The sequence below is a fragment of the Medicago sativa genome, chromosome 1 (genome assembly GCF_051527215.1).
Source record: "Medicago sativa cultivar Bolivia chromosome 1, Bolivia_mono, whole genome shotgun sequence".
NCBI lineage: Eukaryota > Viridiplantae > Streptophyta > Magnoliopsida > Fabales > Fabaceae > Medicago > Medicago sativa.
In genome coordinates, this window is record NC_140749.1 from 65,446,012 (window position 1) to 65,518,100 (window position 72,089).

At 33.1% G+C, this 72,089-nt stretch overlaps 5 protein-coding genes and 1 pseudogene across 7 annotated transcripts; 2 read left to right on the forward strand and 4 right to left on the reverse strand.

The window, feature by feature from the left end:
* Positions 1-2,805: 2,805 nt before the first annotated feature.
* Positions 2,806-4,491, reverse strand: LOC146956467 (F-box/kelch-repeat protein At3g23880-like). Its single transcript, XM_085749369.1, has 2 exons — positions 3,091-4,491; positions 2,806-2,894 (listed from the first exon to the last, which is right to left on the reverse strand). Exons 1-2 carry the CDS (start codon positions 4,301-4,303, stop codon positions 2,806-2,808), a joined length of 1,302 nt encoding a protein of 433 aa, XP_085605495.1. The 5' UTR covers positions 4,304-4,491.
* Positions 4,492-10,309: 5,818 nt separating this feature from the next.
* Positions 10,310-12,494, reverse strand: LOC146956468 (F-box/kelch-repeat protein At3g23880-like). The gene is made up of 2 exons (XM_085729033.1): positions 11,160-12,494; positions 10,310-10,583 (listed from the first exon to the last, which is right to left on the reverse strand). Exon 1 carries the CDS (start codon positions 12,329-12,331, stop codon positions 11,162-11,164), a length of 1,170 nt encoding a protein of 389 aa, XP_085585159.1. The 5' UTR covers positions 12,332-12,494; the 3' UTR covers positions 10,310-10,583; positions 11,160-11,161.
* Positions 12,495-15,008: 2,514 nt separating this feature from the next.
* LOC146956469 (F-box/kelch-repeat protein At3g23880-like) lies at positions 15,009-16,963 on the reverse strand. Its single transcript, XM_085729038.1, has 2 exons — positions 15,672-16,963; positions 15,009-15,282 (listed from the first exon to the last, which is right to left on the reverse strand). Exon 1 carries the CDS (start codon positions 16,865-16,867, stop codon positions 15,674-15,676), a length of 1,194 nt encoding a protein of 397 aa, XP_085585164.1. The 5' UTR covers positions 16,868-16,963; the 3' UTR covers positions 15,009-15,282; positions 15,672-15,673.
* A 6,284-nt stretch (positions 16,964-23,247) lies between these two features.
* Positions 23,248-24,442, reverse strand: LOC146956470 (F-box/kelch-repeat protein At3g23880-like; annotated as a pseudogene).
* A 12,978-nt stretch (positions 24,443-37,420) lies between these two features.
* LOC146956471 (histone H2A variant 1) lies at positions 37,421-39,357 on the forward strand. 2 transcript variants are annotated; one of them, XM_085729046.1, is made up of 4 exons: positions 37,421-37,512; positions 37,547-37,567; positions 37,691-37,809; positions 38,807-39,357. In XM_085729046.1, the coding sequence occupies exons 3-4, from the start codon at positions 37,702-37,704 to the stop codon at positions 39,101-39,103; spliced, it is 405 nt and encodes a 134-aa protein (XP_085585172.1). In that variant the 5' UTR covers positions 37,421-37,512; positions 37,547-37,567; positions 37,691-37,701; the 3' UTR covers positions 39,104-39,357. The 2 variants fall into 2 exon arrangements, with proteins under 2 accessions (XP_085585172.1, XP_085585176.1); XM_085729050.1 differs by lacking the exon at positions 37,421-37,512 and having other exon boundaries at positions 37,550-37,567; positions 37,690-37,809.
* Positions 39,358-40,923: 1,566 nt separating this feature from the next.
* D27 (beta-carotene isomerase D27-like protein) lies at positions 40,924-59,159 on the forward strand. 2 transcript variants are annotated; one of them, XM_085729044.1, is made up of 8 exons: positions 40,930-41,282; positions 41,373-41,512; positions 42,139-42,231; positions 43,487-43,548; positions 44,127-44,233; positions 57,370-57,462; positions 58,304-58,356; positions 58,879-59,159. In XM_085729044.1, the coding sequence occupies exons 1-7, from the start codon at positions 41,060-41,062 to the stop codon at positions 58,342-58,344; spliced, it is 759 nt and encodes a 252-aa protein (XP_085585170.1). In that variant the 5' UTR covers positions 40,930-41,059; the 3' UTR covers positions 58,345-58,356; positions 58,879-59,159. The 2 variants fall into 2 exon arrangements, with proteins under 2 accessions (XP_085585169.1, XP_085585170.1); XM_085729043.1 differs by lacking the exon at positions 58,304-58,356 and having other exon boundaries at positions 40,924-41,282.
* The last annotated feature ends 12,930 nt before the right edge of the window (positions 59,160-72,089 follow it).

A 72,089-nucleotide genomic window follows, 5' to 3' on the forward strand; every position in this document is an offset into this window, starting at 1 on the left:
TTGCATGATAATGAAAAAAAAAAAATATATATATATATATATATATATCATTTTCGTAACTTTTGGAACTTTAATAATGGAAAAAATCATTTTTACTTTGTGGTTTGATTGCAAAGTGGTCAATAATATGGAAAGCAAGAAACTTAGGATTATGTCAAGAAATCTTTGAGCAGGTAAAACTTTTATCTTGGTATTGGCTTTGATTAAAATCAATTGGTTTCAACTATTCAATTAAATCCGTTACCGTGTTTGGGTATGGTAAGACATGAGAGATTATATTTGTACAACCATTTTGTGACAACTTTTTCTCTCATACTTACATTATATTTTTACTTTATCTCTATTGTTTTGGTTTTCGTCATTTCGTGTCAATACATACTTTTCTTTATAAAGCTATAGTTGTCTCATAAGTTGTCATAAAAATAGCTGTTCAAATAACATACCACGTAAGACATTTGTCCAATTAGTAGGCTAGTTTTTGAAGTATTGTTGTGTAGTCGGTGTCCGGTGGTTTGTTAGTTCCTATCAAGTTTTCTGTTCAAATCTCACAGCAGGTTTTGGTTGGGAGCAAATTGGTGGCACTCTAAATCAAGACTTGTTTCAGAATATGTTTGATGGTTGGAGGCTGCAGCAGGTTAATTAGGATTGGTGGATTCATGTAGCTTGGAGAAAAGATTTGAACCATTTTATGCTCATAATGTTTTAGTTTTAAGGCATGTAGCCAAGTTCTTAGGACTAGATTGCTCTACTCTGTACGGAATTAGTTTTTGGAATATCATGAAAAAGAAAATGCTTGTTGTTGCATCATAATTGTTTTCGGAGCTGTCATGGTGCTAAAGATTTCTCAGCAGAACTGCAGGTGCATTTGACCTTTGCAGGCAGTTAGGAGCTGTACAATGTTTGCTGCAATGGTGTGGCGTGTTGTGTTTTCGCGTTATGTTGTTAAGCGAGGGGCGATCTTGTTCTTTATCCACGTTTTGTAAAATTATACAACTTTAACTGTTTTTTATGCAGAATTTTTTGCAACAGTTCTAAAAATTAATGTTGACTAATTGTTTCGGGGAGTCTGGGTGGTCGTTGTTTCAAGGAGATATGGTGTTGCTATACTTTTTGAGTTTGACATGTGAGCTCTGAAACATATTTGAAGAATGCTGTATTCTGAATACACACCATAAATAATATTATGTAGGTTTCAAGTAGCTGCAACTTGGGTGGCTAATTCAAGTGGTAATTTGGAGTTGTTCATGGAAAGTAGTACTAAGGGATTTAAGATGGGTTTGGATTTTTCTAACCTTTAATTAGCTTAAAATCAGAAAATTACTGCCTACCCTAACAGTAAGAAGAAAAAAGCAAACTATGATGTTTAGGAAGGAAAATGATCCCTATAAGCATTGAAGCCAAGGTACAATGGTTAATCATCGTTGCTGCAATAATTTAATGCTTAAGTGATCGCAGAACAACTCTTAACCGCAAGTACAAACAACTGTCTAATTCTCCTGTCAAAGATGAGGCATAAAGCTATATACGTAACTGCAGGGTTAACTAACTTAGAGTAATATAGGTTTCTGCTTCAATGAATTCATGCAGAAAAGCAGCCAATTAAAAAATAGAACAAAAAAGAAGACAGTAGATAAGCTGAAATTTCTAGGCTCTAAGCATCTAACAACACTAAGGCTATATCAAAAGAATTTTCTTGTCAGCTGATTATGTCAAAAAAACTTTCTTGATAGCTGGTTACAACTTACAACAACAACAACAACCAAACCTTATCCCACTAAATGGGGTCAGCTACATGGATCAAATTACGCCATAGTGTTTTACCATAAACCATATTTGGATCCAACTCACATCAAGTGAATTTTCTTTGGACATGAAAAACTAAATCAACATAAAATTACAGTTATCAGATAATACCATAAAATTCAGTCAGCTAATTTTCTCATTAGAAGATCCAAACTAGTTGTTAAAAATGTGGGAAAGCTCAAAACTAGTTATCCAGAAACTCGTCATCAAGCTAAACTCAACTTTTTCATTAGAAGATATTGGCCAGCTTCAATTTTTTATTTTTGACAACTGATGTGCTTATAGATTCATAAACTCTCTAAGTATGTCTCCAACTACACTGCAAATCTTACTTTCTTTCAGTCCATAGTAGGAGTCTTACATTATGCTATTATAAAAAACTTGTCCATTCAAGCTATATATATAAGGATAATTATATACAACACCCTGTCTAAAAACCATCCACACACATGAGAAAACTTTTACCAACTAAGATTATTATTTTATAGTTACTTCAACATAATTCCAAGCTTTGTACAGTTTCTCACTTCATCAACAGTCAACGTTGTGAAACTTATTTAACTAGTATCACAAAGATAATAAGATTGAATGATCGTAATCCATTAGTCCAAAAAACAAAATTGATAGTACAGCAAGTTGTCCAAATCAATCATGGTTATATATTTTTAACTTATTATACAAAACATTTAGAACTGGTTTTTACAGGATAACCGGTTCAAGTCCTTATTCCCACATTAACGCATTCAACACACCAAATTAGTTCTCCACATCTATTTTAGCATCAATATCTACACAAGCTCTGGGACAGTCACAATTAAGATACATAGTAGAAATCAGCAATACTAACAAAATAGAAGTACATGTCTACTTGTCTATAGGCGAAAAACTACACAACTACAAACTTAAGTGAATATAGTATACATTGCAGAATGGTTACAAAAAGAATGGGGATCTAAATAGCAAGTAAACATACAAGAAACAAAAAAAAAAAAAAAAGAACAATTACAGATCTTTGTTTGTCACAATAATTTCATTTAGAAAGAGAAATGAATTCTTAGGAAAGATGAGGAATATAATTGTTAAGTGAAAACCTGAGACAAAGATAGCATGTTTCATTGCAAATATAAAATGAATATGAAAGCTTTTAAGTTTATAAAACACCATTAATAATCAATTTGAGATAAGATCTACTTGGTGATTGTCAGGATTAACTACTAAATACTAATATTATTTGAAGTTAAAATTAGTGGCAAAAGGTAACATTTAATTTAACCAGTGTTAACATACCACAATTTAAATAAAATAAAATAAAATAGATTGCAAGTGTTGCCAAAAGGTTTAGATGTAGTAGTGAACCATATATTACGGTTATAACATACAAAGCATTTTGTGCAACTACAGAAATATTGATATCATATGGTCGTGCAAAAAGTGTAAACTCACTCATAAAGAGTTGAAGATTTTCATTTGCCTTTACGCAAGCAGGAGTACAGAGTAATTGAGCCCACGACTTTTCATCTCCAAATTTTGTCATCTTCCATATAACAAAATCAGTTTCCTTGAAATCATGATATAAACAAAGTGAATCCATTAACACAGAAACACCTGGCCATGCACGTGAGACCTTCATTAAAAAATATGAGAACTCCAAAGAAATTGGAGGGGGCAGAAATTGCGTGTATGTCTCTGTACCTAGATCAAGCGAAATAATCACAAATTGAGGAGCAAGATTACCATCCTTAATCATCGCCAACCAATTAACAGTGCAATTAAAATGTACACTAGCATACACCGTGCTATTATGATTATTAAAGGACAACTGAAGAAGGCCCGCAGGCAAACTTTGAATATCTCTCCAAACGTTATTACCAAAACTAAGAACTCTCACCTCCGTTGTCATATTGCTACCCATACGAAACGCCACAACCTTGTAAGTGTCAGTTGAATTGTCGTAACCAAACACAAACTGCCCATATTTCACATCATCATCACGAAAATACCCAAATTTATCAGACATTGTCCTGGTGGCGGGGTTCCAAATACGGAGCCAAGTCTCTTTATACTCGTTCTCATCATTCTCCTCATTGTCTTCATCATAATACGGAGCCAATTCATCATAAAACTCGTTGAAAGAATAACCGAACAAGCAGACCAGTCCATTGCAGGAACCAACAACTCCATTACAGTCAAACAATCGATAGTAAGGATCGGTGGGAAGGGTGATTGAACGGTCATTCATCAAACCATTAACGGAGAAAGGTACGAAACTGTAATCACAGCGATGTTCGGATACAAAATAGGATTGTGAGTGTCGTGCAGATCGATTAAGATGCATTTTAACGAAATTAGAATCAGAGATAAAAGTGTTCCACGACTTACTCACACATTTCATCTTCATCAAAGATTTCACCGTAAGCCAGGAAAGGATTTCAGCAATGATATCGTCGGGAAATACTGGTGAAGACGACGGCGACGGCGACATTGGTGGTTGGGTATTCATGACAGCGGCGCTGGTACGAACGGAACCCTCACGTGGTGCCGTTGTTGGAGAAGAAAATTGAATGCTACGATTTCAGGTAGCTACGATCTTCGAAACAGATTGTGAATGCATCGTGTTCCGTCTAACGAAGAAGAAACTACTTCTCTAAAGTTATTTCTGGGTCTGTGTGTGGGGTTAAAGATGGGGGTTTTGGGTAGGGGTGGAAATAGGCTAGGCCGGACCGGGCTTTGTAAGGCTTAAGCCTGGCCAACTTCAAAAATTATAGGCCTGAGCCTGACTTATTACCCGTCATAGGCTCATTTTCGAGGCCTGATCTGGCCTATTTAAAGGCCTGATTTAAAGGCCTGATGAAGCCTGAAAGCCTATTTAAAAGCCTATTTTACACCAAAGTCTGGCAACACATGTAAGCCTACTACTAAATAGGCCAAAATTTACGAAGGCCTAAAGCACATGAATATATCTGCAACTAAATAATGAAATCTTATGAAGGTATAATCACAACAATATATGTGCTACTAAATAACTAATCTTATGAAGGCTTGAGTTTATGAGAAAAAAAACTTCAACGATATCAATAATGGAAGATATATTATACATAAAAAGCTTAATAGGGCGGCCCAACGGGCTTAATAGGCTTTTTTGTAAGCCTTAGCCTGGCCTATTTAATTAAATAGGCTTTATAAAAAGCTTGAGCCTGGCCTTCTTAATAAACGAGCTGGGCCGAGCTAGGCTTTAAATAGGCTAGACCATAGGCCCCTGTCGGACGGCCTGGCCTGTTTCCACCACTAGTTTTGGGGTTAGAAGGGATGAAGATTGAAGAGGGTCATCTTGGTCATTATGCATTGGTCTGATGCAGTGATGGGCATTTTCGTCTCACAACCATTTTTTTTTATGACAACCATCGTTTTTCTGACTCATAATCGAATGATTAGCAATTACAGGGTAATTTTCGAAAGATCAAGGAATAAGACTCAAATGACCCTATTTATTTTTATAGCTTAAATATGTAGTTTGTCTAATGGAGGTTGATGTGGCAAAAATTTGGCATAGTCATAAATCAGAAGACCAAAACCAAAAAAAAGTCATACGTTTTGATATTTCTTAGATCTCTCGTCTTCTTCATTATATTGTACACACAAAAAAAAAAACTAGAACAAGAACAACAATCCAAGAACATGTTCATCACTACCACCAACAACAACCTCTACAGCCTTGTCAAACGTCTAAATTCATCATCAACAAAAGCAAACAAAAAACCAAGAACCATTCCCTTCCGATTTTTGGTTTTATGGTTGATTAGTTATTTAAGTTTTGGAGATAAACAATTATGAAATGAAGAAATTGAAAATTCTATTAGCTGTGATTGGATTTACACTATAGGAATCGTGTTTGGGAATTCAGATGGTTCTTGTTCTTTGATACGGTTTAATGTGGCTTTTGAAGCACTTTCTTTGAAAAATATTGATAAACTTGGATGCAACAAGCTATTAAGGTCTAGAGAGCAAATTGTTTTCTTCTGTTGTTAAGTTTTTTTTGTTTCTAAATATTTCTTCTATTTGGTTATAAAATTTTATGGAAATTTAGGATTTTTTATGTTGATGATGATTTTAGGTCGTTGGATTATGGATTTTGAGTTGAAGATGAAGATTAAGAGGTGTTGCATGAAACTTTCTGGGCAAATTTATTGAAGAAAATGAATTTATGAGTAGTGTTAGAGAAGATGAGAAACTTGGATATTTTGTCGATTTCAGATGTTTTTGGATTTGGTCTGTTGTCAATTTCGTTTTTTATTTTTTATTTTGGTCCCTCTCACTTATTGACTCATCAACTCATATGCCACATGTTCTTCGCTAGCCACATCACATGTTGCCACGTCACCCTCTGTTTGTCATATACGCGTTTTGTAACAGACCTTGACGTTAGGGTCAAAAGTAAAAAAGAAAAAATCGTCTTGCAAGGTCGGTTAAAAAAAAACTACATGGACGAAAACCAAAAATTCGCCGACTTAGAGGGACTAGCTACATATTTAAGCCTACTTTTATTTGAGTAATGATATTATAGTCCATGTTATGGTGCACTAGAAATAAAAAATGTTTTGAAGAGACTGATGTTGATGTAGTTGCCGATGTTTAAAAGGCACAAAGATCTATTACTAATTTTGATAGTGCTAGTACGGTCTTGTTGGAGACGCTAAGTGGATATCCAAATTTACTCATATTTGATGTTCATTGGACACCCCTTGTTAGTGGTTGCTATAAGTTAAATGTTGATGCAGCAGGTCCGACAGAGGGGTGAATGGGGTCTTGGTGATGTGGTGAGAGATAACGAAGGTGTTGTCGTTGTTGCTAGTTGCTGACAAGTATTTTCATTACTAAATTCAGAGGTAACAAAAGTTTTAGCTATGCGGAAGCGGTTGAAATTTGCAAAAGACATGTCTTTTTTAAATCTTATAGAAGAATCATATGCTTCTAATGTGGTTCAGGCGCTGAACGATCAACAATATCCAACTTTAACAAATCTATTATTGAAGATTGTATTAATTTTAATATATTTTTTTATAGTTTAAGTTCCTTGCATAGGCGTGAGGTTAACCAAGTGTATCATTGTTTAGCTCAATATTCTCTTCATAGCTCAGTTCTCTTCATGGTTATCACCCAACATGAACTTTTGCGAGTGTACTAGAGTATAATTGCTACAGTTCATAAAAACCTAGTTTATTCAATACCACAATGTATATTTTCTTGCTTTATTTAGTTTGTGCACTTACCATAGTCAATTAGTACTGTAGGTAGCTGTTAGTGTTGTGCCTGACTCATAAATAACCAAGTCATCACTCTTCAATGATGTTTGATTTCAGTTTATCTATCTATATTTACTGAACTCAATATATAATCACTTATCACTGATGTTACACAATTAGCTAATACAAATAATGTGGATACTCTTATGCATTGGTTCTCATTTGTTTTGTTTTTAAATCTCTAAGAAGATTGTCATTCGAGCTTGCATGGTTTTTTAATCTTAAATGTCGCACTTTTATTCCATCCATACAGTTTTGCAGCCTAATTCTTTTAATATCAGCATCTTGTGATGTTGTTATTTATTGCTCAAGGTTCTCAGATCAGATTTAACCATGACATGTGAATAGATAATGTAAGGTCTTTTTCATAAGGCGTATACAACTTCGTATCTTTGTAAACTTCTTGCTAGTTAGACATCGAATATTCCTCTTATTTCGAATAAAGTTTTTCATAACAGAATATGATGTACTTGTCGCTTTCTTTAGCAGTAAAGTTAAGCTACTGTAAATTGAAGAAACTGAAACCAAGTAGAGAAGCAAAGTCAGAAAAGTACAACTTAAAATCCACAAGTTAATCCTACTTGAAACCTTTCCTGAGTTTTTCTATTCTCAATCGCAGTTTGATATAACAAGTAACTCTGGCTTCAGAGGCTGTAGTAGTTTCTGCGTCATAGATGGATGAGGTAACTGAAAGTCTGTCCAAGTTCAAGTGCATTTCAAGAATGCAGTTGATGTCAGAAAGAAACTTTGTTGGAGAAAATACTTGCTATTATTAACTCCGTCCTAATCATTTTGTCAAATCACGGGCCTTGTGTGAAGAAGTTCTAGGGATACAAGCAGTGTTTCATAATAATGGAAAAAATCATTTTTACTTTGTTGCTTGATTGCTAGTGGTCAATAATATGGAAAGCAAGAAACTTAGGATTATTTCAAGAAATCTTTGAGCAGGTAAAACTTTTATCTTGGTATTGGCTTTGATCAAAATCAATTGGTTTCAACTCGGAGCTGTTCAATGTTTGCTGCATTGGTGTGGCATGTTATCTTTTGGCGTTATGTTGTTAAGCGAGGGTTTGTCTTGTTCTTAATACATATTTTGTACAATTATGATTTAAACTGTTTTTTCTGCAGAATTTTTGGCATCAGTTCTAAAACATAATGTTGATAATTTATGCATATAATCTTGAAATTGTTGCACTGTCTGGGAATGTGGCTTGAAGTTTTATTTTCTGCAAGTAGCTCTTTGCTATGCTTTTTGAGTTTGGCATGTGAGCTATGGAACATATTTGAAGAATTAACACACCATGAATAATATTATGCAGGTTTCAAGTAGTTGCAAATTGGGTGCTTGGACGTGGTTATTTTATTATAAGCATCTTTCTTTCTTGCAAAACAAAAAACATATAGACTCCTATAACTTCACAAACAAGCCTTTTCAAATCAGTGGGAATATGAGATTATAGATGTCAATTCAGCTGCATTGAGGAGGAGCAGCTAGCTTCGTGCACTCATGCCAAATTTGAAGTGGAAATTCTGAATCACAATTTGATGGGTTTGCGTGACCAAAGAGAGATCTATTAACTCAAGAAGTGAGGATTATAAAAGAAGATGCTTAGAAGACAAAATGAATTCATTCTAATTTCGCTTAAACAATGTATTTATACCTTCCATTTTTTTGAATATTATTTATACCTTACTTATATTAGAGTATTATTTTTAATCTATGAAATTATAAAAATACAAATATACGGTATTGGCATGGCGTAACAAATCTTACTACTTGTCGACGTCAGGCTACTGATTTTAGATATTTTGACCATGTGTTATTTTTGGTCCACAAAATGACTATCACGAGAAAAGTCCACAAAAGATAAACATCTATTAGGCTTGTTAGTATCACAATTCAACAACCAATTCAGAAAACAACCTTGTAAGATAAGTGACCAACCTCATTCTGTCACATCTGAAACATAAGGAAACTTGTGATTTTTTGTTACAAAATGCATAAAAATAGTAGTTGTATACACCTGATGCAATTTAAATGACCAATTTAAAACCAAAAATAAAAAACTTAAATGACCAACACGATACAACTAAGCCATTGATTGGTTTAACTTTTAAATTGGCATTCTCGCGTCCCAATGCCTTTTTTACCGCCATTTTGTGAAGCTAAGAATACAAGCTTTTGCTCAATGGCACGGCAGCGTCAGGTTAACAAATAAAACAAACACACTAAATAACTTTAAGAATTGCCGTATTTACTTCGACAAGCCAATAAAAAGTGCAGTATGTTATGTATTCATGATTCATGTGCTGATGTGCATTATCGTATAGATAGATGAGATTAAAACCTTCCAGTCAAGTTGTGTCTTTTCATAGCAAAATATATAATTAACTTTAAATCAGAAAACTACTGCCTACAGCTATTTACTCATTAAAAGATCCAAACTCCTTGTAAGAAATGTGGGAAAGCCCCAAACTTCTTATCCAGAATCTCATCATCAAACTAAACTCAACTTTCACATTAGAAGATATTAGCCAGCTTATTTTATTTATTTTTTTTTAGAAATTGATATGGAACACTTATCTAATAGATTCATAGACTCTCTAAGTGTGTCTCCAACTACACTGCAAATCCTAATTTCTATTATGCTATTGTAAAAAAGTGTGCAACCAAACTTGTCCATTCAAGCTATATATAACGATAGTTATATAGAACACCCACCCTGTCTAGAAAGTAGAAACCATATACACACATGACAACTTCTACCGACTAAGATAGTTATTTTACAGTTACTTAAACATAAGTCCAAGCTTTGTAAATTTCTCACGTCATCAACAGTCAACACTTTGAAACTTATGTAACTAGTATAACAGAGATAGTAAGATTGAATGATAGTACATCAAGTTGTCCAACACTTAGAACGAGTTTTCACAGGATAAGTGGTTCAACAAGTCCTTATTCCCACATTAACACATTCAAACAAACCCAAGTTAGTATTCAACATCAATTTTAGCACCAATATCTAGACAAGCTCAGAGACGGTCACAATTAAGATACATAGTAGGAATCAGCAATACTGAGAAAATTGGAGTACATATCTAATTTAGATGTACTAGTGAACCATATATTACGGCTATATCATTCAGAGTATTTTGTGCAACTACATAAATATTGATCTCATACTCAAATGGTCCTGCAAAAAATGTACTTAACTCACTCATAAAGAGTTGGAGATTTTCATTTGCCTTTACGCACGCAGGAGTACTATTGCAAAACAACACAATAATTAAAGCAATAAGTTACTACAAATGTTCCGAAAAAAGCTAAATGACATCAAGAGGACCATTAATGTCTTATATAAAACAAATACCATAACTAATGAGAGTCAGAGAATGTAGCTCCAATAAGCCTCTTTCATTCTACCATCCTGGCATGCACCATCGATAATGTTGGACTTGCTTGAAGTTGACTTTGTGAGTCTATAATTCGAAAAGGACTAAGTTAAGCAAGAGAATGAAACAAGAAAACACATAAAAAGAACAAAGATTCAAAACAAAACTGAATGTCTAATTCTCAAAAGTGAAGCTATATCCCTTTGTGAAAATAAAAATAAAGAAATCAGTTTCTACCGTAATGCAGTATTACAATTCTGTACGACACATGAAACAAGCGTTTTGTTCTTAAGAATTAAATTCACTAGCAATATATCATTATAAACTATTTTTATTTCAAGCCCCGTGCACTAAAGCTCCAGCATATGCAGGGTTACCCTGTTTTTTACACAAAAGGCTGTTTCTAAGACTTGAACTCACATGAAAACAACTTTACCATTGCGCCAAGGCTCCCCATATATCATTATAGGTATACAAACAAAACAACCCTCCAAAATCATCATGGGTGTGTTGTAATTGGTGTAATCAGATCAAGAAGAATATGCTTAAAATATGCTTACATAAATGAGTACTAGACATGAAATTCAAGTCAGGCAGTTGATTCATTGTATCTATAACAAAGTTTTGAAGTAAGGGAGAAATAATGGCTAGAGAAGAACTTACTTTCAACTTGTTGAAACCAAGCTTTCGACATAATGGTTTATAGAAAACCAACATATCTTTTTGTTAACTCTAGTTTTCACTACTCTATTATTTCTCCAATTATAGAGAGTTGCTCGTTCCTTCTGGTCATCTACAAATACGAGTGTATCACCATTCACATAAAGATTGAACATTGAGATACCAGGTTTCAAGTTCATCTTAAGATAATGATAGCTAATTTTAAGTAATTGAGCCCAAGACTTTTCATCTCCAAATTTTGTCATCTTCCATATAACAAAATCGGTTTCCTTGAAATCATGATAGAAACAAAGTGAATCCATTAACGTAGAAACACCTGGCTTTGCATGTGACACCTTCTGTAAAGCATGTGACAAGTCCAGAGAAATTGGAGGTGGCAGAAATTGTGTGTATGTCTCTGTAGCTAGATCAAGCGAAATAATCACAAATTGAGGAGCAAGATTACCGTCGTCCTGAATAAACCCTAACCAATTAAGAGTGGAATTCAAATGTACACCAGCATACAACGTTCTATTACTATAAATAGAGAACTGAAGAAGCCTCGCAGGGAAACTTTGAATATTTCTCCAAATACTATTACGGAAACAAATAATTCCCACCTCTGTTGTCATTTTACTATCCGGATATAACGCCACAACCTTATAAGTTTCGGTTGAATTATCATAACCAAACATAAACTCCCAACATTGCAAACGATTAGCACGAAAATACAACTTATCTGATATTGTCCTGGTGGCGGGGTTCCAGATACGGAGCCACATCTCTTCAAACTCCTCAACATCCGCAACACAACCACTCAAGCAGACCAATCCATTGCAGGAACCAACAACTCCAGGACAGTCCTTGTCAATCAATTGATAGTAAGGATCCTTGGGAAGGGTGATTGAACGGTCATTCATCAAACCACGAACAGAGAAAGGTACGAAACTGCAATCACCGCGATGTTCGGATACTAGATAGGATTGTGAGTGTCGTGCAGATCGATTAAGATGCATTTTAATGAAATTAGAATCAGAGATAAGAGTGTTCCATGACTTACTCACACATTTCATTTTCATCAAAAGTTTAACCGTAAGCCATGATAGGATTTCGACGATGATATCGTCGGGGAAGACTGGTGAAGACGACAGCGACATTCGTGATCGGGTATTCATGACAGCGGCGGTGATACAAACGGAACCCAAACTTGATGCTGCGAATTCAGGAATGGGTTCGGTCTAACGAAGAAGAAAAAAATTGGAGGCTAAGCTGTTTGGATGATTATCGCATAGATCAACATCCTTAGTTTTCCAATTTAGGGTTTTGTACTTCAAACACTTATCATCTTCAGCTATGTCCATTGTTGCATACATGTCTATACACAAGTTTGATTTTTTTTTTTTCTGAAACAAAAATAGCAATAGCAAAATGTTCGATTTTTAATATTTGTAAATTTTGTATCAAAAAGTTTAAAAATACTCATCGAGACAAATCCAACAATATAAGGTCAAAGTATGTTATGTGAATAGTGCAAAAGTCAAACATTTATTTATGCATTATTTTGTATGAGATTGATCCCTGCACTTTGGAAAAATCTGATCATTGTTCCATGTCACGTGGCACACTAAAAGGTAGCTAACTCTCGTACGTGCCACGACAATCAACAAACGTTCCAGAGATGGCATTTAACTGTCGTTGCTGCCCAGTTTTTGATTTTTCGACTTTTTTATTTTGTTGCACTAAATGATTTAATTATCTTTTAATACTTTTTTGCAATGTTTTATTATTTATTGATAGTTATGGTCAAAATGCGGTTGATAAATATGTCGAGTCAAAATCAAGTAATGTTGAGTCTTCCGTTGAATTCAAATCATTTATAATTGAAGTTTTCGTTGATGTGAAACAAATATTGTTGAAGATTTCATTGATGTGAAACCTTCTCTTGTTGGTTCCAAAGTTTCCAAAATTTGTGCTAATGAAATATATACGACACCATATTTTTTACCAAATATAAATGGAAAGTTAGAGATGGTATGGTCAATTGGGTTCATCGGCAAGCAAAAAGATAAAATTTATTTTAATTATAGACAAATCCTAAAATGGTGATGGAAGGAAGAAGCCAATGTTAGTGTTGGCTTGTGAAATGAGTTGTGAGTACTAAGCACCCAGGAAGAAATCGAAATGAGAAAACATGGGGACAAAGAAACGTGAGTGTCTTTTTAGGTTGTATGGTTATGTAAAGAAGAGAGCAAATGAATGTTGGTTGAGTATATTTAATGGAGTTCATATTCATAAGATGGAGTCAAAGCTAGAAGGTCACCTTCTAGCGAGTAGATTAACTGATAAAGATAAGAAGATTGTTGTTGACCTGACAAAGAGTTTGGTGAAGTCTGAGCATATTCTAATGAATTTGAAGGGTAAACAAAAGGACAATTCGATGAATTTTAGATATTTTCACCTTGTGTTATTTTTCGTCCACAAAATGACTATCACGAGAGAAATCAACAAAAAAAAAAAACATCTATTAGGCTTGTCAATATCACAATTCAACAACCAATTCATTAGAAAACAACCTCGTAACATAAGTGACCAACCTCATTCCGTCACATCTGAAACATAAAAAAACTTGTGAATTTTTGTTACAAAATGCATAAAAATAGCAGTTGTGTACACCTAATGTAACTTAAATCACCAATTTAAAACAAAAAACTTAAATGACCAATAACTTCAGAATTGCTTGACTGGCCAATAAAAAGTGCAATATGTTATGTATTCTAGATTCATGTGCTGATGTGCATTATCCAATAGATATATGAGATTAAAACCTTCCAGTCAAGTTGTGTCTTTTCATAGCAAAATACTCCCTCCGGTCTCAAATGTAAGCAACTTTTCACTTTTTAGATTCATTCATTCAATAAATAATGTATGTAGTTTATAATGTAGACCACATACATCATTTATTGAATGAACCTAAAAAGTGAAAAGTTTCTTACATTTGAGACCGGAGGGAGTATATAATTAACTTTAAATCAGAAAACTACTGCCTACAGCTAATGTCCTCATTAGATGATCCAAACTCGTTGTAAGAAATGTGGGAAAGCTCCAAACTTCTTATCCAGAAACTCATCATCAAGCTAAACTCAACTTTCTCATTAGAAGATATTAGCCATCTTGATTTTTTATTTTTTTTAGGAATTGATGTGGAACACTTATCTAATGGATTCATAGTCTCATAGACTCTCTAAGTATGTCTCCAACTACACTGCAAATCCTACTTTCTATTAGTCCTTAGTAGGAGCCTTACATTATGCTATTGTAAAAAAGTGTGCAACCAAACCAGTCCATTCAAGATATATGTAACGATAGTTATAAAGAACACCGAGACTAGAAACCATAAACACACATGACAAAACATTTACCGATTAAGATAATTAATTTACAGTTACTCCAACAAAAATCCACGCTTTGTAAAATTTCTCACTTCATCAACAGTCAACACTTCGAAACTTATATAACCGAGATATAGTAAGATTGAATGATAGTACACCAAGTTGTCCAACAGTTAGAACTGGTTTTCACAGGATAAGTGGTTCAACAAGTCCTTATTCCCACATTACACATTCAAACACACCCAAGTTAGTATTCAACATCAATTTTAGCACCAATATCTAGACAAGCTCTGAGACGGTCACAATTAAGATACATAGTAGAAATCAGCAATACTAAGAAATGGGAGTACATATCTAATTTAGATGTACTAGTGAACCATATATTACGGCTATATATCATTCAGAGTATTTTGTGCAACTACATAAATATTGATCTCATACTCAAATGGTCCTGCAAAAAATGTACTTAACTCACTCATAAAGAGTTGGAGATTTTCATTTGCCTTAACGCAAGCAGGAGTACTATTGCAAAACAACAAACTAATTAAAGCAATAAGTTGCTACAAATGTTCCGAAAAAAGCTAAATGACATCAAGAGGACCATTAATGTCTTATGTAAAACAAATACCATAACTAATGAGAATCAGAGAATGTAGCTCCAATAAGCCTCCTTCATTCTACCATCCCGGCATGCACCATCAATAATGTTGGACTTGCTTGAAGTTGACTTTGTGATTCTATAATTCAAAAAGGACTAATGTTAAGCAAGAGAATGAAACAAGAAAACACGCAGGGTCCGGGAAGGGGTCCCACCATTTTGGTGTATTGTACGCACCCTTACCCTGTTTTTTACACAAGAGGCTGTTTCTAAGACTTGAACTCACATGACAACAATTGTATCGTTGCGCCAAGGCTCCCCCATATATCATTATAGGTATACAAACAAAATAACCCTCCAAAACCATCATGGGTGTATTGTAATTGGTGTAATCAGATCAAGAAGAATACGCTTAAAATATACTTACATAAATGAGTACTAGACAAGAAATTCAAGTCAGGCAGTTGATTCATTGTATCTATAACAAAATTTTGAAGTAAAGGAAATAATGGCTAGAGAAGAACTTACTTTCAACTTGTTGAAACCAAGCTTTCGACATAATGGTTTATAGAGAACCAACATATCTTTTTGTTAACTCTAGTTTTCACTACTCTATTATTTCTCCAATTATAGAGAATTGCTCGTTCTTTCTGGTCATCTACAAATACGAGTGTATCACCATTCACATAAAGATTGAACATTGAGATACCAGGTTTCAAGTTCATCTTAAGATTATGATAGCTAATTTTAAGTAATTGAGCCCATGACTTTTCATCTCCAAATTTTGTCATCTTCCATATAACAAAATCTGTTTCCTTCAAATCATGATAGAAACAAAGTGAATCCATTAACATAGAAACACCTGGTTTTGCATGTGACACCTTCTGTAAAACATGTGACAAGTCCAGAGAAATTGGAGGTGGCAGAAATTGTGTGTATGTCTCTGTACCTAGATCAAGCGAAATAATCACAAGTTGAGGAGCAAGATCACCGTCCTGAATAAACCCTAACCAATTAAGAGTGGAATTCAAATGTACACCAGCATACACCCTTCTATTACTACAAAAGGAGAACTGAAGAAGCCTCGCAGGGAAACTTTGAATATTTCTCCAAAAATTATTACCAAAACTAAGAACTTGCACCTCCATTGTCATTTTCTTACCCGGATATAACGCCACAACCTTATAAGTTTCGGTTGAATTATCATAACCAAACATAAACTGCCAATATTGCAAATGATTAGAACGAAAATACAACTTATCTGATATTGTCCTGGTGGCGGGGTTCCAGATACGGAGCCACAACTCTTTATTAGTCTCCCAGTAATCGTCCTCGTCAAACTCATCATCATCCACAACACAACCAATCAAGCAGACCAGTCCATTGCAGGAACCAACAACTTCAGGACAGTCCTTGTCAATCAATTGATAGTAAGGATCGGTGGGAAGGGTGATTGAACGGTCATTCATCAAATCATTAACTAAGAAAGGTACGAAACTGTAATCACCGTGCTGTTCGGATACTATATAGGATTGTGAGTGTCGTGCAGATCGATTAAGATGCATTTTAACGAAATTAGAATCAGAGATAAAAGTGTTCCATGATTTACTCACACATTTCATCTTCATCAAAGATTTCACCGTAAGCCAGGAAAGGATCTCGACAATGATATCGTGGGGCAAGATTGGTGAAGACGACCGCGACATTCGTGATCGAGTATTCATGACAACGGCGGTGATACAAACGGAACCCTAACGTGGTGCCGTTGTTAGAGAAGAAATTGATACTGCGAATTCAGGATGTTTGAATTCAACACCCCTGGTTTTCCAATTTAGGGTTTTGTACTTTAAACACTAAGCTGAAGATGATAAATGTTTCGGCTTAGAGGAGTGATATTTGTACAACTCTTTGGTACAACTTTCATAACAACTTTGGTTTTCTCTCTTTTGATTGATCAAAAATAATAGAGAGAGAAAAATGAAGAGAGAGAATAAGAAGATAGTGTGAGGATGAGAGAGAAAATTGTCAAAAAGTTGTTAGAAAATGGTTGTACAAATATCATTTCTCTTTGCCTTAAACATGTCACCATTGTTTTTACTTCCTCCCTTTAAAATAAGAGAAAATCTTGTGTGGTCCTAGTCCACACAAGTGGTCTTTGGTCACACAAAGAAAAAAAAGAGGAGAGAGAAGAGAGAAGAGAGAGAAAATGGAGAAGAGAGGAGAGAAGAGAGAGAAAGAAAAAACTTGTGTGTGTGACCAAACCAAAATTCTTGGTCCTGGTCCACACAAATGTTTCTCTTAAAATAAATGACTCTGTCCATTGTTGCAAACATGTCTATACACATGTTTGATTTTTAATATTTTTAAATTTTGTATTAACTGTTATAAAAATATTCATCAAGAAAAATACAACAACTTATTATATAATAGTAGGAAAAATAAGGATCACATGAGCTTAGCTCATTTGGTAGGAATATTGCATATTATATGCAGGGGTTGGGGTTCGAACCCGGACACCCCAATTCTCTATATTTAATTGTATGAGCTCTAACCACTAGGCTACTTGACCAACAAAAAAAAACAAGGTCAAAGTATTTTATGTGAATAGTGTATAAGTTAAACGTTGATTCATGCACTATTTTGTATGACATTGATCTCTACACTTTGTAAAAATATTGTCATTGATCCTTCTATTAACTTCACGTTAAAAAAGAAAGAAAAAAAAAACTAACGGTGTACCACGTGGACCAGTTATTACATGCCCTGTGGTACACATATAGGCAGTTAACTATCGTACATGCTAACAACAGTTAACAACCGCTCCAGAAACGACATTTAACTACGGTAGTTGCCAGTTTTTGGTTTTTTCAGTTTTTTTTTTTGCGTTTTTTTCCTCAAAAAAAAATTGCTATTTTTTTTATTATTTATTGCTAATTATGGTAAAAAAAATACGGTTGATAATAATGTCGAGTCAAAACCAAGTAATGTCGGTTGAAAATTATTGAAACCATCTATAGTTGAAGTTTTCATTAATGTGAAACAAACATTGTTGAAGCTTACCTTGATGTGCAACCTTCTCTAGTTGGTTCAGAAGTTTCCATACTTAGTGCTAATGAAGTAGATATGACACCATACGTTTCACAAAAGATAAATTGAAAGTTATAGATGATATGATTAATTGGATTCATCGACAAGCAACAAAGGAGAAATTTACTTTAATTATAGATAAATCATATAATGGTGATGGAAGAAAGAAACCAATGTTAGTGTTGGTTTGTGAAAGGAGTGGTGAGTACAAAGCACTCAAGAAGAAATCAAAACAAGACTTGAGGACAAAGAAATGTGGGTTTCTTTTTAGGTTGCATGGTTATGTAAAGAAGGAAACGAATAAATGGTAGTTGAGTGTTCTTAATGGAGTTCACAACCATAAGATGGAGCCAAAGTTTGAAGATTACCTTCTTGCAGGTAGATTAGCTGAGAAATATAAGAAGATCGTTGCTGACCTGACAAAGAGTTTGGTGGAGTCTAAGCATATCCTGGTGAATTTGAAGAATAAACAAAAGGATAATTTGACGAATGTAAAGCAAATGTATAATGGACGAGAAAGGTTCAAAACGTACATTAGAGCTGAAAAGCCATAAATACAACATTTGTTAAAATGTTTGGAGGAGCACAAATATGTTCACAAGTGTAGAAGCAAATGTGAGTCTACTACTAACCAGTATATATTTTGGGCTCATTCTAAATCTACGAAGTTAGTCAACACTTCTTCAAGTGTTTTGATCATAGACTCCACGTATAAAATCAACGTGTACATAATGTCATTGTTTAAGATAGTTAGGGTAACCTCAGCCGTGAAGACATATTTTGTTGGTTTTGCTTTTATGACGTCTGAAGAAAGAAAAAAAAAAGGAGAACTTCACATGAGTTCTACAAATATTTCTTGATCATATGGAGTCCGCAGACAATATACCAAAGGTGATCGTGACTGACATGGATATCACATTGATGAATGATGTCGCAGTTGTTTTCCCTAAAACTACCACATTAGTTTCTCAATTTCATATTACTAAAAATGCTAGAGTTAAATGCATAATAAAAGTGGATGGCAGATATAAGGAAGTCAAACACGTAAAGGTCGTGGAATTAGTTGACAACATTATGAAAGTTGGGGAAAATATGGTTGAGTCTCTTTCAACAGAAACATATGCTCGTGCATATTGCAACTACGAGATGTCTGTAAGAAATGCCATAAGTTCCTTACCTGTGTTGAAAGTATCATCATGAATCCTTTAAAGGAAAAATGTTAGGGCATGAACAAACCGTGTCTTATATCTTGGCAACACAACCACTAACAGAGTTGAATCTGCTCATGGAAAACATAAATATTATAAGGATGGTAAAGGAGATTTGGCTAGATGTTTGGAGCCAATACATAATATGTTAGTGTTTCAGTTCATTGAGATACAAGCAAATTTGTGAGGAGTTTTGGTGTTTTAGAACATAGATATCGAGGGAAAAATTTGTGCTATGAATTTGAGTATAAGGTTTATAAAGCTTGCTTGAACATTATTTTTCAGGAAGCAACTCGCGCCAAGAAAACTTGCATGGATAACAACAAGTGTGCTTGTGTGAACTGATCAGGATATTGTATAGGTTGTCGTGTGTCTGTATTCTTGATATGAAGATTCGTAATGAGATGCCTACTCGATTGGATGAGATAAACACTCACTGACAGAGGTTATGTTTTGAGGTTATTGTGGGTTAGAAAGAAGGTGAAGAAGGTTTTTTTGCCATGGCAGAATGGAATTGTATTTAAAAACGTCTCAAGAAAGTGGATCACAAAATAAAACTACACATCTAAGAGCAAATATGTCAGCAAGCATTTTCAAAAAGATATTTTTAACTCCACCTTTAAAAAGGTACAACTAAAGGGTGTCAAAAAAATATTAAGGTCTTCACCAATTGACGGTTCAACTAGTTGAGATGCATCAATGTGAGATTGTGTTGATTCCAAATTTCAAGATATTCAAATGTAAAAAAAAAAAAAAAACGTCATTCCGTAAAACAAAAAATGGTCGTATTGGTAATTCATTGCCAACTTCGGTTCCAAGGCCAACATTCCTCATCTTAATGGGATGACTTTGTTCATGTGTCCATGTATTGACAAAATTGTGGATGTTTTAGGCGATAATAATTGTGGATTCTAGGTTGTAGTCGAGCATGTTGGTATCGGTAAAGATAGTCACTATGTGACACGTAATACACTAATTAAAGAGTTGACTAGTCATAAGAGTGACTATATGCCAATATTTGGAAGTGAGTAGCATTTTCAATATATCTTGAATGGTTTGTACCCTCCACCAAATAATGAATTTGCACCAAAATAGAAGTAGTTGGCGTTACTAGATACGGATCACATTATTGCAACTTGCTATAATAAAGCTGTGGTTGAGTTGGCAAAACATGATATCGTTATTTCTAAAACTTTTTTTTCAATTAAAGAACAACCACCACTAAATCCAAACACCCATATTATGTGTCTTGGATTAATCTTGGATCACGTAGTTTGTGTATTTTTTATAGATGGTTGTCTAACACCTCCATCATACACAAAGTGGAAATTACACAATAAAGAAGAAGTTGAGAGTTGAGACAATCTTGGTTTCAAAAATTCATGAATATTGAAATAGGAGAGCAACTACGAAAAAAAAATCAAATGAAGTCATTCGAATTCTTGTGGATAGTGAAGATGAAGAAGATGAATATGAATAAGTAATTTCACTAGATTCCCTAAAAAAAAAAAAAGTAATTTCACTAGATAGGATATGAATTTTTTTTGTTGGTGATCATAGTTTTTTTTGTTGATAATGCAGCGACATATTTTTTTGTGCTCGATAATGCACTAGCATATTTTTGTGGTTGATAATACCTCAAACGACAGTCAATTACCGTTTGAGGTATTTTCGTCAATTTAAGGTGTCTAAGAGCAAGAGCAAACAGTGGGCGCCTAAATACCAATTTTTCTCATTGTTAATTTGATTTAGATTTTTTATTCTTTGTTTGGTTTTTTTAAGGTGAAGGTGATAAAAGATTTATTGAAAGAGGAATAAATGATTTGTACACGTAGGATCCAATTTAAATACTCAAATATGGAGGTCTCTATTGTGGATGCTCTAAGAGTTTTAACGCTGGATTCAATTAACGTTGGATTCGAACTCAGGACCTTGGTTAAACTATTTTGTCATCTCATATAAGCGCTCTTAGATGAAAATTATTTTATTCTGCTGCAACAGGTTCCTTCCTATTTTACTATGTGAAGGATGTTTTATTATACTACAAATAACTGCTCTACTATTGGCTTCACCTAGTCTTACTAGTTGTTATGCTGATTTTTTATGTCGTGGTTATGGTTTGGTACTCATTTAACCGTAAGACTGCCTAACTATGTGGTTGGATGAGCACATTCTGGGTTCAACCAAATTTCAAAGAAAGTAATTTTATCTTTTAAATCATTTAAATTACAAAATCAATGATCTACCAAACCGCATAAGTATTGACAAGAGATGTGAAATCGATGAATTGATTATCCAATGAGAACAAAGAAATGAATTAGTGGTCAAAACTCTCCATTTACATTCCATATATCTTAATCAACATCACAATGTCAAATCGTCTCCAACAAAATTTTAGCATATTCTCAACATTACACAATGTAAATCACATTAGTGCCACAACTCCTACACAAGAGATTTTTCAACTAAGTAATACAACCAGATTGCAGGTTTCAATTGCCAATATACATCTTGTGACACTAGAGTTTTCCCTTTTAGTGCAAGAAAAGCTTCTTTGATGATGCCACTACCAATTGTCGTATTTAGGGACTGGTTTCATACTCAGACCAACACCAATACACCACGATAATATGCCCAACAAATCGGAAGCAATTTAAAGTTATGAGAAAATACCTACACTTTAGACTCACAATCCCTTCAATTTATATTGCCTTTAAATTTTCATCCACAACTCCTAGAAAGCAAACACAAATAGAAGATATTGATTGATAGGATTAAAAGAGCAAGAATTGTGCTCAAACACTTCATAATTTTGCATAAAGCCAATTTCATTTTTTTTTTAAAATGGCAAAAGAGCACAAGTTGTACCCGATAGAAGATAAGATATTACAAAGTGACTCAAAGTCAAGGAAAAGGCTATAGGTTAGCACCAATTCTAACTCCGACGAAAGAAAAAGTCAATAGCACCACAAGCTGTTACTAAACAACACCCAACATAGACTTAAAGAACACCTATCAAAGACTCAAATTGTCTACAAACCAGAAAACAAAAATCACAGCAACAGCAAAAACATAAAATGAGTGGAAACCTACAGAAAAACACTACAGCAGCAGAGTTTCGGGCCCAAAAAGCACCGCACACCTGTGGAAATAGAGCCACAACAGAACAAAACTGAGCATATGAAAATGGCTAGATCACAGTACCATTACTAATGAGAATCATGTTAAGCAAGAGAATCATAGAGGATTAGAGTGTATCTCCAATCAGCCTTTTTCATTCTACCATCCTAACGTGCACCATCAATAATGTTGGTTTGCTTGAAGTTGACTTTGTGGATCTATATTTCGAAAAGGACTCGCGTTAGGCAAGAGAGTGAAACAACAAAGCACATAAAAAGAACAAAGACGTAAAATAAAAGTGAAGGCCTAATTCTAAAAAATGCAGTTATATCCCTTTGTGAAAATAAGAATAAATTAGTTTCTATCATAATGCAACATTGTACAATTCTACACCACAGATGAAACAAGTGTTGTGTAGTTAAAGATTAAATTCAGTGGCAGTATATTACTACCAGGTATACAAATAAAACAATTATATTTTAAGAATATAATGTTTATGCAAATTATCATTACTTGCTTAAAATATACTTACATAAATGAGTACTACATGGAATTCAATTGTCAAGCGCTTGATTTAGCATATCTATAACAAAGTTTTGAAGTAAAGGAATTAACAACATAATCGAAAGCAAGTACGAGAATTAACATAAATTCAAACAAGTACTATATCGCTAGAGAATAACTTACTTTCAACTGGTTGGAACCAAGCTTTCAGCATAATGGTTTACAGAGAACCAACATATCGTTTGGTTAACTCCAGTTTTCACTACTCTATTATTTCTCCAATTATAGAGATATGCTCGGTCTTGTTGGTGATGTGCGCATACCAATGTATCACAGTTCTCATAAAGATTGAATATCAAGAAACCATGTTTCAAGTTCATCTGACGATTGTGATAGCTAAATCTAAGGAGTTGAGTCCAAGAATTTTCATCTCCAAATTGTGCCATCTTCCATATAACAAGATCGGTTTTCTTGAAATCATGGTAAAAACAAAGTGAATCCTTCAACACACAAACACCTGGCCGAGCACGTGACTCCGTCACAGAACATACCCATATATGTGACAGCTCCTCCAGAGAATCTGGAGGGGGCAGAAATTGTGCGAATGTTTCTGTATCTAGATCAAGCGAAATAATCACAAATTGAATAGCAAGATTATCATTACAAATAGTTGGCAACCAATTAATAGTGCAATTCAAATACACCGGCATACAACCTGCTATTATTATTATAAGAGAGCAGCTGAAGAAGCCTCGCAGGAAAAGTTCGAATATTTCTCCAAATATTATTACCGAAACTAAGAACACGGACCTCCGTTGTCATGTTACTACCAGAATGTGACGCCACAACCTTATAAGTGTCGGTTGAATTGACATAACCAAATGTAAACTGCCAACACTTCAATTGATAGATGTCATCATCGTCACAATGATATCCTAATTTATCTGATATTGTTCTGGTGGCGGGGTTCCAAATACGAAGCCACATCTTGTCCACACCATTATCCTCGACAAGAGAATAACCAAGCAAGCAAACTAATCCATTGCAGGAACCAACAACATGACAACAATCCTTATCAATCAATCTATAGTAAAGATCATTGGGAAGGGTGATCGAACGGTTTTCCAGTAAACAACTAATAGAGAAGGGTATGAAACTGTCTTCAGCGTCCTTATTGGTATTCATGTAAGAGACTATATATGATTGTGAGTGTCGTGCAGATCGACTAAGGTGCGTTTTAACGAAATTAGGATCGGAAATAAGAGTGTTCCATGACTTACACACGCCTTTCATCTTCATCAAAGGGTTCACCTTAAGCCATGATAAGATTTCGACGATGATAGCGTCGGGAAAGACTGGTGAAGACATTGGTGGTTGGGTATCTATGAAATCGGCGCTGACACAACACAAATGATGTTGCGACTTCAGGAAGGTACGATACTTGAAACAGATTGTGAAGACTGTTTTCTAATTTAGGGTTTTGTTGTTAAAACACACGTACTGACGGATCCTAGTAACTAAAACAGCAGGGATCCGTACACACACATACTTACACATAAATATTATTTGAAAAATGCTAAAGTTCCCGACAGGTTTTTATCCCGAATCAGCTCGAGCGTGTATTCCACACAGCCACCTTTTTTGACTTCCTCCTTTTTCCATATGACCTGCCATGAATTGTGGGAAAAGCAAAGCTTTCATTGGTTGCTTTTAATTCTTGATGCCCTCGGGATGGATTTTTTCGGGTTGAATAGCAATGCTGATATTATTTGGATACCCACACAAAACCAAAAAAAAAAAATAAAAGAGAATACAATTGAATAATATCAATCGATGTGACTAAATAATTTTACTTTAATTTTGAGTGCCTAACTAATATTAATTTGTGGTTGTGTCCATGAAAGATTTTCTCAGTAACTAATTTAGGTTGTCCAGTTTTTTATTACCTTTAATAGTTCAATGTAAAAAAACAAACAAAATATTATACCATAATAAAAGTTATCCCAATTTTTCCAGATTAGGGTTTAAAACCTTAAATTGGGATTGCTATTATTATCATCTCTTATTTAGAGCAAATACAACCTTTAAAAAAAATGAATACAAAAAACAATTTAAATGATATAGTCTAGGGCGATCCAAATCCAATACCCTGAATCAAGGATGCAGACTGTGTGGCCTTAATAAATTACTATTATTATTTTTCTGCAAATTTTATTGTTATAAATTGAGTAAATAGGCAATTACTCCCCGAAATTATGAGTTTCGTCAATTACCCTTGATATTAACAAATTGCATAACGTTAATCAATTTACCCCATCTGTCAAATACCTCTGTTAGTCAACATGGTGTGGTATTTGACTGTCTACGTGGCACTTTTACGTGTCTGACGTGTCATGTCACGTCACATGTGGTACTTTTTTTCAGTTTTTTTTTTTAAATCTGAATTTTCTTTCGGTTTTGAGCAAATACCCCCTAAAATTTTGCACTATGTGCAAAATACCCCTTAAACAACTAAGCTGACAATCATGGACAAGATGCTTATATTTCTTTATGGTCCCCTGAGTAATAGCATTCAGAACAGCTAATCTGTTACAATCATGGACAAGATGCTTATATTTCTTTCTGAACATATATGGCAGTGCATAATAAGAAAGTATGTTTAAATTGATCTATAAAAGAGGTTTAAATTGACAAAGCTGGCCTCAAACTTTCCAACTCAAGAAAGAACTTTGTATTCTTAAAAAAAAAAAAAAAAACTTTGTAAACGGAACCATGGTAGAAACATGCTTGTTGAGTTCAAAGTATTAAAAGTAATTGTTAATTGTTTACCTTTAATATATTTTGAGTCAAGGATGAGAAAAAAATTTAAATTTTCAAGTTCTTAGGGCATTTTGCACATAAATGCAAAACTTCAGGGGGGTATTTGCTCATAACCGTAAAGAAAATCCAGATTTTTTAAATAAAAAAATTACCACATGTGACGTGGCATGACACGTAGACAGTCAAATGTCATGTCGTGACTAACAGAGAAATTTGACGGATGGGGTAAATTGATTAACGTTATGCACTTTCAAGGGGTAATTGAAGTTTTGTAATTGACTATTTACTCATTAAAATTACCATTAATTTTTTTTGCAAATTTTACTATTATTATTAGGGTCTTGTTAACTAGTGCCCCCGGGGCACTGGTTAAGGAATCCAAAAATAGAATTTTCTGTCTTGGAACTATAAACTGTCACTTTTCATCAAGTAATAATTACATTACTTTTTAACAAAAACTTACTTCTTTTGATGCTTAACCAATGCCCCGGGGGCACTGTTTAACATCCTCCTTATTATTATTAGGTTTAAATATGTGATCTGTCTCTATACTTTCACCAATTTTCTGTTTCGGTTCCTGCAAAAAAAAATTTGTTTGGTTAAGTCCTTGCACTAACAATGAAAATTGTATTTGATCTATTGTTACTTGTTAGTCAACGGGAAAGGTATTTGGGTGCCACATGGCATCCAATTATTGGGCAATGTAGCACTATAAATGTGGTTTTACTCTTAAAAAAAAAAAAGTGGTTTTACAGATTTTTTTTTTTTTTTTTTTTTTAAGTTTCAAAATTCAAGCAGTCTAATGTTGAATATTAGGAAGGGACTAGAGGACCCGTTCAATTGCATTATTTGATGAAGCACAAACACATCATAACAAGGAACAATGTAAATGGATGAATTTGATTCTCCATGAATGCAAAAATTAGCACAAAACACTATGAACCAATACCAATAGAACTAAGAGAAAAATTTATTCACAAAATATGAGATTACAATGAGTCGTTTATCACATCACATATACATAGAGCAACTCAACTCTCTAACTATACCATGATGAACTACTTACCTATTGTTAACAATTATAACAAACTAACTGTAGTTAACAATTATAACAACTAACTGTTAAACCAGTTATGAGATAACCAATTACTTGTTCTGCAAGTAACTGTTTATTCTTCAAGTTATCTACACTTTAACAAACAAAGAGACACTTACTCCCTCCGGTCCTATTTACAAGAGAAAGTTGATTTTTTAGATACATTGAATAATGTATGTATCTAGTCAAGAACCTAAACCAAATACATAAATTATTTAATGTATCAAAAAAGTAAATTGTCTTTTGTAAATAGAACCGGAGGGAGTATTTCACAATCTGATGTACTTCTGCTCGTAAGTTTTGGCCCAATAATAGGATGCCATCTGGCACTATGTTATCTTTGCCGTTTTTTAACAGTTAACTAACAATAAGGACCAAATACAATTTTTTTATAAAGTGCAAGGACTTATGCTAAACAAAAAAAATGCACGAATCAATACCAACAAGTGGTGAAATTGAATCAATGCACATAACTTGAAATTTCATAAAAGGTCTTGAAAATTAGAGGAACATAAGATGATTTACATCTTACGTCAAAATACTTAAAAATGAATGTAAACAAAGTTTTTAAAAAAATAAGTAAATCCAAATACAAATGGAGATCCTAACTCTAAACACTGTGATTCGGCTTCGATTAACTTTGAATAGCTTATACCTGAAAAAGAAACAACAGAGTGGGATGAGACACTACGGTCTCAGTGAGTTCCAGAATCGGGTTAAAACAAAGCATGCCACGTATCTATATTATATATAAAGAAAACATCACCTTTCAGGACTTTTGAGCTGGCTTTTTTTCTTTCCAAAAATACCCTCAATTTTCAATACAAATAACACATGTAACAAATGAAGTGAATAAAATAGTCACAAGGAAGGGGGGGTTTGAATTGTGACCCTTTAAAAATTATCCTGCAACTTAAAAAATGATTCTCAAGTGGAAACTTGGAATAGTTAAGTTAATAGCAGACTTCAGAACGTTCTGATGTCTGAGTGCAAAAACAGTTTAAAGCAGACTTCAGAATGTTCTGGTGTCTGAGTGCAAAAACAGTTTAACAAAGTAAATGTGTTTGTGTGTGTTTGTGTATGCAGTAAGTAAAGAGTATAGGGAAGAGAGAATCAACACACAGAAGTTTATAGTGGTTCACCCAATGTGGGTTAGTCCACTCCTCACAATCTTGTGAGAGTTTCCACTATGATGCTTGAGATAACCTCTCAAATCCTGCACCTTACAATTTTGTTCACCTGAACAATTACATTAACTGTATTCTCTAAGCCTCAGCAGGCTTGCACCTTTTTGCTAAGTTACCCACTTAGACTTTTGCACCTTTTGCTCAAACTAACACTTTAGTACCCCTAAAGCTAGATGAGACTTTCTTTTCTTCTTGCTAAGTTACCCACTTAGACTTTTACACCTTCAGCTCAAACTAACACTTTAGTACCCCTAAAGCTAGATGAGAGTTTACAAGATGTTTGGAGTTTGAATGTTTGAGAAACAAACAGAGGAGGGAGAAGAAGAAGTTATCTTTACAAGAGATAACAAAGAGAATTGATTTACACTACAAAGAAGGTATAAAGACCCTTCAGTGATGATCAATTCAGAGAAGAAAGGAGGGAGAACTTATCTGTAACAAGATAAGGAAGAATTGGTTTACACTACAAAGAAGGTAGAAGGAGCCTTCAGTGATGACCAATTCGAATGCTAAAGCTTCAAACATATTTGAGATGTTTTCTTGTATGCTTTGCATTGGTGCAAGTTTTGTTGAGTCTTTGATCTCTATTTATAGAGTTTTTGGGCTCATATAGCCGTTGTAAGGTGACCAATGGTGTTATGCCACGTGTCCTGGGCCCCACAAGCTTTTACTTGAAAATCTGGGTGAACATTCTGACCATCAGAATGTTGTTGAGTTCCCAGGATGAACATCAGAATGTTGCTGTGTTCTTCATCAGAATGTTGGATATTCATGATGTTCTTCATCTGGGTTCATCATGGATGAATGTTGGATGAATTTCTGGGCTTGCCCAGCACGTGATGTGAGATTTGTTTGAGTTTTATCCTCCAAAAAGTAGCCTTTCCATAAGCATCCAGTTTTGCTGGAAAAGGTGGGATAAAGTACACCAAATCTGTCTTGGACTTTGTCCAGGAAAGAGAGGATGTAGCCTCCAAAAAGTACCTCCAAAAAGTAGCCTTTCCATAAGCATCCATGCAGATGTACCTTTCTGGACCTCTAATTCATGTCAAGTGTGCTTGCATGTTCTTCACGTTCTTGATGAATCTGGGTTTGCTTATGAACAACCTTCTGGACTATCATCAGAACGTTCTGATCAACTTTCTGATCAACATTCTGAACTAACTTTCTGAACTTCAGAGTTAGTTCATGAACTCAAATGTACTTTGATTTCTTGTATCTTGGTATGATTTAAACTTTGTTTGTGTCTTGGTTAATCACTCAAGAATACACAAATACCAAGAACTATCAAAGTCCATTAATCTTTTAATCATCATAGATGCCTTTATTGCTTGATCCATGCAGAAGTACTTCTCTTGACATTTATTTATGTCACATGTGCCTTGCATGACCTTGATCTATGTTCTTGAGATTCTGGGCTTGTATAGAAGCAACCTTATGATCTCTTGTGCGAACATTCTGATCTCTGAGCAACATTCTGATCTAACTTTCTGATCTCAGTGTTAGATCTTGAAATCAAATGTCCTTTGATTACTTGATTCTTGGTATGATTTAAGCCTTGTTCCTGTCTTAGTAAAACACTCAAGAGCACAAGTTAAATACCAAGGAAATAATCAAAGTCCATTAATTCTTTAATCATATTGGTTTATTATCTTTAAAATTAATTAGGGATTTTGCCTCAACAACAAATAGATAAGAATAAATTAAAAATTAAGAAAAATGTAACAAATATGGATGAATATATGTCCATTTTTTTTTGCTTTGTCATTTGAAAAGTATAACAAACTAGATGAGTATATTTATACTTACTTTTTCATTATCCCAATTATACCCTTAAACAATTTTTTCTATAATAAAGATTGTTGTTGGTGTGATTAAAAAAAGCAACAAACATTTATATTTTTAGTTTTATTTAAAATCAAAATTTCATAAAAAAAACACAATTCATAATTTTCAAACGTTAGTGCAATAAAACGAGCGGAAAGACAAGCACGTGAGTGCCCGTCATTTAGCTAGTAAGAATAAAAAAAAATGTTATTCAACTCTAAAAGATCGTGTTCATAAGAACAAAATGCTTTACGTTAATAATAATAATATAATCTACGATTTCGGTTACCAATACTAATTGTATATTAGCATCACTTGTCTTAGTCGATATACTTGAATATAACAAGACTATTGAGCACAACTGCGTCTAACCAATCACTCAGACGTGAATAATCTTAAGTTATCGAATCTTCCAATGTAGTCTGCTTTAAGCTAGCATTTGTAAGTGGTGCCCCACTTACCTACATACATTGGAACTGACACCTAAGGGTTAACTCTGTGCTTGGAGGAAATATCCTTAGCTTGACTCTACTCACAAAATTTGTATATAAACCTAGTTGCATATATTGCAACTACTAGTAATATAAATACAATGGTCGGCATAGTTTTGCAACAAACAACTAGTAAATACAATAAGTTTATTAACATACATTACTTTTTCTACACAGTGCAAGACATCGTATCTACTTATCTTTGATCACATATTTAACTTTAAGCCTTATTATTATTATGACAACTAAACAAATCTTAAACATAATTTTTTATATTATTTAACAGTATAAATTGCAAACACACTTTATAATTAACTTTTGCGCAATGACAATATTGACTAGGCATGTCAATGTGGCGGAGAGGGGATGAGTTTTACCTTTCCCGTCCCCATACCCTACTCCAAAATACTTACTTGTTACCCTACTTATACCCAACGGGGATAAGAAATCGAATCTCATCACAGTCCCCGATAGGTTCGGGAATCCCTTCCCCATCCCCATCCCCGCAATGGATAATTTTATAATAAAAAATAAGTATTTTTCAGCCCCAGGCTCAATGTTGTAATGCATTATCCAGCAAAAAGATGATGGCAATCGATGGCGATAGTGATGGAGAAGAGAGAGACTGAGGGTGTGAGATGCGGACGGAAAAGAGAGAGAACTTAGAGAAGTAAGTGTCGTATGAAATATTGAAACTTTGATTGTGTGGGTGAAATGATTTATAGTTTGAGTTTCTATTTATATAAAAGGGATAATAAATTGATTTTTTTACATTCGGAACATGTTTGGGTATGGGTTCAGGGTGGATACTTATATCAACATTAACCGTCCCGTACCAGTGTTTTGATATTGGGGAAAACCCAAACCCATACCCAAACTCAGTCAAAGGGGGAAACACATTAATTTGGGTTTGGTTCGGGTGGGTACCCCCAAGTATGGGGTTTGTTGTCATGTCTAATGTAACACCCTCAAACCCCACATACAATATTCAAATAATAATTCAACAACTATTCATATAAGTTCAAGATGTTACGTCATCATTAATCTAAAACATGCAAAGGTCATCAATTTCATAAATAATCGTAGCGGAAATACATCTCAAAACCAACATAAAGTCATAATCTCAAATATCAGATACATCAACATAGTGAACTCAATGGTTCCTCAAACATAAATCCATATCATAAATAAAATCTACGACACATAATAGTGCACTGCTACTAAGACTCCAAAAGCATAAACATAAAAACGAGAAGGCATTCAGCAGTCTTTGGGTACTCACGTCGACTCAAGCGTCCTCAACTTGCACGTCTACACCACGAGGATATAGGCGATCAAAAAGTCACTGGAGGATAAGATATACGTATAACATAAAGAATATACGAACTCATGCATAATATTTAGGATTCACAAATACACATATTCATTTCTTAGCAATATTATAATCACATGTCATCTCATTCAATCAATTAAATAAATACAACAACTCTCAAATCATCATCACAAGATATATTCAAATCGTCATTTTATCACCAAGTCGAATGTACATCATTCACACTTAATCACTGTCATCACAATTGAACAATTATCACACGGACACACAAAGCCATGTGCACATCTTCACATAGGTTCACATAACCAAGTACACGACTCTCACATAGACTTATGTGCATGCAATGCTCTATACGACTCTATATGTATGTGGTACCGTTTTTAGATGTCAGAGTTATGTTACCGAGTGATCCCTCATCTTCAAGATTATTGGATAATTCAGAGTTATGTTACCGAATTAATCCTTCATCATCGTGATTTTCATCTTCGCGATTACAAGCCTATGAATGCATGGACTTCAAGTATAGACTCGACAATGCACAACACCACATAACTCATTATTATATAATTCACATCATTATATAATATATCTCCACGTCAACACATCATTGCATCGTCAAATCAATACATCCATACATAAACAATTCATCATCACCAAAGTAATCATCATCATATACAACATCATATGTCATCATCATCATATTTATCACACCAACATAGTCATAATATCGTAAGCACTTAAATAAACAACATCTCTTCATTTAGCCAATTTGCATATTAGACAATTCGTCACTTACATTTAGTTAATCAATATTTCATTCATATATCATTAATCAATTCAACCATTATTCATCACCTTATTATCATCATATAACTAATTACAAGTCAACATGTCATAATTCATCAATTCACTAAGTTCGTCTATTTTTCATATTCACAAAGTTCGTCTATTTTCAATACTCTTATAAACCAAGTTTCATGCTCACATACATCCTCATCATTCCTACATGTTATCTAACATCACAGTAGTTCAAGCATAACAAATTTAAGAAAACTCTATTTCATTCTAATCGATTTTAATGTTTCAAGTTCCATTCCATTTCGTCTCTAAAATCACATAACCAATTCAATCTTAAGCAAACTATTCTTAACTATCATTCATTCATCAAAACAACAATAAATTATCATCAAAAGAACATCTAGGAGCAGGCAAGACCCTCCCACAAGCACCCAAAACACAAAGCAAGAAAAATCTTGCTCTAAGTTGGGCGTGTGGCGCCAGGTAATGCATATCCATGCGTTGGCTCTCTGTAACTGGGAGCATAGCGCCCCATTTGCAGCGCCAACACTGCAAAAAGTGCGAAAATTGATGTTTTGCCTCATATTCTCTTCAAAATCAACCCAAAGGTGCTATTTAGATCCCCATACACCCAAAGTGTTTAAAACCATTTCCCAAGTCTCAAACACGTCATTTAAACTCTTTTCACAACTATGCAACAACTAGGGCTGGAAATGAGTCGAGCTAAGTCGAACTTGGCTGAGCTCGACTCGATAAAATTTAGACCGGCTCAAAACTCGGCTCGAGTTTGTCTCAATATTTTTTTCATCTCGAACTCGACTCGATCCAAGTTTGTGGACAACTCGGTTCGGCTCGATAGGTTCAATTCAATAGCTCGAATAAATGAACCAAACAAAAAAAAAACTTATAACCGTATAATTAAAAACTAGTAAGGTAATTACAAAATTTTATGCACCTTTTTCTTATTTTTCACAATTAGGGAAAAATAACACAACTTTCTTAGTTGTAAATTCAATCAGGACTAAAACCTTGTGTTTTATAACAACAGTCTTCGGTATCTTTGTTTCTAGCGATGTGGGACTAGGAGTTTACAAGTGCAATTTGCTTGTTTTTGTTATTTCCTCCATGTTTATTCTTTCTGTCTTTCTTTAATTGTATGTTTTTGGTTTTGTAAGTGTAATCCCAATATTCCATAAAAAAAATAACTTTAGTCTCAATCTTCTTTTTTGATTAATTCATTTACAACTGTAAACATTCTATGCTAGTGTATATACATGCAATAACAAGTAAATGTAAACGACATACTGAAGGGTGAGAAATATAAAGTGTAAAGATGAACAAATATATGCATATTTTTGTAATAACATCAATAAATAATAATTCAATAACGAAATTGAGGAGAGTTTTCTAAGTGTTGGAGACAACTAGATATCATATTCTAAGTGATTATATATATTCGATATACCGAGTTGACTCGTGAACCATACAAGTCGAACTATCCATAGCTCAAGTTCAACTCATTTATTTCATGAGCTTAATTTTCAACTCAAGTTCGACTCGTTTGGTTCATGAACCAATTCCGACGAATTAATTACCGGATCGAATCTCGAACTATTTTCGAGTTGGTTCGGTTCATTGCCATCATCATAAGTCTCAACAACAACAATTTAACACAACCAAACATATCTTTAAACATAATCAACAACATAATTCCACTACTTTAACATACCCAATATCATAGCAAGAAGATTGAACACAAGTTTAACATCATTCATCTGCAACTTCATGAATTTAATTCAATTAAGCTAAAAACTCATAAACACCAACTTATCATAATCAAACCTAGATTTCATGTAACAACAACTTTCTTACACCACTTTTCACATACTTAAAATAATCATAATAATTGGAGCACGAAATTAACTTAATTCAACAACAAATTCATGAAAACTTAAGAACACACATAATCCACAACCACTCAATTGTTCATAAGTTCTAGACAGTGAAAATAACCTTCCCGCTTACCTCTTAATCCAATAAGCTAGCCTCTTAAGCTTTAATTTACCTCTTCTTTTTGCCTCTTCAAGCTTTCCCCTTCTTTCTCCTTAGATCTCCTTTCCTATTCTCTCTTGCTATATTCTCTCTGTTGCCTCTATTTGCAAAACTTACCAAATGATTTTTTAACCCTAAATTGTGAAGACTATAACTCTTATGTATCCACATCAATTGGGTTTAGTTCATTTATCTCTTATCGAGCTTAGTCATTATTCTTGCTCATAAAAATAACATTGCACATTTACTTCATTTAAACCATCTTTTTACTATTTACTTCTATTATCTTAATTCCTCGAGTTTCTACCAACTTCACTAATTACCTTCCACCTTTAATTTACTAAAATATCCTTCACTCTCAAATTACTAAAATACCCTTAACTCCTCAATCTCTAATAAAACCAACTAGCCCAACAATTCAAACACATCACATAAACAAATAAATAATAAACAATTAAAATAATAATAACCTAAAAAATCAGGATGTTACATCTAATATTGACAACACTAATAAAATCATCAATGCATAACCTATCTATCAGGTTGAAAAGAATTTGGTAGAAAGAAGTGAGGAAAATAGGGCCCTCTAACATTATCACTCCTTATGTATTATTAAGCATGACTAAATACAACTTGAACTGGTACAACATGAAAAACGTTGTGCTTACCTCTTGACACAAAGCCTATTGTCTTAGCATTGTTAGATAAAATCCCAAAGACGACACTTTGCTATCTTTTATAGAGATCCATAAATTCCCAACTTCAAATAGGTAAGACGATGGACTGACAATCGACAACCTTAAGATGGAAGCCACATCGACAAGGGTTGAAATCTTCATCCCCAAGAGAAACACAAAGGAATTGGTGCTCGTTAACCATTGTGTGAGGAATCCATGAAAGATTTACGCATCAAACCTAATGTCAGATCCAGAAAGCATGACGACACCATAGATCCCACATCTTGTCCAAGTTTTGCCACGAGCATACTATACCCAGGTTGGCAAAGGAATGTAACCTTGCTTCATGATCAGATAAGTCCTGAAGGAATGGGTCTCAACTGGAAACCAATGGGGAAAAGTGTGGAGGAGATAATCTTATGAGGGACAAATCGTTCATTCAAAATCACAACTTCATCATAACTATATGAAGATGATGGTCTAAGGGAAAAGTGAACCTAAAGAGGTAATATCGCAAATGACAGGGTCGCGGCCAACTTAGTGATAAGGGAAGGAGTGGAAGAGGATAATAAGACGAAAAAAGAACTATTGGCTCCCCCTTGGCGATGTTATGATTATGGAAGTCATCAGAAGACATGGTTCAAGATTGGAAGGAATGAAGGTGACTAGAAAGTTGTTCTCGGGCATAGACAAAAGAGGAGGAGAAGGAAACAAAGTTTCTTGCTATCCAAAATAATTGAAAAATAATGACCTTATAACTAGGGAGGATTAATTGCCTTAATCGACTGGGAAGATGAGGTTATCGTGGGAATAAGTAGAACCATGAAGCAGTGATGACAATTGACATATTGGAAGTTGAATAGTCTCACATTGTTTCCTTTCTCAAATATCAACCAATGATACAATGTATGAGGCATCTTTTGACACCTAAATTTTTTAACTTACAATTATGATATCAACAATATCGTATGAGACACATTGTCAGTCAGTAAAGAACCAACACAAAAATAAAATAAAATAAACGTAGCGAATATGAAAATATTTTGTTGAACGTAAGATAACAATATAACACTAGATATAATAAAATTAAAAATGACAATATTAAAGAAAAAGATAGTTGAGGTAACACGTGCAAAACAAAGTGGAAATTCGACTTAGGTCGTTTGAACTAGGGATGTTCAAAACTGAACCAACCTAATAGAAAAACCGCAAACCAAACCAACCTAATCCGAAACCTTAAAAAAACGCATTTGGTTCGGATGTAGTCAAATCATTTTTGTACTCAATCGCATGGTTTGATTTGGTTCGATTTGCGATATTTATTTTATCAACCGAACTAAACAAAACCAACCCTCAACATAAAAAAACACTAAACCTATGTCACCGAGACACATACTCATAGGAACTTTTATAAAATGACATTTTTTTTCTTGTTAAGTTTCTTCTTTGCTTTTTTATTTTAAAAAAATTATTTATGTGTTACTTGGACTTTTAGAGAATGACACAATCTTAATCTTTTACATTTCTTACCGAATATAATTACCTTTTGTCCATATTTTTAATTTTGTCTATGTCGTTGGGAACATTGCTGGATGAAAATAAAATTGTAACGTTATCTGAAATTTAAAACATAGTTGGAAAAATTGTCATGTTTTAACTTTTTAATTTGATTTTAACGTTGAAAACAAAAAAATGTATCATCTAAAAAACCTCATAAACCGATCTAATCTAAACCACATTCGTTTAGTTCGTATTTTATTTTAAAAGTTAACCGAATTAAACCAAATTATATGCTTTTTTATCTTACGATTAAGATGGTTTTTAATTTTAAAAACTGAAACAAACCGTACCAAAAACGGCCATAATTTGAATTTGTAGATTATGTGTGGGTGGAAAATACAACTCTTGTTAATTAACTGAGTCCATGTCCAACTAAGCCCATAAAGAGAGTAGAAGGCAAGAGCGGTAAAACGAAAAATTCGAAATTGGGATTGAAAATTAGTTTCCCACGCAAAGTTAAGCGCCTATTATTTTGCCAAAAAAAATTCAAACAAAACGTATATTCCAAAATTTCAATTTAATGACCGTGACAACGATATTTCACTTCACCCCATATTCATTATTTTCTTTTCGATCTAAAATCTCTAATTTCACACTCTCACTCTTTTCTCTCCTCTCTCTCTCTCTCTCTCTCTCTCTCTCTCTCTCTCTCTCTCTCGATTCCAAGGTTTCTCTTCTACTTTTCCCTTCTCTTCTTCGTTTAAACATTTTTTCTTATTCTTTTCTCTTCGATTAACAAGTTCTGTTCATTGACGCGTTTCATTGACGCGTTTTGCTCTGGAATTTTCAGGTGATTAAGCAATGGCAGGAAAAGGAGGAAAAGGACTCGTTGCAGCGAAAACCACCGCGGCTAACAAAGACAAGGACAAGAAGAAACCCACTTCTCGTTCTTCTCGTGCTGGAATTCAGGTAAAACCCTTTTTTTTTCCCTTTCTTCGTAATTTCGATTTTCTTTATTTTTCTAGGGTTAGGGTTTGAAACAAGGAATTAGACGATAATTCTCATCTAGGGTTTGATTATATTGTTTTAATTTTTGCTAGATCTTTCACTTTCGATTTTTCTGTGTAAATTTTTTAGGGTTAGGGTTTGAAACAGAGATTTGAGCGATAGTTTTCAGATACCCATCTAGGGTTTAATTCTAAAGTTTTAATCTTTGCTAAATCTTTCAATTTCGCTTTCTTTCTATGTTCTTTAATTTTTTAGGGTTAGGGTTTGAAACAGAATTAAGCGATGGTTTTGGGATACCCAATTGGGGGTTGATTATAAAGTTTTAATCTTTGATGTGTCTGTTTTTTTTTCTTCCCCTGATAACATGTATTTTCTTGTTTATATCATATATGTGATGTGATACATGTTTTTGTTTTTTGATGAAAAATTCAACTAATTGCTTTCTGAGAGTAAACAATTTCAAGATCTTACAACTTCAATTCAAATTGAAGTTTTTTTTTTTTTTTTTTTTTTTTTTTTTTTTTTTGTGGAAATTCAAATTGAAGTTTTTAATTAACTTAGCTTGATTTTGTTGTAAATTGTAGCAGAGAAGTAATTTTTTGTTGGAATGTTATAAGTTTAATTTCGATTTAAGGTTATGTTAAAAGTTTACAGCGTTGAAGAAATCACACTGAATATTTGTAACTTTAGAATTAGTGTATGGTTATCAAAATGTTTTCAAACTTTAACAATTGTTGTGTAAAAAATCTTAACACTATTAGTGTATGGTTATCAAATGTTCTTTTATTTAACCGGAGAGCTGATTTTTGAGATTAAATTATTGCCTTTGGATTTCATGTAGATGTTGTTTCCTGTTAATTATCATTTACAGATTAGAGAGACCTATTTTCCTCTGTTATTTTTGTTTTGTTAAGTAACTTTTGTTTATTAACTGTAAAATTTGCAATGGTGGTTGTAGTTTCCTGTGGGTAGGATCCACAGACAGCTGAAGCAAAGAGTCCAAGCTAATGGACGTGTCGGAGCAACAGCTGCAGTGTATTTGGCATCCATTCTGGAGTATCTGACTGCTGAAGTTCTTGAGCTGGCTGGAAATGCTAGCAAAGATTTGAAGGTGAAGAGGATTACACCAAGGCATTTGCAGCTTGCTATCAGGGGAGATGAGGAACTTGATACCCTTATCAAGGGAACAATTGCTGGTGGTGGTGTCATTCCTCACATCCACAAGTCCTTGATCAACAAAACTGCCAAAGAATGATTTCTTTGCTTTTGTTGTCATGTGGTGGTGCTGTTTATTTTAATTAGGGCTGTGTTTTTTATTATGACTTGAAATGATGGTGATCACAGTAGGGTAGTTTTAGAATTTTGAATGAATTGATATGGTAGTGTGTAAATGGTGGTATTCTTATGTGGTCATTTGGATGGTTTAATTTGTCTGTCTTAGATATTTGTGATGCTGTTGGAGCTTTTAGAACATGTTTTTTATATTTGATCTGTGATTTGTAGTCTTTACTCCCTGCTTGTTTTGTTTGTTTTGATCTGTGCAATGGTTGGGGTTAATTGTTTACTATGGATTAAAACTTGGCAAGATGATGAAGAAAATTAATATGGATTAAAAAGTAGCCTCTTTAGCATGTATAAAAGAACTTACGGTAACAGGTACATTTATTTAGCAAAAAACCTTGTCTGTAGATACAAGGGTGCTTACATGTGTTTGCAGCTATATTAGCTGTAATTAAAATTGCAACACAATTTTTTGCCTGGTTATGAAGTAGATGCAGATGCTTAGTTTATGTATATTTTTGAGAGGATGCTTAGTTTATAGTTACTGTAAGAAAAATAGATTCACACATTTTTTTTACTGTAGCACAACTTAAGTTTAAGATTGTATTTCAAAACTCGAAACATAAATCTCATACATGAACCGTGATAGAGATTGCATTGTTTGCTAGAATATTAGTAGAAGCATAACAACTGTTCCAGGCGCAGTGTTGTGGTTAGCTATTTTATTTCGTTTTATTATTAGAAGCTTACTTTACTAGCACCTTATACCAAGCTCTTTTTTTTAATATTACTTAAGAATCAGTTGTTAGATTATGTCATTATTAGAATAAAATATAACTAAGAACCATCCTTACCACAATTTTCATGATTTTCACTATTTTAAGTACTCTCTCCGTCCCAATTTATCTGACCCCTTGGCTCATTTCACACAGATTAAGAAAAATGTATAAATAAAGGGGAAAGTGGAATATATTGTATTGGGAATGATAAAAGTAGTATTATTTGGTGTTATATTGTATTGGGAATGATGAAAGTTGTATTGAAAATTGAAATGACTCAGTTATTTTGGGACACTTTTTTTTAGAAAAATGGGTCAGATATTCCGGGACGGAGGGAGTAGTGATTAATTTTAAGTTCTTAAAGGGGTATATTGATCGAGTGACACAATTCTTTGCCTACATTATTTTAATAACATGAATGGTTAATAGCAGTTGCTTTATCATTGAGCAAAACTTGGGTGGTTGATACTGCTCAGAATTAAAGTGTCAAGTTTTCTATTCTTAATTTCTACAAAGTACAAACCATGTCTTCTTTCTCATGGTTTTTTTTTTTTTTAGTTCTTTTGGGGTTCAATTAATTTTAGCTTAAACAGTTTAAGCTGATTCAATCACTTGCTAGTTCAAAGTCCTTGAGTGACGTTCACCGACTTGTAAATTCTATTTATTTTCTTTTTGGATGAAATATGTAGTTATAGTACAGACACCTATCATATAAATATTACATATAAACTATTTTTATACCAAAATAAAAATGTTTTCATATAAGCCACAATCTATTTTCACAAATTATCTTGAAAAACGTATGAAAGTAAGCCAAAAATAGTTTATGCACACTTCACAAGTTTTTTATAAACTCTCAGAGCAATATTACAATCCCTACCGGCCTAAATAGTTCACATTTAAAACAAAATAAGGGGAACATTGGTAGTGGAACACAACTTGTGACCAAAGCATTAGACATAAGTTAAAGAATACTAGAATTATGTCACATCATTTCGATAGAACTGGAAGTACCATAAGCCAACAAACAAAGCATCTAGAGAGTCACAAAAATAAGAGCTTTGGCCTAAGATGCTTTTCATGCACTATTTGTCCTTATTAATCCCCTCTTATATAAGCTCCTCTCTGACGTAAAATTCATTCACACTCAAATGGATGCAAAAATGATGATTGCACATAACATGAGCTTAACACCAACTTTAGCTCATTGGAAGCTAAGACTTAAACCAAAACGCACTTTTGTATTTGGAGTTCTTGCAAGGCCAACAGATGATATTTCAGAAGAAACATTAAGAAAAACTAATGTATACAAAGATAATTGGTTTGATAAATTAGCTATAAACCATTTATCAAAAAGTGTTCAAGCAGCAACAGGTAAATCCTCCTCTTTTTCAATTAGTATAATTCATTTCTAAAACCAGTAATTTTCGTTATTTACGACGACTATTTCTGAATCCTCTGCAGGAATCAGTAACAATAAGAGTGGTTTTGATAGCCTTGTTGAGGCAGCTACCGTGGCTTCACACAAATTTAATACTACTCAACAGCAAGGAGTTATTCTAGATGCACTTGATAGAGCTTTTCCAAAACCAATACTCTCAGTGGTGAGTTCATTACAATTTTGTGTCATATTCCTCTTGGGCTTTCATTTCAATCACGTTTCAAAATTATTAATTACTTCCCACTTCCCATTTGTTTGGCATGATAGAATTAGATATATAAAAATGAAACACTAGTTTTCGTTATTCCTTTTCAAGAATCCACTAGTTTGTGGGTACTTCCAGGTTCACTAAGATGTTTGTATAAACTACTTAATTTAATTAGACCCTTATGCATACAATGATACAAGTGTTTATGGAAAAACTAATTCTATAACAAAAGAAAAAAAGTCAAATTGTTTTGACATAAATTGTACTAAAGTCTTCAAATTGTTTTTAAACTATTTCCAATATGTTGGAATTTAATCCATGTCATCTCTTCTTTGCAACTGTAGTTTTTCTTCTTCTTTCTATTACTATGGATTTTTATGCTAAAGGAAAATGCTAACGCATCGTTCAACTTATTAATTTTTGTGTTGTCATTGCTCTTACTTTGAATGTTTGAGCATAATGTACAATATAAAATTTATAATATATAAATTGGTAAATAAAAAAACTATAATAGTATAATATAACGACGTTAATAACTATGTTTATTTATATAATATACTATTGTGCATGACGAAGTGCAGATAAGGAGAGTAATGCCACCATCTAAATTAGCAAGGGAATATTTTGCCGTCTTCACCACTATATTCTTTGCTTGGTTACTCGGTCCCTCCGAGGTAAATTACACAAACTATATTGCTTTTATATGCTCTTAAGTCTTAACAAACTTGATACTATTGATTTTAACATGTTTAGATATTTTTGAGTTGAATTGCTTTGGTTATAGAATTGATACATGAACTCTACAATGATTTGCGTATGACCCGTCAACTTTTTTTTTAAATGATAAATGTTAGTATTTTTTATTTTATTTTTATGATTCGAATCCTAGATATTTAACTCCTTTAAACCCTATTAACATCAAACAACTATTAATAGTAAGAGAAATGCTAAAAAGTGTTCTTATAACATTTGATAAGAAGTTAAAAATAATTTTTTTTTCTTGGGATATGTGCATTCAACACATTAAAACATAACAAAACAAAACAATATTTTCTACATAAAAGTTATCAATAATTTCTATTTTTAAAATCTTTAACAAGTACCCTTAGACTCTGTTTGCTAGTTTGGAGGGAAGGGCAAGGAAAGACTTTGAGAGGAGAGAAATATAAGGGAAAATTGAAAAATCTTTCACAATTTTTGAAAGAGTATTTTTTTTTATAGAGTGATAAATTAATGCTTCCCTAACAAAAAATGCTTATGATTTATATATTTTTAATTTTAAGAATATTTTTTTTAATTTTAAGAATATTATAACAACATATATTAAATTTGAAGAATTCATAAAAACCCTCTCAAACCCCCCATAACCCTCTTCCAATACAATTTTTTAGTTCCCCAAATGAAAAGGATTTTATGCTTTGAAGAAAAATAAACCTCCAAAACCCCCTCATTCCAATGTCCTCTATTTCTTTCACTTACTCCTTCATTTTTTCTATGTCTTCCATTCCATTCCTTTCCAAACTCGCAAACAAAGCCGTAAGACATTTGTTAGCAAGATCATGATAGTAATCACCTTATAATTTGTTTGTGGTGATTAGTCTGGTGACTATATGCCTTCCAATGTTGACCTTTTTTACTCAATAAAGTTAAAGGACCTACCATATTCCAACAGAGCCCTGTCCCACTTTTTTACTAAAGAAAAGAGATTCATTTCAAGGAATAGAAATTTCTTTGTTATATTTCTAAGGCAATTTATTTTCTGTAAACTTTAAAATACTGATTGAATACATAATTTTCAATACAATATTTTTATATTTGTTTCACAACAAATGTTCTAAAACACATGTTAACTTTTTCCTTTACTTTTTAATCTTTTATTGTTGATGAATCTAAAACATAAATCTCATTAGTTAATTTCACTATGTAAAGGTGAGAGAGTCAGAGATCAATGGGAGAAGAGAAAAAAATGTTGTCCACATTAAAAAATGCAGGTATGTTTAGTTTTCTCTAATTAAAATTTTCTTCAATAGAAAATTGTCTGCATTATTCAAGTAGTATTCCGTAAAAATGAGTTCTCAATGTATAATTTTCACACAGAAGTGTAAAATGTGATCTCCATTTTAATCATTCTATTTAAATTGCTCATGTATTTCTAACTAATTTTAAACCATAGAATATCATACTATGTATAAATTTCACATTTTCACTATTCTCCAACTTAAAGACACCCAACCTAAAGGCACATCCTGGTCTCAAACTAACCCAATTATATTGTGCTCCACATCTAATTCTGTATTCACACTGTGACTCATGATTTATGATCATTATCAAAGTTATTGCCAATACCAAATCATTTTTCAATTTACATCCATTATTCTAATGATGACCATTATTATGCTACACATGTAACACTTTTTCTACCCAAAGAAACACATGTAACACATTGTTTCATTTACTAAAAAATTAATTAGCTCAATCATATTAGCTTCTAATTAATCATTTCACCCAAGTAACATCACAGTTCTTCTCCTCCACTGTCTTAAGACTTGTTTAAACAATAACTGTGCAGATTCTTAGAAGAAACAAATTGTGTTGGGATGTGTATTAATCTCTGCAAAATGCCATCTCAGTTGTTCATAAAGGACTCGTTTGGTATGCCAGTCAACATGGTCCCAAGTAAGCATTCCCATCAATATTTTCATGGTCACAAATTCATGAATACGTATAGTTCTATCTACCTTTGCATACACCAATTTAATTTACTATTTACTAGTAAACAATCTAGTTTTTGAAAGATACATACGATACCATACATTAAAATATACATCATCATAGTTTTTTTTTTGGAGAGGATCTTAGTTTTTAAATTGATGATTATTTACACTACTTATGTGATTAAGTTAATGTTAAAAATCATTAGAGAGGTCTAATTGAAAGGAGGAACACTTGTTTGGTTACTATCAAAAATATCAGTGTTATTTAAATACTCCCTCCGATCCTATTTACAAGAGAAAGTTGATTTTTTAGATACATTGAATAATGTATGTATCTAGTCAAGAACCTAAACCAAATACATAAATTATTTAATGTATCTAAAAAGTAAAATGTCTCTTGTAAATAGGACCGGAGGGAGTAATTAAATGATGTGTATTGTTATATGTGTGCGCTTAAATGATTACTCCCTCCGGTCCTTTATACAAGAAATAAATGACATAAAACATCAAGACCAAGAAAATACTCCATCCGGTCCTTATTATAAGAAAAAGTTGACTTTTTAGGTTCATAGAATAATTAATGTATCTTATTGTAAATATAGACTAGATACATCACTTGCACAATGAACCAAAAAAATTAATTGTTTCTTATAATAAGGACCGGAGGGAGTACATTGAAAATAGTCATCTTCATTTAATACACCTCCACATTTAAAAAATTTGCATGAATATCCCTAAATTAATTACACCAACTTTTTATTCTCTCTCATAATAAATAAGGGCACAAAAACTTTTCCATTGAAAATACTTTTTATTCCACCAACTTACTTACTTACTTTTACTATTCTCTCTCATAATAAATAAGGGCACAAAAACAAGTTAGCTTTAAACATGCTTGAAACTTGGTCCATATTTATTATAAAAAAGACCAAAAAAATTCTCACTTTTGTTTCTATTAAAATGGACGGGAGGGAGTATAATTTAGAGTTGTGTTCATAGAAGTACTTCTCAATTTGAATGCCACTCTTTAATATACTCCCTCCAGTCTCAAATATAAGAAAATATTTCTTTTTTAGATTCATTGAATAATTAATGTATCTGCTTTACAATATAGTCCAGATACATTAACTACTCAATGAACCTAAAAAAGCAATATTTTCTTATATTTGAGACCGGAGGGAGTAATTAATTTTCTAGGTGCAAAAACTTTGGCATGACGTTATATTAAGGAATCCACTTTTTTTTTTTTTTTGAGGGAATTAAGGAATCCACTTTGAGAGGCTTGATTTTAGTCTTGTACTCCCTCCGTCCCGCAATAGATGACCCATTTGAAAATGTGCAATTTTGACCTAACGTACTTTGACCGTATTTTTCTACTAATATACAAAGATAAATAATATCATGTAAGATGTCGTTATATTCGTCTCGATGAGTATTTTCAAAATATCAAATTTTCATAATTTTTTTTAATATATTATTCAAGATATTTAAGCTCAAAGTTATGTATTGGCATGCGTAATAAGGTCAAATGTGTCAAGTATTATGGGACGGAGGGAGTAACTTCTTTATGGGGTGCCGTAAAAAGGGAAAAGGAAAGACCCCATTTTCTACGTGTACATTTCTCAAAGTGACAAAATGTGACGCATGGGTCCCGTAAACAAAACGAAATGAAAAATGAATTCTGTTCTCTCCCAGCACAAAACACTCGCGCCCTGCAGTGTTGTCAAAAATGCCCTTGCGTTAGTTAACTAACGCAAGTGTAAAACTATGCGTTAGTTAACTAACGCCGTGTTACTTAAGTAACGCATGTGTAATACATTGCGTGAGTTAACTCACGCCCAGTCTGTGCAGACAACCAGAAGAGGCAACCTCTATTTTCTCTAATTTTTCAATCTTTCTTTCATACATTCATTCAAGCATACATTTTTCATCATTCATTCAAGCATTCATTCAATCAACCATTAACTCATAATTATATTACGAAAAATAACGGAATAAAACAACGAAATAAAATAACGAATAATGTCATAAAAAACGCCAAAAAGCGTAAGTGTAATAGAATTACAACCAAATCCAACAAAATGTCATAAAAAAAAGCTACACAAGTCATATTGGTCCATCCTGTGGACTCCTACTCCTCCTTCGTGGAGCCGGCATCTGCTCCATCATGCTCCACTCGGACTGGATGCCCTGCATCATGCGAAGAACCTCTGGATTACCAAACACATCAGGATGCCCCATTGCACTGTCCACTGTGGCTTTGATGTTGCTGATGATCTGGTATGGGTCGGGAGGATGTGTGGTCCACTGCTGCTCAGCAATAACCTCCTCGTAAGGAGGGACATGACGAGGAGGAGCATCAGTTGCGTAGTCAGGAATGGCCGCAGGGGGGTTCACAATAGGATGTGATACTCTAACGAACCATCTCATGTACCCCTTAGTATGAGCCCACAGTTGGTTATCCGAAATAGGATAACCCCTCTGTAGAGCAAACTTCGTGAAGGCCTGAGCCACGTCATCTGCCGCAAGAAGCTCAATGTCTGTAGAAGGCCTACGAATAGTCTGCACATACCCGTACTGCCTAAGAACCCGCTCTGGCAAGTGACAGACCATCCTGTCGCTGCTGGCCATGATTCATCCGGAGTACCAACATATATCCTAAAAGAGCGTGATGTGTCGTCGTCTCTCGTACGACCTCCAGGTGACATGCGAATGGTCCATCGAATCAATGGTAGCTCGGTAGTGTCCCGGATCAGAAAAGCCCCTGGGAGGTTTCCATTGACTGACAAGCGGGAAAACAGTAGGGTCGTAGTCCTCATCATCAATCCTCGGAATGATGTTCGTGAAGTGCACCAAAGTCCATTCTTGCAAACACAAAGAAACAAATTTATATCAGCACAAGTATTATACAAACAACTATACATGTAAGATCCAATAAGTAAAAAAGAAGAAAAACAAATATTACCACAAGCAAGGTCATGTAACTACCACAGGAAGCCACAGATGAGTCGGAGGTAAGAGATGACTGCTCATATAGGAAAGCAAGTCTCATCCCACCCCATGACCAACTATCCAACTCGTCCATATCTTGCAACGCTAGCAGCCAAAGCAGATTAATGTTTTTGCTGTTCTTGCCGGAAAAAATGGCCCAGCCAAGCAAGAGCAACAAAAATGCCTTAATGCAGGCCAGCCTAACTCGAGATCGCTCGTCTTGCTACTCCTGTGTGTCAATCTCAATCAGCTGATTACACCTATTCAAGAGCTCCTCGTAGCGCCTCTTCAGTACACCGAAACTGACGTGAGCAACACCCTGTTTTGTCATCTCGTTAGCGGCAGCCTCCGCTGTAAAAAGTAGGTCCTCCTGCATCATCTCTAGCCCCTCCTCACGGGTTAACTCTATATCAGGAAGGAGCCTCCCAGTGATGGGGATGCCTAGGAGACACGCCACATCATCTAGTGTGATGGTCATCTCCCCAACAGGTAGATGGAAGCTGCTGGTCTCCTCATGCCATCTCTCTGTCATCGCACAAACGAACCCGTGAGAGATGTTCTCTTAGCCACTAGTCAGGAGGGGAGTAAGACCGGACATATTCACTTTTGACCAAAACCACTCATTTTGTGGGCAAACCTGAGGGATCATCAGGTTTTTAAGGCTCAGCTTCTTCCTGTGCGAGATACCTTTCACCCTATGTTTTTTCCAAAACTGAAATACAAAAACAAAAAACAACAAACAACACCGTTAAATAAATTATAAGTAAAATAAATATTAAATATATTCTAACATAAATTTTAATTCTAACATTAAATAAGTAGAATAATAATTAGAATAAGTTAAATAAACAGTAAAATAATAGTTAAAATATACTTACATTGGCATCGACCCATATCCTGCATGCCACATGTCCACCAAAGTGAGGTAAAAGCCTGAGGTCAGAAGGCCCCTCTGCTTAGCCGTCTGGTCCGGTCTCGTACACCACCCTCGACACCCCCTGAAAACGACCCCCACCATCATGCTGCTAAAATGCTCAATATCATCATGTTGCTGAGGCTTCTCAATAACAGGCTGCTCCTGCTGAATATCAGGCTGCTCATGATGATCCTGATACTGATGCTGCTTGATGACAATCAATTATTCGCTATTTTTAGTGTCATTTTCATCACATTTTGGAGTTCACAAGCAAGATTAAGCAGCAAGAAAAGCAAGAAAAATAGAAGATTTCGAAGAAACAGTTGTGTTGATGTTTTTATTGAGTCTGTAGCAATTTTAGACAGTCTGGGGGTGTGAAAAGCAGAAATTATGGAAGTACTGTAAACTGACAATCGTGGCGCGATTTTGAGTGGCGTGGCGCGATTTTGCAGAATCGTGGCGCGATTTTATGAGGCGTGGCGGGTTTTTGGATGCAGAAAATTACAACATCTCTGTTTGAGTGAAATCGCGGCACGCCAATTAACAAGGCGCGACGCGATTTTGCTGGGTCAGGCCCAAAAACTTCTATAAATACTGCACTCAAACTGAAGAACAAGAGTTACGATTTTGGAGAGAAAAGTGCGATTTTGAGACATCGGAGACGGCTAGAAGGGCGATTTCTTCAACCTTTTACCAATTCATGTATGTTTTAAATATTTCATTGATCATGCTATTTGTAAACTCGACTATGAGTAGCTAAATCTCTTAGAGATTAGATCCGAGATGAATCTTTGTAACCCTAATTGACACATGTTGCTGTGAAACTCTATTTTGTTTATGAATTCAATTCTAGTTTATTCAATTCAATTGTTCTTAATGCTTTTTATATCTTGATCACATATAACTGGATTTTGTGAGAACGAATGACCACTGACCATGGCTTTCGACTTAGACCTAATTGAATTGTTCTAATAAACAGGGTTAGTCTAGGAATATATAATCGCTTGTTAGTGATAATAGGTTAATGTTCGGTAAAACCTTCAAGAATTATTAGACCACCTAAGGAATTAGGGGCTGTAGTTTAAGAAGAGGGTCCTAACTCAAGGGATTGATTATGGCTACTTTGTTAATCATCGTAAATTAGAAGAGGATTCATAACAAATAGGTGCAGTAGACCAATTAGGGGAACTTAGAGGATTCGAAGGATCTGATCTCATCTCTCTCCATATTTTCTTAATCAAATCTTTATTTTCATTTATTTGATTTCATAAAATCAAACCAAATCTACTGCCTAGTGGCAAAACAAAATAAACATTTATACATCCTATTTTTATAACGTAATTGAATTATTGAAGTTAAAAACAGTCCTCGTGGGATCGATATTTTTACTACTTCGATAGTATTTGGTGCACTTGCCAAACTTCTATCACTGCTGATAAGCATCAAACTGATACTGGTGAGGCTGAGGCTCCTGAAAATGATACGCCTGATCCTGCGCCTGCTGATACACCTCATAATGCTGCTGATACTGCGTCGGGTCCACCGTCTGGGATAGACCCGTCTGGGACGATGATCCCCCCACAGCATCAACTCTAGCAAGTCTCGTGTCCCCACCTCTCCCTCGACCAGCCATAGGAGGGTTTAGTGCTTGCTTCTCCCTCAGTGCACTACTAGTAGGGGCATGCCTCCCTGCCCTCAATCTGTCACTCCTATCCTGAGGCGGCTCAGGCGGTCTCTGGGACGTATTCCTCCAAGACATATCTGCATAACATTTCCAACAATTGAACAACAACAACGCTTATAATCAACAACAACAATTCAATCCGTAAACTACAATTCAATCCGTAAACTACCACATTATCCTGAAACTAACTATAATCAACATTAACAAACATATTACTAACTAATTCATCATTAACAATCCAAAAAACAAAACAAAAAATCATTGAGACATTTTACCAAATACATAGAGTGCAATTTCCAAACAACTAAGAAATGTAACAATTTATAAACCCTAAACTACCATATTTCACTTTAAACAACATCTAAAGTATTATTCCTAACTTAATTTATCACTAACAATCCTAAAAACTAACATGCAAGCCATATTTGTAAAAACCTAAAAATGTTAAATTTCTTAAGAAAAACTAAAATTACAACAAAAAAATGTAATGAAGTAGGATAATCATCACTTACTTGATATTATGGGAGAAATTGGATTTGAATGGCGCAAGAATGATGAAAATCGGATTTGGGGGGAAAAATTCGAAGTTGGGAAGTTTAGGAAATGAGGGAACGTTGTTTCTGTTTTGCTGATATATGACTTAAGTGACGCTGCGTGACTTAACTCACACCGCGGTACTTAAGACACGCAACAATTACAACGTGCGTTAGTTAAGTCACGCATCGTGACTTAATTAACGCAGGGGCATTAATGTCTATTCAGCTGGGTGCGAGCGAAAAGTGCAGGGGGAGAGCAGAATTCATGAAAAATATCATTGCTCTCATCAATTCAACGACATGGCCCATTTACATACACTTACTAATTTTTTTTAGGGATATACACTTTAATGTTTGATTTCACTGTGGGATGAACAAAATCAAGTGGGCACCATTGTTTTGTTGAAATTAATATGTTTCAGTTCGTTGTAAGTTTGGTCGGCCATGGTTATTATGTCAAAGTTACAGTTTGAAACTTCAATTAAAATCACATTGTACTCTAGGAGTCGGGGTGAATACAATACCTATGTTCCTATCTTCTGTGGCGGTGAGAGGAGCTTTAGGTTGAAGGTGACTTTGTTGGTCTTTTGAGTATTAATTCGACCGAGATTTCTCTAATCCTACATATCCCTAAGCGCTTAGGAAATTAGAGCTACATAGTTCTCGATTTGGTAGTGTGGGGTTGAAAGAAGTGAATGAGTTATGGCATCTAACCTCTTATTTTTAGAGTTGGTCACAGGAGTAGTGGGGTGTAGAGGGTTTAGTGGATTGTAGAGTAGTTGGGGGATCATGGGACCTACCTCTACTCCACCTCTCTACACCGAGTCAAAGACACATGTGTTTTATGTGAGGACTTAGTCAAAGCGCAACGTGTATCCTGTCTCATTGTCAGATAAGGGTAGACAAGCCCGCTTGTTTATAAGTTGTGGTCGAGGACCCTTTACCGAGACCTGCTTTCAATGTGTTCATCTCGTCCAATAGTGACTCACTATAATTCAACATGGTCTTTAGATGTTGAATAGGACGATACATGCTGCCTAATAATATTATCCACACAATATCGCTATGATTTTGTCAAATCAAACATCGTTCTAAACATAGCTTTTGCAAAATCATAGTGATCCACTATAATTTTAACAAACTTATGGTGATGCCAAACAAATAATTAGCTTGCAAGTTGCAAATAGATCAAGGTCGTTTCTAACATTTTACGAGTCATAATAGTCAATAGTGGTCGATAGCAGCGACGAACCGCTATGCTAATCGTCGTAACGGTGTGGAATGAGATAGCGGCCACTTCAGCTGCTTTAGCGGCGTAGCGGAGCAGATAGCGACCGCTTCAGCCGCTATTTGATTTTAGTTGAAAATTTTCAAATTGACCCTATTTTTAAAACCTTTTGTATGGTTTCGAAATTTCGAAATTGATTTTTAGGGCATTTTGAAGATTCTTAAAACCAAATTGACTATGTCTATGGTTTTTTTTCTTCCTCTGTTTTCTTTTGTTTTATGGTTTCTCTTGTTTTTATGATTTTTTTTTATTTGTTCCCCTATCTTTTGTTTTTTGGTGTATTATTTTATGAATGTCTCATGAGATTTGAGTGTTATATTTAATTTAACTATATTTGAGTGTTATAAAAATTTAAAAATATATAAAAATATATAAGTTTGGTTATATTTTATACCAATATTCATGCAATTTGTTCAAAAATTAATCAAATATCGATGATCTCTATTTGTCATAAAGCTATACGCTATCCCGCTTTTGGGGTCGGCCTCTACGCACCGCTATCCGGGATTGAGTACTATGGGCATAGTATAAGAAAAGGACACCTTACATAATACATCATATTTTTTTTTTTTTTGTGATTAACGATGAATGACACATGCATTAGTTATGACGGTTGACAATATATTATCCATTTTTGATCAATAATGTCATCATTGCTTAATTTTCTTGAATAACTCACATGAGAAATGCCTAAAATATTTGTCATTAGAAAAATTAATATTCATTTTAAAAATAGACCCATTTTCAACTAGAATATATCATTTGATGTGTTATACGAATTCTCCAAATGTCTCGGATCATAAATATTAAAATGAGTAATTTTAATATTAGATGCATTTTGCACATCATCACCAAGATTGGATACGAAGGATTTGGCACCCATCCGATTTTGCGTTTGTGTTTAAGCAGACTTCCCGTTTCCGTGATGTTGTGTTTTTGTTTGCTAAAGCTTTGTGTTGCTATACAAACCCCTCTTTGGCATTGATATGGGGCCTTTTGATAAACAAAAGACTATTACTTTTCTCACCCTATTGGATACTCGCGCGCCTTATTTTATTCCTAAAACGCCCTTCGGAAAACGTAATCCGAACACGTCCAGATTGTATAATCCGAACTGCCACAGTATAGACAATACTGGCCAGAACTGACAGTTTTGCACGTTTTTGTGGATTCATAGTTTTTTGAAGATAAAAAAATGAAGTAAAAGACAATTATGATAAAATTGTACCAATAAATAATTATATATATATCATTATACCAAAAAAAGTTGAATTGATATCATTACACATTTTACGTAATGATATACATTTCAACTAATGATATACATTCCCTTAAAAAATGATGATATACATTTAATCTAAACCGCCCAAAGATCTATGCCAATATCATCAAGATTAAAGCTATCTTTCTTTTGAAGCTTCACACCATCTTCAACCTTCTTTCAAGCAACAACCTTTTCTTCTGGATCAAGATTTTCAATAATGTATAAATCCTTGTCATCACCTATAACTTCAAGACCTGCTGCCCGGTATAGTTCATTATAGTCGGTCATTCGACTGACATGTCTATCAGGCCAGCTTAAGGCATCATCACGAGCATGTTGTCTCCATAGCGGGCAAGTGGGAGGAATATGACAACCATCCTTCATGTATAATCATGAAATGGTTGTCATTGACATGTGCCATACACATCAATTGCTCAACAAGTGGTGGTTCAACCCATAGAGGAAAAAAGGTTTCAGATCGCCCTTTCAGATGGACAGTAGAACAACAACGTGGTTGTATTTATGTGCAATGAGAAAACCCATATCCGACATGGTCATCAATTTATCCGGTGGTGCAGGACCAATACCGGAAAAGGTTAGAGCTCCTAAGACCTCTTTATACCGCCTATCATCATTAATCATTTGTCGATAATGAGCATTTCCTTCACTGTTTAGCTCTTTGTGCAGCTGGTAATAGATCATTTGGTGATCGTCAACACTCAAGTTTCATAGACCTGCAACTGCATGTAACCCACAATCACAATCACCAGCTACATCCACCACATTTTGAATAAAGTCATGCATCCAATGTGGGATTTGGTCTTTGTGTGGTATGTGGACTTTAACCGGATTTGGCTTATGATTTTCGGGAATTGGCTTATGAGGATTAGAAAACATGTTGCTTTTCCCTGCACTCTTTCTACTTGCTCATGTTGAATTTGTCTGTGAAGTTTGTGTCTGTTGTTCTTGAGAATCAACAATCTCCCAGAGAGAAGACAATCATTTTGTCGACCGAATGAAATGTTTATTTTTCTTTTGAGCTCATTTAGTGGTGACCTTGGCGGTGCACGCATTGAGGTAGTCTCTGACAATCAAGAAATAACCTTTCAGCCGAAACGAACACTCACATTTAACCGAACCAGCAATTTTGCGCTGAGTCTTCCTCTTGTACTCCTTGTATGAACCTCCTCTTTCACATATCACGGTAACAAATGCACTTCTTCCATTGCCACCTTTATCGGATTTACCAATGACGGTTGTAAATCCAAGCTTCTTTGCTTTCTCTCGAACCCACTCCAACAAATCATTCAGTGTAGCAAACTTTTGCTTGGTGGTAAAATGTTCCCCATGATCAATACAAACAACACGAGGAATATGAGGAGGAGCATCATCTACTTTTGAACCACCTAAGGAAATATCATGTTTTGGTGGTGGTGGTGGTGGGGGTGGGGAGGTGGGGTGTCCTCGACTTTGGCATTTCCAGGATCATCTACAACTTCAAGTGAAACCACCAGCAACACCGTCGAAGGTTCAATATCAGGTGTCAATTCAATGGAGGCATCAACGGGAACATCCATTATTGAAACAGTGCAAGAGCAGGGTCAGAAAATACACACAGTTCCTGTATTGGTGCTGTTCGGATTACACATTCTGAACTGCATTGCTAGTTTTCAGATTTCATAATCCGAATTTCTCCAGTACAGATTTTTTGACGTGATCAAAAGGAAAGCGCCTAGAAATTGAATGATGGAAGGTTTATATACACATTACCTTTGCATTCAGTTGAAAATGATGATGTTAACGCATCTTGATGACCAAATTGCTGCTCCAAATCACATTTTTGCTCAAAATGGTGTGTTTTTAGAGGTGTATGGAGTGTTTGGAGAGAAAGGTGGTGAATTGCAGCTAGGTTCTGGGTGAAACTTATATAATCAAGGTTTCCAGATTACGTAATCCGAAATAACCCACAACTTTTCCCGCTTATTTAAAAGTAGGGCTTTCAGAATATATATAATCCGGAACAGGTATATTTTGTCCGGAGTATATAGTCCGGAAGTTCTTACACCCTTCTCTTATCCAGGATTGAACGCAGACATAGCCCAGCACATGTTATGATTGGTTTCAGATTTCAGATTCCTAAACGTGTCCGGATTGTGTAATCCGGGCATAAGGTATTTTGATAAAGTGCACAGGGCGCACAAGAATGAGTAAGGGTGGGAAAAGTAATAGTCTAAAAAAAGATTTGAAGGTTGTTGGTCTGAAGCTTTGATACTGCTGACATTAGGGCCCTTTTGGTGCATTTGCTATACAGACCCCCTTAAAAAGAAGGTATTGATATATACACCTCACTGTATAAAAACTTTTTTAGGCCCCCTACATGCATGAGACCTAGGCCATCACACCCTGGGCTTATGCTTTGGCCCGACCCTAAAATAGACCTAACTAAGAAATAAATATCAATCCAAATTCAAATTAAGGCCTTGGCCCTAAAAATGCCTTGGCCTTGCCAAACATTGAATTCTGGGTAGAGCACAAATAGAACAATATCAATCCAAATTAAGGCTAAGACCTTAACTAGCTTCCTCAAAAAGCACCATGTCACCAAAACGCTTCTTTGACCAAAAGTGGATATCATTAATTTTATTTTTTTGGTCAAAGATTTAATTAATTTTTTTAGTCAAAAATAAAACACCGGATCCATATCAAAATAGAAAAACTACCAATCCAAAATTAAGACCGCAATTTAATACCTTAATTTTCAAAGGTCGTATCTTTATACATTGGAACTTACGCCTATTCAAATCTATATAAATGAATACACACATCCTATATACTCACAAATCAACCATTGTTGTATTCTTCAAAAACCATACCTACATAATTATTTTCATCTTCCTATCCAGAACCATAACCATGGCAAGAGATAACAGTGACATATTATGTTTGTTACTAGAATCACTTCTTTTTGAAATCATCACTATCCTACTCTTAGCCGCTGCAACATGCATCCTTAATAAAAAGTGGTTAAGGATATGATAATCGGTGACAACATCTACTTCAATGAAAACTTTTTTGTCGATTAAACTTCAGATGAAATCAAACAAGCACAAAGAGAAGTTTTCCACAACTTCATCACAAATTGGATTGCACATTACACTAGGCGGCGCATTAACAAAATTTCTCTCACAGTTTTGAACCCTCAAACTTGTGAGGAAACAATCAAATGTTTTGTTGCTTTCGCAACGCAACGAGGTATGCAATACTTAACTCTGATTTCTCTGATCCTAAATGGTATGAGAACAATTTGGATGATAAACATGCGTTATTTCAATTTCCAACACATGTTTATCAACTAGGTTAATTGCTTGAATCACTAAAATTGTATTCATGTGGTTTTGATACGCCGGATTTCCTTAACTTTAGTGCACTCAAAGACTTTTCTTTGGTTTTTGGATTGAAGTTCACATCGATACTCCCAAAACTTTGTTATCACTTTGTAAGACTATTGAGAGTCTGAGTCTAACGAGGTGTTGAAATTTGGTGGACTTTGATTTGGAAGATATTATGGCTTGGATTAAAAAGATTTATTGATTTTTAATCCAAGTCGTACAATATCTTTCAAATCAAAGTCCACTAAATTCCAACACCTCTTAAGACTCAAACTCTTAATAGTCTTACAAGTTGATAACAAAGTTTTGAGAGTATTGATGTCAACTTCAATCCAACCCAAAGAAATGTCTTTGAGTACACCAAAGTTAAGAAAATCTAGCATATCAAAATCACATGAATACAATTTCAGAGATTCAAGGAATAGTCTGAGTTGATAAACATGCGTTGACAATTGGAACAACACATGTTTATCATCCAAATGGTTCTAGTCCCATTTAGGATCAGAGAAATCAAGAGTTAAGTCTTTCACACCGCGTTGTATAGCGAAAGCAACACAACGTTCGATTGTTTCCCCACAAGTTTGAGGGTTCAAAACCATGAGAGAAAATTTGTTAATGCGACATCTAGTGAAGTGTGCAATCCAATTTGTGATGAAGTGGTGAAAACTTTTCTTTGTGCTTGTTTGATTTCATCCAAAGTTGAATTGACAAAAAGGTTTTCGTTGAAGTCGATGTTGTCATCGGATTGCCATATCTTTAACCACTTTTTGTTAAGGATACATCTTGCAGCGGCTAAGAGTAGGATAGAAATGATTGCAAGAAGTGATTCCAGTAACAAAGAGAATATGTCACTGTTATTTGTTGCAAGAAACTTCAATTGCATTTCTTTTTTCACTTAAATTTAAATGAATATATATATATATATATATATATATATATATATATATATATATAAATACACATACATACATACATACATACATACATACATACACACAATTTGGTTGTTACAATGTCTTTTGATTTACAGATTTTGATGACATGAGTTGTGAGATGATATTTGGCCAGGAACCCCCTTCATCGACTGATGATCCAGCACTCAAGCAACCCTGCTATAAACTTTGTAAGATACTTATTTTGAGAAGGGTTAATTATGTTTTTGGTCCCTATAAAATGGCGACCTTCGAAGTTTAGTCCTTACTTAATTTTAATAGCTTTTTTAATCCCTACAAAAAAAATTTACTTATAATTTTAGTCCTTGCTAAAATAAATTTTGTTTAATTATCCTTAAACTCTTAAATTTTTTAACGATTCTTTTTATACAAGTTTAGAACACTATGAAAGGTTCATTTACTAAAATCTATAATTTTTTAACATGAAATAAATTAAATATGAATTTTTTAAAACGACAAAAGTTTAAGATATAAGTAACAAAAATATGGACGTAGAAATCAAATTTTTGCGATATTTTTTTCGGAGGACCTTTTAATAACGTTCTTAACATGCCTGTAAAAAATTGTTGAAAAACTTAAGAGTTTAAGCATAAATTAAACAAATTTGGATTGAGTAAGGACTAATATTGAGTGCAGAAATTTTTTGTAGGGATTAAAAATGCTATTAAAATTAAGTAAGGACTAAACTTACAAGGTCGCAATTTTGTAGGGACCAAAAACATAATTAATCCTTTTGAGAATATTGCTTACATTTATTTACATGCCAATTATTCTTATGACTTCAAAATTTAGCAAACTTAGTAAAATGGAAGAGAAGAAAATGTGACTCTAGATTATTACTGCACTTCCTCGGATACATGCTACTGGCAGAGGAATACTAGATTTGATTGCACTCTACTAAAGTGTCATAGTGGTTTAAGATACTATGTGAAAAATTAACACAAAAGATAATAGAGCGGAAGAGTACAAAAGAATAATGCGACTAACATAATCTCTTCACATATCATGCAGGCAAGGCTAAGAAAAACCATGCAACTAAGTGTCTTAGTTAATGCAGCAAGCTGGTATGGAAATAGTAATTACAAAAAATTTCATTCTATAAACATTAGCTAAATGGACCATGGACATATTATCTCGTTCATCAACAATTAATTTCATATATTTTTTTTCCGAATAAACCATCGATTTAATCTTTAAAGTACTCTATCCAATTTAATTTCTGTTGTTAAGATACTGTGGATGTGTTATATTGAATTTTCATATACGTTAGTGTGCGCTTCGATGGATGGTGTAATTGAAAATTTTAGGGAATTCAAATACCTCAACTAAATTTCTTTGGTTTTTAATTTTTTGTTTGGAGAGAGTGATATAATTCTTCATTCTTAAAGATATTGATATTTTAGAAACTTGGTTGTTGGGTTATATGATATATTCTATTTTTTTTTTCATATGAGATCAAGTGATTTATATAACCAGGAACCTTGGAAAATTGTGTACTTGGAGAATGATATCATAATGCCCTTTATTTCAAATACTGTTTATTCTAAGTGAGAAGTGTTTTAACCGAAGATTTCATTTTCTTGTAGGCTTTCAGGCCAGCTGGGGTGGAACAAATGTGTCCTCCCACCTTTGTGTGCTACCAAAGGAAAGAACAAGTCCAATGCAATCTAAACAAATGATTTCATTCTTAAGTGGATTTTCATCCCTTCATTAGTTTTAAAGTTCATAAAGTGCTCAAGTATTTTAGTGTCAAAGGAATTGTTTACCACTATCAATTCATATAATGTTACATCACAGGATGATTATTTGTTATTTGAGCCCCCACTCACCCTAAAGAAAATAGTTTTTTTGAATGGCTTAAACAAAAGAGAGTGACTATTGATTATTTTCTATCTTAAACTAAAAAAAGATAAATGATGTTTACAATATTTCTCAACACTTACTAAAATGAGGGGGAACCACTTTATTTCAAAAAGGATTTCAAGAACTTAACCTCTAACAATTCTTGTAGATGAATTACTATGGAAAAGATGACATTAACCTCTCACAAGTTTCTATTATATAGTATTAGAGGAAATGGTGATAATAGGCAATTCACGAGATATTGATCTTCTTTTGTCTTTACCTTCTAAGAGCCTTTAGTTAAGGGTGATCCACGACCTTAAAAAATGGTTATTTAATTTGCACCGATAAAAGTTGAGTGATCCGTGGGTTATAGGATAATATTTCTCTTCATTTATCAATCATAAGAAAAGTTTAAACAAGTTTATGTCCGCTCGAGTTTGACATTACTATACTAGTAAATCAATAATAGTTTTCAATCTTTTGGTCGGTACTATTATTTATTGGGTTATGCCAACAAGTGTCCTAATGACAATTGTTAAGGTTTAGGGCACTTGTTAATGATTCAAAAGAGAAAATAATTTATAAATTTTATGTAAATAAAGTTCTTTTTTGAAATTTCAATGTGTTGAACACGCAATTTTCAAAAAAAAGTTTCTTTTTTTTGACTTTTAAACAAATGCCTTAAATGTACTCCCTCCGTCCCTATATGTAAGCATCTTTTGCCTCTAATAAAATGGTGCTTACATATAGGAACGGAGGGAGTATTTATTAGCATTTCCCTTATTTTATTGATCATATGTATATCAACTAAAATCTACTTACATTTTCTTTAACATGTATTTATTAATGGCTAAAGTGTACTTTTGGCCCCCTAACTTTTAAAAGTTTGCGATTTTGGCCCCCCAAGAAAAAAAATATCAATTTTGGCCATCTATGTTTTCCCCCTTTTGCACTATTCGTCCAAATGGCCAATTTTGACCAGTCAACGCCTGCGTGGCATGCCACGCGTGTAATTACTTAATTAAAAATAAATAAAAAAAGCCAGATAATCATCTTTTAAATTAAAAATCAGAAAATTAATTTTCAAAAATTAAAAAAATCCATAAAATCAGAAAAAAATTAAAATTTAAAAAGTAAAAAAAAATTAGATTTTTTAAAAAGGTAAAAAAAAATCAGAAAAAACAATTAGTTTTTTTTTCGAAATTTTAAAAATAGAAAAAAGTTCTGATTTTTTTTTTCCAAATTAAGAATATATTTTAAATTCTGGTGTCAAATTTTCAAAATAAAAAAAATATCAGATTTTTTCTACAAAAAATAAAAAATCTGGAAAATATTTTAACTTTTAAAAATCTGGATATAACTTTTTTTAAAAATTTTCGAAAAAAAAATCTGAATTCTTTTCTAAATTAATTAATTTTTTAAAAAAATTGGAATTTAGATTTTGATTTGAATTAAAAAAAATTATATTCAAATTTTAAAAAATTAAAATATCTTCATAATTACGTAAAATCTGAATTCTGGACTAATAATTCCAGATTTTATAAAAATTCAAGAATAAAATTTTCACAAAAAAAAAATCTGAATTTTTTCTAAATTTAAAAATTTTAAAAAAATTTATATTTGAGCTTTTCTGAATTTTAAATTTTCTAAATGATCATAAAAAATCTGAACTTTATTTTATTTTGAAAATTATTTTCTAGATTTTTAAATATCTTCTTAATTTTGAAAACAATCAGATTTTTTTTTCTATTTTAAATTGTTTTCTCTGATTTTTTTAATTTTAAAAAAAATTCTGTTTTTCTGATTTTTTTTAAAAATTTTGAAAAATAATTTTTATTTTTTAAAATTTTTAAATTTTTGAAAATTAATTTTCTGTTTTTTATTTTTATTTTTAATTTAGAAGATGATTATCTGGATTTTTTATTTATTTTTAATTAAGTAATTACACGCGTGGCATGCCACGCAGGCGTTGACCGGTCAAAATTGGCCATTTGGACGAATAGTGCAAAAGGGGGAAAACATAGATGGCCAAAATTGATATTTTTTTTCTTGGGGGGCCAAAATCGCAAGCTTTTAAAAGTTAGAGGGCCAAAAGTACACTTTAGCCTTTATTAATATATCTCACTTCTCATATCCCCATTGATAACAGATGTCATTGTGTTTGATAGAAATATGAAGCTATTTCCTTTGCGGGCGACACTTTGACCTTCACATTTCACAACATATTCGTATCCGAGCTTAAATAAAAAGTTATTCATCCATAAAAGGAGTAGTTAACCATGCATTTTTTTTTTTTTTTTAAGTTTTCATTTTTAAGACTCTTCAATAGTAGTAGATTAAATTGTCTCATCTTTCAAGAGCCTTATGCTTAAAAATAAACCTTTCAAGAGCCTTAATGATGATGTTCTCAATAGTTAAAGCTACGACCTTTCAAAGTGTGCTTATTTAGGGTATGTCTGGTAAGGTCGAAACTATCTTATAAACTCGCATGACAAAAATTTACACTTGAAGTACGAATGATTTTCATCAAACAGCTATCCGCTATTGAGACAAGCTTTAATTTCAACGGTTTCTACAAGAGTTTACCAAAATTACACAGTATTTTGAATAAGAGTGATGGAATTTGCATCTCTATTGTCCCCTATGGAGAAAATGTAAGTATTGAAAGGAACAAAATAACATTTCAAATTAAAAAAAGGGAGTTTTTTTGTAGATAGATGAAATGACAATTATCATTGAAAACTCAAACACATAAGTAGAATAGTGAGGTTCGAACAACGTCTGACCTAGTGATTTTTACCAGTTAAATCGGAACTTATGGACATAAAAAAGGAGTGATTTCATCAAAAGAAAAAAAGGAAAAAAAAAGGAGTGAAATAAAATCCATTAATCATGTTCAATCATATACACCATATTATACAATTCAAATAATACTCTTTTTTTGTTCGAAAATCAAGTAAAACTCAAAAAGCTTGAATTGTACAAAGAGTGATGTCGCCAACAAGTACTTCAGTTCAGTTAAGGATCCTAAAATCCATAAAAAATGAAAATTGATGTTTTCACTTTTGTGAAGGCTAAAAAACTTTATAAAATGATAAATTTAACCTCAATTTTCTTTGACAGTTAGCTACCGCCAGTTAAAATCCATCAGCAGTTAACTGCCGATGAGGTTATTTTGGTATGTTAATGGTGTTTTCCAGCATCCTTCCAGCATCCTTTGATGCGGGAACATCATTATTCATAAAAAAAAAATACCTTGCTGGACTAAAAAATACTTTATTCCCAAAAATACAAAAATACCCTACTTTTTTCGGAAAAATGCAAAAATGCCCTACTTTTCAGTACCACGCCACTCCCAGTAGCGAGGTACCTAAAAGTTGCCATACCACGCCACTGCAACTTGCGTGCTATTTTGTGGGTTTTTTTTTTAATTTTTAAATACCTCTCAACTTGGAGTTGAGAGGTATAATAAAGACAAAAAATTTCATAACATGGGACACACGTAAATGATGCATGGAAAAATAATAATAATAACTTAATTTAAAAAAAGGTAATTATAATAATAATCATAATATTTATAAAATCAAAAAAAAAACGAAATACAATAAATATTAAATACTACATTTCTACTGATGTGTAATATTAATGCAATCTTTGCGGGAATGACCAGGCATCCTACAAACGCCGCATCTTCTCTCGGTTTCCACATCGTCCATCTCAGTCCTAATGCGAGTAATTGGTGGACGACCTTTCTTTGCCCAACGCATGGACTTGTTGCGAACCACCTTCAGTCCTTCATAATCAGGCCAATATGTCTGGTGGTGAACCACGTCGAAGTGGATGTTGTATACGGCGTATACACACTGATTCGTGAATTTTGGATCGACAAAAGTCTTGTAGTCGTGAGAAAAGCTAGAACATGCGGCAATGACATGTGAGCATGGTAGGTGTAACGCTCTGAATCGTCCACAGTCACACGCAGGTCCACCTTGTATTCTCCCTTTGGTAATCCTTCTTTATGGTCGATGGTTTCACGGACGGAGAAGGTATACCGATCCCGGTCAAACTGAGTGACATGATGACTGTTGGATTTAATCACCTCATCCCTGAGATATTTCATGACGTTTTCTGAGAATGGTTCACCAGAATTTACCCTTGCCGCTACCTCATGTCCTCTTTTAGCAAACAAGGCCGCCAACCTGTAATATGATGCTTTCACAATAGCTGTGATCGGGAGTCCTCGAATACCCTTATACACGTTGTTTTGTGACTCTACCAAGTTACTTGTAGTATTCGAAACCCAAGATGCACGGACGAAAGGCCCAAAAGAGACGCTTGAAGACAGTCTCATTGACCACTTCTGTTGATGGGACCGTTTGAAAATCAATAATTGTTCCTGGCAAATCTTTTTCCATCACCATCAACCACTGTGGTAGTTCTTTATAAGACTCCTCTCAGTTACCATAAATTGATTCAATCGCCTTATTTTTTGCTCTCCATGCCTTTCTGTATGAAATTGTGTAATTAAACTTCTCTCGGATGTGTGCAATTATAACCTTCACTGTAATTGAAGCATCCATATGGAGTAGTGACATAACACTTTCACATATGACATTGTAACTAAGTTTCCGATAATCTTGCGTCAAGTCTGTTGAGACACATGTATGAAGACGAGGGTGTGGGACAGGAGGGCATTTATAATAATTGTTGACTTTATTGTATGGTAATTTTATTTGTTATATAATTTTTATTAGTTTATTAAAATTAAGTTAATTTTAATTTATTATTATTAATATTGCATGCATTTACGTGTGGGTGTTTTATGGAATTTTTTGTCCTTATTATACCTCTCAACTCCAAGTTGAGAGGTATTTAAAAATTTAAAAAAAATCCACAAAATAGCACGCAAGCTGCAGTGGCGTGGTATACCAACTTTTAGGTACCTCGCTACTGGGAGTGGCGTGGTACTGAAAAGTAGGGCATTTTTGCATTTTTTCGAAAAAGTAGGGTATTTTTAGGAATAAAGTAGGGCAAAAAAAAAATTCACAAGGCATTTGGTTAAGGGATCCGGAGGTTTTATTTTATTTTATTTTATTTTGAGAATTTCTTTTCAGTCCTTTTAGTAGTTCACTCATCTTATATTCGGATCCTAAAATCTATATAATATAAATTTACGGCCGATTCCATAGCCCTTCTCTTATTCTTATGACAAGTGGCATTCTCATTCTCTTCTTTTTACAAATGCTCTCACCACATTCATCCTCACAAAATACTCTCACCACATTCATCCTCACAAATTTGTATTTAATGTTTATGTATAAAAGGAAGTTTTACAATTTCAAATTCTAATATTTGAAATTAAATTAGAAATCAAACATTTCGTATTCAAAAAATACAAACTTTAATAAAATATGCTTTTTTTGAATAATCAGATAATTTAAATTAAAATATTTGAATTCGGATATTAAAATAAAACAAGTAATACGATTTAAATTAAAATATTTGAATTCAGATATTTAAATTAAAATATTTGAATTCAGATATTTAAATATCAAAGAGATCAAATAATTGATATATGTCAAATAATAAAAATATGATTTGATTTGTCAAAAAAAAATATGATTTGAAAAAAGTGAAACTTTTTAAAATAATTTAATTAGATTTGGTAGTAACCATTAATTTTTTATATAATTTAAGTTTATATTCTTTTGATTCTATTTTCAAAATATATATTGTATAGTAACATAGTAAGAATTATTCAATCTTTATTTTGGGAAAGAAAAAAAATCGGATATTTTGTTTCAGGACAAAAAAAAAATCAGAATTGATTTCAGTTAATTGTATTTGATGGACTTGCTAAGATAAATGTTAAACCTTCCCTAAAAAAATAATCCTTAAACCAAAATAAAAAATAGGAATTGGTTGTATTTAATTGGAGTTAAAAACGTATCATTGGTGATAAATGAATGAAATAATGTTCAATAATAAGTATAACTCCAAACATAACAAATCAACAAATTTCAGGATCAAAGGGAGGCAGGATATTTTTATAAGCAATTATAACAGATATTTTATAGTAAACCTTCCTTATAAACGTTAAACCTTAAAAAAAACGTTAAACCATTGGGCTGATTGAAAAGGTTAATTATATATGCTCCTTAACAAAAGAAAAATAAACCTTCCCTAAAAAAAACTTAAACCTTCCCTAAAAAAAAACGTTAATTATGGGCTGATTGAAAAGGTTAATTATATATGCTCCTTAACAAAAAAAAATTATGTATTACTTAATGACTGAGATATAAATTTAAACATGTGCTAAAATAAACCTTAAACCATTGGCTGATTAAAAAAGTTGATTACGCTCCTTAAAAAAAAATATTAAGACATTTAGTACATGCCGTAAAATAATTAGTCCTATTTAAGTCCTATTTACTTTTGCATTTAAAATAATAATTAAACAGATCAAATGCCGTAAAATTCATAGTCCTATTTAGTTTTTTTCATATGCAAATCGTGGAAAAAAAATTATATTTTACTTAATAGCTAAGATATGATTTGATTGGTTAAGTTACATGTTGTTGTTTTACGTAATTGTCCTCTAAAAGCTATTATAAATTAGACCCTTTGGCCAACACATTCTTCACACCACAACTTCTGTTTTGTAGTTGTCTTTCATATTCCTCTCTGTTTTCTTTGCGTAACTTTCGTATTAGTTTGTTAAGCTGAAATGGATCAACTTCCTTACTCCTTGGAAATGGTTCTAATGGACAATAAGGTAGTTTGATTCCATTTGTTTTTAGTTTTTATCGTTCTTTTTTTTATCAATAATTTTTTGTTTTTTTTTGGTACAGTAAATTGATTCATTTTATTACTCAATTATTGTGATTAAAATTATTGATATATGTAGGCTTTAAAAAAATAAAAAATTTAGTGATTAAAATTAGTTATATAATTTACTCAATAGTTGAAAATTTATTGTGAAAAAACAAATAATTTAATTTTTTAAACCAAACAAAAAATTGAATTGGTATATGATATAACCTTATCATCTCATATGATTCTTTTTAACGAATTCACATTTTAATTAATGAAAATGAACTAACTTATAATATTAAGTTCTTAAAAGAATAACAAATAGTGACTATCAAATTAATTTTTTATACTATTCAAAAAAATAAATTTTTTATAAAAGAATATTCCTTTAAAAAAAACTAAAAATAGTTACACATAACCTAATAAGTTTGTTCCTCTTTTCTTCACTTTGTAACATGTATATGGAAATCAAAATCTGCAATTATTATAAAGATTGTTGAATAAAAAACTTATGCTTCAAAAAAAGGAATTCATATCATTTCGAATAATTTCATTTAATTACTCATTATTAATTATTAATTTGCCAATAAAAAAATGTATAATTCATACAATTATTGTATATATAAGGCACAATAAACTAGCCATTCCAAATTGCTCCCATCTTTGTTCAAAAATTGTAGAGCTTTTTATACTTTTGTGCAAAACCTTCCTCCTTTTTTAATGTCATGCACCTCCTATAATCTTAGAGTTATATGGTTATATGGGTGGGAGGTATAAAGGCTATTAGGAGGGCATTCAACAATATTTTCATATTGCTGGTGGTGAAATTAATTTTGCTAGCATGGAATATCCTCACAAGTTGATGCAACTGGTGTGTTACATACTATAAATCAATTTCCTATATAGCACCTGATGCATTATTTGGGTTCAATTCTTTTTTCCTTTAAGTATATCGTTTATAATGACTACTATTTTTCTGTAGTCTTTATAAGGCAAATATCATATTGTAATATTATGTATAATCAAAGTACAAGTTGTGTTTTGTGTTATTCTTTATGTAGAATACATTTACATTTTGAAGGAAAAAAATAGTCTATGACCCTGAAATGTGAAAACTTTTGTTGTGCCTTACTTTTACTGTTTTTGTTGTAGGAAATGTCTAATTATGAGAAAAAAAGTGAGAAGAGAGAGCACTGTGATAATTTTTTTTTTTGTATAAAAATATATAGGGGGAGAGAGAGAAATCAAATAAAGTAAATTGAATCTATTATTTGCGTCAAATAAAGAGAGAGCACTGTGATAATTTCTTCTCTTGCTCGGTTAGATAGAAAGTGATAAAAGTGATTTTAAAAATAAAACCATTTGCGTCAAAGTTCTTTTATCGAATTTAAAAATAAAAAAATAAAAAAAAAACTTTCTTTTTTGGATTATAAGTGATCAAGTATACACATATTTTCTCTCAAAAAAGTACACACATGTTTTGAATAAGCAATCATCATGTACGATCTTTTTTTAATAATAAATTTCAATAAATTTTTTAAAAGAATAAAATAAATGTCAGTATATGCTAATAAATTATGTGCCTGTGATTTGTGAGATATTTTTTTATATCTTAATATATATAGTAGATAATTTGTTTTTTCGACTGTTATTTTTATTGTTAATTTTTGCCTCAGTCAATAATTGAATTCGTTCCTGATATCTCTCATTGGAAAGAAATTTAGAGTATCACCTATAATAACCTGATATTTCTCATTCGAAAGAAATTTAGAGTATCACCTATACTAAATATATACATTCTACGTTGTATTTTTACGTTGTATTTTTTGAGGATTGTTCCACGTTGTATATTAATACGCCGTATCACCTATAATTGGTCTAAACATGAAAATATTAAATCCAATAAAATAAATATTTTATTGATCAACAAAATTATCTATATTTTATTTTAGTTAAGAACAACTAAACTAATTAAAATTATTTTATTTTAGCTAATTTTCTTTAATAGTGTACGTAGCAAAGTGAAACTGTGAGAGGAGAAAAGAAGTGTCTGCTTGCAAAATAAAAAGGAGTTCTAATTGAGAATATAAGGGAATATCAATAAATTTTTATTGATGCAAATCATAGCCTTCAAGACGGAAATTAAAGGATCAATTAAGTCAACTAATTTTAATGGGAATATATTTTGCATTTATTGACAGGAAAAAAGGAAACATGTGTGATAAATTATTAATTTTAAAAGGTTATATTTCTAAAATGTATCATTATCTATATAATAATACATCTTAGATTTTTTTTCATTAGCGTTTCAATAATTTTCATTAAAAAGGTTTATATTATATATCATATAAATAAGTTCATTCTATTATAACTATAATGTAACAATAATAATGAGCTTCAGTATATATAAAAATACATATGATACATGAAAATAGGTTGACGATGGAATTCACATTTTTTTTTATAAATCTATTCTAAATTAGTGCATGATGGTTCCAAAAAAATATTAATATGATAGGAACCGAAAACAGCTATAGCTATTCCAAATTGATCAAGAATATTATTGACATGATTTGGTCAAAGAATTATGCATTTAAACAACTTAAATATGATGTGGTATTTTTTATTCACAAAGAATATGATACATATTATTGATAAATGATTTAGTCATAATATATGGATCAAAACAATTTTAATAGAATTCACACATCTGTTAGGCGTATTCTCATATACAAGTATGCGAAAGAATTAAGTGAAGATCAAGTGTATTCTATTATTGTCAAAAAAAAAGTGTATTCTATTAACAAATTTAGTGTTGCTTCTGATGCATGGTCATACAGGACAACAAGACAAGGTTAACTTTCAATACGGTGCCATAATTTTATAAAATAAATAAATTAATATATGAATCAACCAATATTTGACTAAGAGAATGAAAAAAATCATTCTGAAATTGAATGAGCCATAAAAGAAAATGAGAAATTTTCCCTGAGAAAGTCATCATGGAATCAACACCATTTAAGCATTAAAATCATATTTTTGGTGATTTTGTTACAAATATACCGTTTTTAAACATATATTAAAAAGTTTTAGAAAAATACACACACACACACACACACACACACACACACACACACACATATATATATATATATTGAACATTATGGTTATGTATAATTTAAGAAAAAAAATGGCGATGTTTAAATTTTATCGCATCCATCTTTCCAATACATAGATTTTTTTTTAGGGAATACACTTAGATTTTTAATTATTGTTTTAAATTAAATGAGTAAAATTGATTATTTTAATGAAATTTGGTATAAAAAAAAACATTGATATTTTCATGTTGATACAATCATTTGATTTTATACACAATATGCATGTCAATACAACTTAAATTATAGGACAAACATTTTGGATCAAAATTTAATTTGTTAGTTTACATGTAGAGATGAGTTTAATTATAATTTTAATTTGTTAGTTTACATGTAGAAACGAGTTTAATATAAATTTAATTAATTTGTGCTATACCTCAACGGCCAACGTAAAACTTTATTAAATATATATAACAAAAACCAAATATGTAATAATGTGAATGCTCGGTCGTTTCCTACAAGAAACATGATGTAGAGTTAAAGTACAACATTAAATAAGAAAGAGTCCTTATATCCCCACCTAGATGCAGTGAAAAATGAGCAAGGTTCCCACATATTCGTGCACGAGTGTGGATAAAGAAGTTACTACATGAGAGTATGATACTTTTTGGAACATGAAATATAGGCACTCTTATAGCAAGATGTATGGAATTAGTTGATATTATGATTAGAAGGAAGATTAATTTTGTGTGCATACAATAAATTAAGTGAGTGGATAAAAAGACAAAAGAATTAGATAGTTCATGATTTTTTTTTGGTTACAGATAGTTCATGATTTAAGCATTGATACACTGACAAAGTTAAATTGAAAAATGAGGTAGAGATTATTATCGATAAAGAATGAAAGAAGGATATTATGGATGTAAGAAGGACAAAAGATCATATCATAGCTCTAAGACTTATAGTGGAACAATACATCTTTATTATTGTAAGTTAGATCGAGAAATGGGGTAGGCAATATTGCAGATAAGGAATGAAAGAATGATATTATGGATGTAAAAATGATTGGAGATCAGATCATAATTCTAAAATTTGTAGTGGAGCAATACATATTTAATGTTATTAGTGATTACACACCTTAAGTAGGGTTGTAAAAACACCTTAAAGTATGGTTTTGGGAGGGTTTAGGATGCTTAATTCAAAATACAACACTAGGAGAAAATATTCATTAAGAGGGGATCTAAATGGGCATGTAGGTAGTGTTTTGAGAAGTTTTGAAGGTGTGCATGTGAGTATTGCCTCAGGGAAATAAATGTGGAGGGTAAATCCATCCTATATTTTATGAAATGACATGAGCATATTATCACATACAAGAGTGTGGTGCAATGTTCTCATATATATATATATTTCTTTCTTATTAAGGAATCTAACAAATATTTGTTTGAACTATAAAATATTACCTGGAGAGAATTTAACTACCCAACATATGTGATTGGTTATAAATTTAAGGGTTTCGAGGGAGTGAAGAGAAGAAGCCATAATTGGATTCCAAGAGTCAGGCGGTGGCATTTAAAGGGTGAAAATTAAATATTTACCAACATAAGATTTTATAGGGAGGTTTCACAAAACTGCACGAATTCCCAAATGATATGTGGGACAAGATGACACGTGAGGTTAGAAAAGTAGCAGAAGAATCATTAGGAGAATAAAGAGGTTTTGGATCTAGGTTAAAGAGTCTAGGTGGTGGAACTAAAATGTTAAAAGAAAAGTGAGAATCAAAATGAAATGTTTTAAAGAGCAGCCTATGTGTAAATGTGCTGAAATTTGGGAAAATTACAAGACCTAAGAAAGAGACCACGAATGCGTTGAACGAAGCAAGAACCCAAACTTTTGATGGATGATACCAATCCTTAGGCACCAAGGAGGGAGAAAAATCTATATATATAGTCTTGCCAAGGGATGAGAAAGTAAGATAAGAGATTTCGATAAAGGATAATGGAAGAATTATTTCCATAATTGATTTAATGAAGTTATGGGATCTTACCAGACTCTAACATGCTAGACATTTGATAGGAGGATTGAAACTATGAGGTAAAAGAAACGTTGAAAAACATGAGTAATGGCAAGAAAGTTAGGCCTGCAAACATACCGGTTAGATTGTGGGAAAGTTTTGGAAAAAGAGACAACGAGTGACTCGCCAAAAATTTTAACAAAATTATGAGGTCAGAGCGAATGTCAGATAAATGGGAAAAAACAATTTAATTATAATTATAAGAACAAGGAAGATATACAAAATTGCGCAAATTATAAAGGAATTAAAATTATTAGTCATGCCATAAAGTTATGGACAAGAGTGATTGAACGGAGACTAAGAAAATAGACTAGAGCTACTAATAATCAATTTAGTTTTGTGTTTAGGAGGTCGACTATGAAAGTGATCCACTTACCACGATGTGCGATGGAGCGATACCGGATGGATATAAAAAAAAATTCACTAAAATTCGAGAATTGAGAAAAATATACAAATTTCTTACATGAGTTTAGCACGGCTATATGAATACATATAATTTGCTTATTTGGTGTTAAATTCATCATAATTATATGGAAATCCCATCTAAATATTAGTAGTAGAATATATATATATATATATATATATATATAGAGAGAGAGAGAGAGAGAGAGAGAGAGAGAGAGAGAGAGAGAGAGAGAGAGATAGAGGTTAGACAAAAAAGAGATCAGTGGAACCGGCTAAATAGCATAAAAGGACATAAGTTGTGCTAGAGGTATCTACTCCTTTGTCCAAGTTTTAACCCACGACATGACTCCAACTCCTTATCCTTTAACCAAAACCAGCCGAGATACCTAAAACCTCAACACCCCACTCCTCCAAACAAAAATTTATATATACTTTATACTTTTTTAATGACGAATGTTGGCAATTAGTTGTTAGATTAATATTTATGCATTCATCAAAGTTTGAACCCTGACCTTTCAACTCCTTATTCCTAAACTCAAACCAGCTAAGCTACCCAAACCCCATCCCC

Excerpts from the sequence above, each read along its gene's own strand:
- LOC146956467 (XM_085749369.1), bottom strand. The coding sequence starts at position 4,303 with ATGAATACCCAACCACCAATGTCGCCGTCGCCGTCGTCTTCACCAGTA. Across the intron at positions 2,895-3,090 it reads TTTATTTTATTTAAATTGTG|GTTTTCACTTAACAATTATA; the intron begins GTATGTTAACAC and ends TCTTTGTCTCAG.
- LOC146956469 (XM_085729038.1), bottom strand. The coding sequence starts at position 16,867 with ATGAATACTCGATCACGAATGTCGCGGTCGTCTTCACCAATCTTGCCC.
- LOC146956468 (XM_085729033.1), bottom strand. The coding sequence starts at position 12,331 with ATGAATACCCGATCACGAATGTCGCTGTCGTCTTCACCAGTCTTCCCC.
- LOC146956471 (XM_085729046.1), top strand. The coding sequence starts at position 37,702 with ATGGCAGGAAAAGGAGGAAAAGGACTCGTTGCAGCGAAAACCACCGCG. Across the intron at positions 37,810-38,806 it reads CTTCTCGTGCTGGAATTCAG|TTTCCTGTGGGTAGGATCCA; the intron begins GTAAAACCCTTT and ends TGGTGGTTGTAG.
- D27 (XM_085729043.1), top strand. The coding sequence starts at position 41,060 with ATGGATGCAAAAATGATGATTGCACATAACATGAGCTTAACACCAACT. Across the intron at positions 41,283-41,372 it reads AAGTGTTCAAGCAGCAACAG|GAATCAGTAACAATAAGAGT; the intron begins GTAAATCCTCCT and ends AATCCTCTGCAG. Across the intron at positions 41,513-42,138 it reads CAAAACCAATACTCTCAGTG|ATAAGGAGAGTAATGCCACC; the intron begins GTGAGTTCATTA and ends GACGAAGTGCAG.